At 46.0% G+C, this 72,089-nt stretch overlaps 1 protein-coding gene across 1 annotated transcript; it reads left to right on the top strand.

Annotated features, from left to right (window-relative positions):
* The first annotated feature begins 24,519 nt into the window (after positions 1-24,519).
* Positions 24,520-65,915, top strand: LOC119386252 (oxytocin receptor). The gene is made up of 2 exons (XM_037653581.2): positions 24,520-25,520; positions 65,194-65,915. Exons 1-2 carry the CDS (start codon positions 24,524-24,526, stop codon positions 65,484-65,486), a joined length of 1,290 nt encoding a protein of 429 aa, XP_037509509.1. The 5' UTR covers positions 24,520-24,523; the 3' UTR covers positions 65,487-65,915.
* Positions 65,916-72,089: the final 6,174 nt, after the last annotated feature.

Raw genomic sequence — 72,089 nt, 5'->3', positions numbered from 1 at the left:
GTATCGAAGAAAGCAACATGCAGGCATCCCTGCGCATGTTTTCCACGGCGGATTGTGAGGACCTGCATAGGAAAACACTCCGAATTTACCTCGAATACTTGGAGTGCTTCGTGCCTGTAAAGCTAAGAACAAGAGTATCTTGTAGGGTGCCTCGATGTGCGCGCGCTTCCGCTTGAGGAGCACATCGAGGCACCTTAAGGCACAGGAATGAAGAGCGCCATCTTGGGCTCAAAAGCGCATCACCAAAGTGGGTCGCTGATTGTACACGGCTCCATCTCCATCTCCTTGTCTTTGTCTCAAACAACCCGCGTGCCGTTGCAGATACGAAAAAAAAGGGGGACGGGGAGCGACGCGAGCACACTTATTTTTATGTGTTGAATGCCGCCAGAACATCGTTGAATGCTGCCAGAACGACATGCAAAAAGGTATCCGTATAAGAAGTACACGCGTGCTCGTTAGCTATCTTTTTCTTTTTTTTTTCCTTCCGAGTAAAAGGTGCAGATTATTCTGCTAGCGTTCCGCCTGCTTCTGAGTTGCAACGGAGGTGTCGAAATGCGACAGGAGATTAGTACGCAAACAGCGCATACAGTGAGTGGAATTGCGCGTCCCTCATGCGCACGACAAGGGTGCGCCAATAAAGGGCCACTGCTGTTTTCCGTAACCATTCGCGTGCTTCAGAACCACGAATAATTACGGATGCACATCCTGACGAATGCGTGAATGTCTGCAAAAAAAAAAGAAAAAAAAACTAAAACGAGAACAGAAAAAAAAAGAGAGAAAGCTTTCAGGACACTCAGGATGCCCGTGTACGGATGAAAGGACGTGCAGAAAATGGAATGAATTTAAACCCGTACGAAAAGCTGAGCCTTCATTTTTTTAACGGTAGCGCCGAAGCGCTATCTTATATAGCGAAACAACCGATACATGGTAGATTCGAAATTCGCGTAAGCCACGGAGAGGAGAGATTTGTACCAAAATGATGATTACTGTAAACGTGCCGCATAATTCAGATAAGTTAAGTTGCCTCGAGTAGTTTGACTTTTAAAGTATCGTGCGAAAGCGCTTTAAAGTGTATTTGTCTTCCACTCTCATCGCGAATGGTTCATTTTGGAACGACAAGTTTAGGCGATAAACTATACTTTTATAATCTTTCTACTCCCCCTAATACCCAGTGTAGGGTAGCCAATCGGAGGCTTTCCTGGTTAACCTCCCTGCCTTCTGCCTTTGTGCTTCATTCCTTCCATTAAATGCAACCCAGAAAATAAGTCATAAAATAACGTTTTTGCCTTGCGTCACTTTTTAAACATTTGGATTAAGCATGAACCAACAATCTCAACAACATGTTTTGAGAAGTACAGGTTCTTGCAGTTAGTTGCGCCCATGTTAATAACTGTAGGAACAGCAATTTGAGCGACAAAATACAGCGAGAACAACAACAAGACTCCTAAAAAAAGAATTGCATTGCAAACGGCATGCGTTCTTTGCTTAGCTTATAAGATGACGTGAATTCCTAATAGCAGCAATTTCTGATTTTTAGAAAAATGACTTGACGAGTTTAAATAGTAGAACAAATAATAAAGGCTAGTCAACATAGCGTTTGCCATATCACATCATGTTTGCCGGAATTGAGTCCGGAGACCTTGAGAGAAAAGACGAAAACCAGCCTACCCCCTCGAAAGAACCGAGAAAGAAAGCGCGATAGCACGAAATGCTTACCAAACTCTGTGATGTCCTAAAACTAACAGTGCGAATACAAACATGAAGAAACCAATCGCTGAGCAGTAACAGTGCTCTTTTCCAATGTATACGTAGTGTTCAGCTTTCGTGTTCAGCACTATTTTTTCACGGTCTTTGTTCGAGGAATGCAGTATGCCAACAAAGCCCAAACATTGTCACGCTGTTCAAATATCTCCCAGAAGCGCAAGAGCGTGTTTTTATCTTGTATCGATAACCAAGTTAAACAGCTAGACGTCGCCAGAGAATGACGACAGCTCCTCCGTTTATTTTTATTTCGTTAACGCATTTAAAGCCACGTGCGCCGACAGAGAGAGATCATAATCTTGAATGAAATTCCCGGAGATGTTAGCCTGGTTTATGGCCTGGCTTGCTACTCCAGGTGTCGGGTGATGACTATGATATATACAATGATCACATATTCACACAAATAGTACGTACAGTCACAAACACACATATATACGCAAAATAGTCATTCACAAACTTTCGTTACGTCGAGTGTTTCTCAAGCACACCAACAGCGCTTTTGCGTTGCGCATCGCCCAACCGCTGTCTTGCCACGGGCCGAGAAGGTGCCGCAGCTCCAAGCTCGAGCCGCGTTGCAAATGAAGTGCTGCCTTCAGAATCTGTCGTTCGGCGTCGTAACGGGAACAGTCGCAGAGTACGTGCTTTACGTCTTCCCGAGTGTTACATGTGGTGCACGTGGGCGATTCCGACTGCCTGATCTTGTGCTTGAAGTATTTCGTATGGGCAACGTCGAGTCTCTGCCAGCGAATGCACGTTTCATCTTGCCTGGTTAGTCTTTGTGGCGTATAAGAGCTACACGTCTGGTCTATTCTGTGCAGCGGTCCGTACTGGTTATTGGCATCGCTCCATACACTCTAAATATTTTCACGCGTAGCAAGCGTGAGTGGGGGGCGTGTTTTTGCACGCTTGTTCTATGCGTGGTGTGCTTTCACGCTGAAAAATCACGCTTCCTAAGCATGACTTGCGGGATGCATAACGGTTGCGAAGCGTGAGTGGGGGCGATTTTTTGCACGCTTGTACTAAGCGTGGTGCGCTTTCACGCTAAGCGCACCACGCTTGCCAACCGGGATTGCCAACCTTTTTAACGCTTAGAGAAGGTGTAAGAGAGGAGTTTCACTTACTTAATGCGGCGTTCTCCCGCTCCTTGAAATGCCTTTCTGACTGTCAGAAATCATTCAAAAAGAAAGCTGAAAAAAGATAATATTTGTTGTGCTGTATGGGCTTGGCGGCTTCTTGAAGAGTATACATACTGATGCCAGGAATTAATTAGCGCATTACAAAAATTAATTTTTCCTTTTCATCTTGCACATGTGCAAACTGTAGAACGCGACACACACTGCGAGAGGGTAAAATGAGCTTGCTGGCTGAAACATAAATATGGATTTCGGTTTATAGTACAAAGAGTAGGCTAGAAATAAGAGACAAGCTTTCATTATTTCACTGGCTACTCTCTCCCTGTTGTACCCAACGGCACATATATGCGCACAGCTCAACATCGGCAGTGCGGTTTGTATTTACGGTGCAGCTAGCAAGCTCGTGTTACGCAGAACCAATGGAATGTTCCGATGCCCAATATGAAAACTGAAACTTGATTTTTTTAATTAGCTATTTAATGCCGGGCAACCAGCATATACCCGCCAAGCAGCCGCCAAGCATCAACAAATACAGCACAACAAATATTATCTTCTCTCAAATTTATTTTTAAACGCTTTCTGAGAGTCAGAAACACATTTTATAGAGCAGGAGAATCCCGCATCAAGTAAGTAAAAATCCTCTCTTACACCTTAACTAAGCATTAGGAAGGCCTCCCGTCACGGATCGACAAGCCTCACATCGCGATTGCGGCGTTAGATCTTCGTTATACACTGTTCAGAATTTAGTAGTGTTAGCAGAATGAAGGCGTTATGGATTGTCTCAAACTTCGCTTGTCACCAACCCCAACGCCATGGAAGGCAGTGCATGGCAAACTTTCATAAAGCATCTTCCACAGGTGCATCTGGCGAATCCTACAATTAAGACTCTGATGTGCATGCATTCTTTCGAGGTGATTACTTATGTATACGGTAGTCCAGAAATTTGAGTGAGGAATTTTGCGCGGAGTGCTCTGACACTTTACGTTTTGAATCAAAGATAAGGGGTTAATAGAACGAAATATTTACGAGAATTGAAATTTGAGTAAAACTTTTATTGACCATAACTTACAAAAACGCTTCTTTTTATGGAAGAGCAATCCAAGAAAAAAAAAACACACAGGAACTGTAAAATAGGCGCTAGATGAATTTTGGATGTCTCTTTAAGCAGCACATAAACTTTCACGTGTACTTAACTGAAACGAAGTGTAATTTCGTGAACAAATCCCGTAGCCTTTTCTGCGCCCATGGAATTTCGTCGATTCCGGCACGTTTAACGGCTGCTTGAACGAAGCCAAGCAACTGGCCAAACGCAGCCGGATACGCAAGGTCCTTGACGTAGTAGACACACAAACAAAGCACCAGTGCTTTTTCTAGCGACGTGTTCGGCTGTAGCTTCATGGTTTCGCTGGGCTCTTTGCCGCATACAAGCTCCTTCACGTCGCCCCACACAATGCACGGGTCAATAATGTCTGTGGGTGAAACCTGGCAAAGATAAAAAGGAGAAATTAAATTGGTACCTGATGGAATGAACCGTTATCCAATTTCACTTGGTACAGAACTACAAATTCATGAAAATGATTTTGTCGACAAAGCTCACATTGCGACTGCGGCGTTAAATTTTCTGATACACTGCTGAAAACTCAGTATAGTGTCAGAAGAATGATGAAGTTATGGATTGCTTCTGAAACTTTGGCTCTTAAAAAACTATTTTACTCACCTCTGAAATTAGGGCCATTTTCGCGAGCCTTAACCTCAGGTACGCACCCACCTGTGTGTACGATGGGTCCGCTAAGGATGACACTGTCGCCACTGCAGGCAGAATTTTGCTGATGCTTTTGACATTCTCCTCGATAGTGCTTAAAAATCTCAGTTCACTTTCAAAGGCAAGCTGAAAGAGAAAACGTGGAATTAAACTTCATGAACACAGAATACAGCGCACAACCAGCAAAACATCGTGGCTCTTGATTTAATTATAGCGGCATTGGGGGTCAGCAACAACAGTACAAAGGAGTTTTGAAGTCGTAAAATCAAGTATAGTGCGTACACCGGCAACCTGTTTGAGCAAGAAGGAAAAAAAAGTGAGTGCTCCAGATTACACTGGGCGCCAATAAAATCTTCTCAAATATGGCAATCTGAATAAATAAAGAGGGACATAAGAAGGTACAGGACTGTCTTACCAGTTCTTCGTTTAGGAGATAAGCCGGTAATACCGCCACTGGTGACGTGCTCCTCAGAATAAAGGATGCTTTTAAAAGTGCCTTCACGCGGGGTGCATCTATTCCGCTTTCAGAATGTCCTTCTTCATCTATTGTTTGCACAGATAAACAAATATAAATTTCACAGCGATAAATATAATTGCGGAAGTAAGACGAGTGCCTCTTTCTGAACCCCATACACTCCAACAGATCTTGCGAGCTTTTCAATCAAAAGTTGTTCTCTTGACAAACGAACTGCGTTGGCAGAACCGCTAGTCCTTCTCGAGACTAAATGCAGAGAGGTTAACCGTATGTTTGACATCCCGTATGACGCAACTGCAAGCCCCAAAGAAGGAACATTGTGGTGCAACCGTTCATCCATAGAGAGGAACAGCTGCAGGAAAAAGAAGATTTGTGCCCGCGGTGGGAATCGAACCGCTGTCTTGTCGATTGGCAGCCGGGTGAGCTAAGCACTCTTCCGCAATTATAGTGTTTGTGGAGTAGAGCTCAAGTCGACGGTGAACACGTGCACTCAGCGTGGTATCTCAGACATATTCATCCATTAGAAAGAAAGCCGTTAACCTGGGGATTGTATACTGACCACATTTCACTGCGAATTTCAGAAACGGCATTCAAAATATCAGCTGTTACACCACTGAGTACCATACGAAGCACTTCATTTTTGTACTCGCGACAAGTTTGGGCTTTTACAGTAAAAGGGCTCGAATTGACTGTTTCGACACGTATGCTCTACCTGAGCCGCTTATAAAAACAGCTTTTCTGTAATTCCGTATAATTTTGCTATGACTGCAACAGAGCTCCATTCTTGCTGTCGCGACAGCTAGCATTACAGACCGCCGAGGCACTGGCTCCACGTAGTGGACCGTACGGTAAACTATTTATGCTACGTTACGGTAACGCAAATATTAGGGAGTTTTCGAATAGGGGCCCCAAAGAAATAGCGTCGAGGCCGCTGCGCATGCGCGAGACCCAAACAGCTTCGGGTTTTGCAATGGGGACGCTATTTCACGAATTTAACGGGAGCCCCAAAGCCTGCCCCAAAAGCAACAAACATGGACGGCACTCACTTCGAAGCGACGGCTCTCAGCCAAGACCACAGTAACCTAGAATAGGGGGAGTGCCCAAATCGAGACCCTATTCGAAAACTCTATAACTCCTGCTTGACCCAAAGAGAGCCCACGCAAGAGGCTTTGGGGCCCCGAACGTTTGGGGCCCCTATTCAAAAACTCCCTATTAATTGCACACAAGTGCGACTTCACCCAGTAGCCTGAAATTCCTGAAGGTGACGCAATCGTATCTTACTATAAAAGGGTAGGTTGCGGCATAAATAGTTCGCTTGTAAGCAGAGCGGTATTTATGGACTCATGCGTTGCGCACTCACATAAAAAAAGCGAACTTCAGCCTTGATGTGCAGCAAAAACACACAATTTTACTGTGGCCTTACGCGCTTGGTTTGTAGAATATGGCCCAATTTTAACGCTTCGTAATGTACGCATCGACTACATGAATTTACAGCATACAATATATTTTTGGTAATTTTCGAGGCGCTCTGCGGAGGATGGAGGAAGCAGGCGCTGTTTATTCACCGCGCGAGGCGCCAGGCGGCCCCTTTACCGGCGTTCTGCCTCCTGGCCCGAAAATGGCCACCGCCGCGAACCGCGACGCGGCCACGAAATTTGGCGCCGACAAGCCAAAGCTAACGAGCGCTATACGCGGGGACCGGTGGATACCCGACGGCGAAGGAGAAACGGCTCACAGCCACGGCACCGAGAGCAACAATCCTTCCTTCTTTCTTGTCATCCTTCCCGGTCGATCGCACGACCCGAGTGAAACAGAATCTCTCGGACTGAATGCGACATCACTTTCTTTACTACTAATACTTTCATGAGCAATTACTCAAGGTAACCACGTCACGTCGCTACGAATCCGGCATCTAAGGTAATGTTGGCTCTGATGTAAGTGTTCGAGCCAAAATAAAGCCGCTATGACACGAAATGGAGATGTTGAAAATGAAAGTACGTAAATTACATAGCCCTAAATTTTCGCGTTTCTGTCCGTCAGTACTGTACAGAGAGAACTTGGCCTGATACTAATTTCAAGCTCAGAGGTCAATAGGAAGAAACGTCACTGTTGGGAAAGTAGTTGCAAAATATATAATGGGCAAACACATTTCGAAATATTTGCTTACCCAGGTATTCCAAGCGGCCGTGAATGGCAGGCGAGTACCCGCAGTGTGCACACCGTCCGGCCGGAATAGCAGAGTTCGCGGTGAGTGGCGCCGTGTCGCGCGAGAAGTCCGGGCAGTCGCATTCGGTGTTCTTACATCTACCGCGCGGCACACCACGCAGGTCAATCGATGTCAAGTTATTCATGACTTCACCACTTTTCAACACCACAAAGCGAACCCTCCGCACAGTACACGCTCGAAGGGCAGGCAGAGACGATGCACAAAGTGCTTGCTAAGTCAATGACTCGAACGACTCTAACCCCGTTTTCCCGCCAAAAATATATATCGAAGCAAGCGCCACCTTTCAAGGCATTCGCGTGAAAAACAAAAATAAATGAAAGGAGGCGCAAATCGCAGCAGCAAATCAGAGGCGAGTAACGGCGACGTCGCACGGCTGTCTTGACGATTCTATCAGGATATATATACGCGTGATGAGGAGAAGCGCGATCGGCGTCGCAAACTTTTCCTCAGCGTGAGTTTTCCGGTTCTCACGCGTAGAATCCCGCATCACGCGTAAAATACAGCGAATGTGCGTGTCCTCGACCGGCGTCACGCTTGGGTGAAGGAAAACAACGCGTATTTTGAGTCACCTGGTACACAAAACGAATTTTAGGAGGCCGAGGGGCGCGTTTCACGCTTACTACGCGTGAAAATATTTAGAGTGTAGTGTTCGCTGTAGATTCCGCACGAACGCAGATTTTTTATTCTTCATTTTCTTGATTCAATTATTACCCCGCTTAGCTCGAAGGCGCTGCAGCAGGGGGGTTACACTGACAAGAAAAACACATCTTCATTGATACAGCACACTTGTTCACCTAATAAGCGGTTCCATTCGCTGATGGATCGAACAAAAACGAATTAGCAAACAAATGAGATCTACTACGATATTCTAAAATCTTAAAACAATGATCATTGCGCGAAGAGACATAATGAGGACTGTGTGAATGAAGGTGCATTTCTTTTCGAATGCCGGTTTTACCATGAAATATTTGATATAGGAGTTTTAACCGCAGTTTCCTTCGACGGGATGAGAGTAATTCCCATCCCAGCTCACTTTTCATGTTGGTGCAACTGTCATTTCTCGAGTACAGGTTTAGGGCAAACCTTGCAGCTCTATTCTGTATTTTTTCTAGTTTTTCACTTAAAGTAATTTGCCAAGGGTCCCACACGCCACAAGCGTATTCACGCATAGGGTGAATGTATGTTAAATACGCCGTTGATTTTAAACATGCCGGCGCATGTCTCAGGTTTCGCTGTATAAAGTTTAATGACTTGGCGGCCTTCGCAACAACTGAATCAACATGAGCATTCCATGAACAGTAGGCCGAAAACGTTACACTTAAGTATTTTACGCCTAAGGTACCACGTTACATTTAAGATACCAAAGTTGCTGCGTCTTTTCTTGAAAAAGGAACGTCGATTTTCTCAGATGCCGCGTCATGTGCAGCTCTGGCAGCGGAGTCAACCCGAACATTGCCTTCTATGCCGCAGTGAACTGGTAGCCACTGCAGTACTAAATCGTGGTGTAGTTCATGAGCATTATTGCCTAGGCGCCTGATGTCCAGGTCTAGTTGATCTTGCGTACGCGGTTATTTCAGGGACTGGTGCGCGCCGAGTTTAATGCACTTCATATGGCGCTCATAACTTTTTATATACCATCCTGGCGACAGCATACCGAAACGAATTTGTTCGACAGAGGGTTATCACTGATTTGCATGGTTGCCAACGCTGAACATGCCAGCTCGACTAATTTGTTCGTTCGCGAATTCGTCGCATACAGTTATACCTAATGAAAATGGCGGTGCAGGAACCAGTCCTTAGAATGACTAAAAAATATGGCCTATTGTTATTTTTTTGTGTTGATGTTGCCCTATTCGCATGGTCTATCTAGTAAACGGCTGTGTTAGTTTTGACAAACCGGAGAGTATACAAAATTTGAGCAGCTGTTGTACCACTTCTTTTTATTCCGGTGCGAACTTCAAATAAGTATAAAAAGCTTTCGCACCCGGCGGCTAGAGAATAGATACGCTCCAGAATAGATACACTGTAGAATAGATACGAAACAGAGTAGCTTTGTAGGCGTAAATACATTAATAGAAAGTTGGCAACCGTAGAATGGGAAGGCGACGAAGCCTTAACATTGACTGGCGACCACAGCCTATAGACGATATTAAGACACATGGACGCTGCCACATTGGTCTGTTAAACGAATGTTCTCTTATTTTTGTATATCGTGACGTGAATTGATAAGGTCGCGAAACGTCGAATGCACCAACCCAACCGTTTTCATGAGTATACGTCCACCGTAGCAGTGTTCGTTCAGTTGTTAAAGATACAAAACTGCAAGGTTAACAGCCCAATATGGCGGCACCGAAACGCAACCGTAAAATAGTCCACAAACAGGTTTGGCGCGCTGGCTCAGACGCAGTAGAGGATGAGCGATGAAGGAAACGCTGTCAATAGAAAAGGAAAACACGAACACGTATATAAAAACAGGCGCAGGACGCAACAGCACAGAACCTATACACGGAATCCAATTTACGCCCCTGTTCCGCAAGGATAATCGAAGCGTGTTTGTGAAACACAAATGTGGCTTCAAGACATCATCACCAGTGAACTATATTTACCGACGCCCGCAATAAATTCTAACAGGAAGTGCTGGTAATGACGTACGGACATAAAGGAGGAGGTGTTCGCTGACGCAACTGCCATTTGGCTAAAAATTGATGGTAGGGAGATTGTTAATGCAAATATCAGCGGTTGCGGCGCGCATGCCTCGGTAAATTACGATTCTGTGCTGTTGTTGGCGCCTATCTGCGGCCATTATCGAAGCGCCCTTTGACTTTCCAGCTCTGGATGAGCCGGTCGCGAAAGCGCGGAAATCACGTTACGCACTGGCGAAAGTCATCGTTCCCGACTTTGCACGAGGTACCGTGTCGACACCAAGCTCCGTAGGAGGCTTGTATGAAACGCCGTAATGGAACACCAGCATCCCTCTCTTTGTCGAAACATTGCTTCGTGCGGTTGTTAACGTACGCTCGATGATTTTTTTTTTCTTTGCTTCGGTAAGTGTGAGTTACTTCTTGCACAAACGCTGACGAGAAGCCTGCAGCGTATATTGACTGAAATGGGTGGATTTTCGGTGACGTATATACTCCAAATAGAATGGAATATTCGCGACACGCGATTAAGCGTGGGCGCATGTGAAACTGCCTGCCCTCAATAGCGCGTGGGTATTCTTATTCCTCACGCATGTTCCATTCAGTGGCACAACAGATACATGCGGGACTAACGGGAGGTCTCGAAATCCACGTAGCGTGGGGTAATGGTACCGTTGGAAATATGTGTAGCGTATGAACAAGAAAGACAAAACCAGGTGACAACCATGGAGGGCGCGTACATCAATACTGGTTTCAAGTGAACCTTTGCTTCGTGTTCACTAAGGCGTCTTAAACACATTCCTACTTCTCCACTCCTATATAACGAAATGCCACTCTCACGTACGATAAATTTCCTTTGACATCTTCGCCCACATTTGCCGCCGCTAACCTTGGCACTACCCGCTCTGGACAAAGAAGTGGCCAAAGGCGTTCGCATACCTATAGTGTCCCATGCCCAGTTTTCCTTTCCTATCCTTAATGACCAGTTCAGGCATGTATACACACGCAAATAGTGAGGGTACATATCTTCAGTGTTCTTCAGCGATAATATTCTAGGTTGTGAAGCGCATGTATTGCAAATTACATTGTTTAAGTAGTCGCTATATTTTGCGCCTTGAGGTGGGGTGAAATGAACTTTATTTGGTTGTGGAAAGCCCCGATCAGACAACCCCGGAAGGGGGGTCCACCGCCGTTGCTGGCCGCGCGCTCGCCGTGTCGTGGTCTTGATGCCAATCAGGAAGAAACTTTACAGACGACATATTGAAGCAAGGCCCAACGAAATCAGCATCATTATCACCATGCTCAGCCTATTCTGTGTTCAATGCAGGACGAAGACTTCTATGAATGATTTTCAATTTACACTGTCTTACGGGAGCTAATTTCGTTGTGTGCGTGCAACTTTTTTTTAATTTCATCCTTCACCGCACTCTATGCCGCCCTCAGCTGCGTTTGTCATCCCTTGGTATACATTCGGCCACAATACCTGACCGTCGGCTATCCGTCCCACACAGGTCCTTTCCTTTTTCTTTTAATGTCAACTGGAATATTGGCTGCCGCTGTTTATTCTCTGATCCACTCTGCTGTCTTCACACCTTTCAGTGTAACGACTATGATTTTTCGTTCCATCGCTGTGTGGTTCTTAACATCTTCTCAAGTTTCTTTGTTTGCCTCCAAACTTCTTCCCCATATATGAGCGCTGGCAAGCTGTTGCACATCTAAAATCATAGTTAGTAGCACCGAACGTACTTACAGCAACATAGTATGTTAAGCAAAGGACTTAGAGAATAAGGGACAAATGTTCTCCCGGTGCTGTTCTGTTATTACTACACCTGCAGTGTATTAATAGTGGTTTTTGTCGTCTGCCTAACACAAAGCACGTGCCACTTACTATAGGTTTTCTAGAAGAATAGAAAGTACATCCCTTACTTTCACCGCTAGAATTTCTCGACCAAGCGTTATTTTTTTTTTTCAATTTGAAAACAATTCTCAAGTTTTTAAAAGAAAAAAAAAATTCTATAGTGGAAATTATTTGGCCAGGCTACATGTTGCATGGTCTGACCTTGGAAGTTGTAGCTGCAACGCAATCACTTTGCGGAGCACGTGCTTCCGAGCCCTTGTGTTCAAGGGCTCTGCTGAGGTACTAGGGCCACTGCATAAACATTTTTCACCACTAACTTTTATGGTCATGGCACTAACTACTCACGAAAATTGTTTTAAAAAGTGTATATTTTATACCTATGAAGCGAATATTTATTTGCGAGATAATACCGTGACATACATCCCTCTCGCAGGCGAATTTCTGAAATGAAAAACAACTCATTGAAAGTTCATCACCAAATGTTGTGACGCGCTTTCTAGCCATATGGGGCCCCTGCGCTAACAAGGCTATCTATCAATCACCAAGACAGTCTAGGACCAGGAGCTTTCAAGAGCTTTATAACATGTTTTCGTTACGCGTACATTCAAGTATAATTTATTTACGACAACCATTGATTACTGGGGCTCTTCACCAGGCGACACGCGTTCGTTGGCTCTGGGCCAGCATTTAGACATGATTAATATACTTAATTTCCCCTTTTAATTGTTATTTGTATCCATTTACTCGATGTACCGATTCCATGCATGTGCGACTGCGACAATGTATTTTTTCACTGCGCGCGCGCGTGGCTGAATAACCACGGTCGTTGAAGCAGCCACGCAAGGGGTGCCAAACCTGCGAAGGCGAGGGAAGCATAAGTGTAGGGAATTTAGGGAATCGCGGACGGAAATAAGGCGTTGCGCTAGGGATACCCTTTGGGGACGTCTAGGGAAGAATGGGGAAGCAGAGAGAGAAACGGGAAACTTCTTGAGGACGAAGAAAGGGGGAGGGAAAACAGGGGAGAAGGAAAGACGCGATGAATTGAGTTTTGCGTAGCAGCGCGCTCTCAGACGCGGTATTGGTGGCGAACTCGGCAAGTCGTCTGCTCGGCGCGGAAGCGCTAAAAGAGCGCCGTGCACTTCGTGCTATAGAAAGTTGGCGTGCTGAAGTAACCCCGAAGACCGGAAGTAAGAAGGGATACATGCGTCACTTGCTCTCGTAATTGTGGAAGTGTCGGTACGATGCGATTCCCAGACTTCCTCGCCTCCTGGACTTTGCAGCAGACAAATATCGAGTGGTAAAACTAAAACATCGGGCATATCCCATTGGACAACAGTAGGTGAGTGACTAGCAGCCCAAAAGCAAAACTTTTTCTTTTTTGTTTTTGTTTTGGGCACGCAATATACTTAAATATCAGTTGACGAGTGTTGCGCGTTCGTGTTGCCTCTGAAATTTCAGTTAGTTATTAAGTATGTCTGCTTATCAAAAGCCTACAATCTTAATACAAAATACAAACGACAGTTGTATGCCAATAAATTAGGGCCCTTTTTTTTCAGTGCGGCTCACGTGCGGTGCGGTATGCGTAGATGAACTGCTTTTTAGCCAACCTCCTGTGCAAGTGCTTAGAATAACTTTTGCCTGTCTCTTACTCATGTAATATAGCTTAAAAATATTTTCCAGTTTTTTGTTGAACAACGAAGCACCGATCCCTAAAAATGCACCGAATAAAAATTCAGAAGCTTTGAGAAGCACCTGTGCGGGCTGTGCTTGATGAGTACATCCTGAATATAACTTTGCAATAGTTCCGTGAAACATCTTGAATGTAGGAAAAGACGAATTGCAAGAGGACAACCAATGGGTATGTCTGATGAACTCGTACTTTTTGCAGCATGTCGTGCCTCGTCGCATCTTATGAGTGGCCGATTTAGTTTTACACGAGAGAAGGGAAACTGATGTAGGGCTCGTTCTCTTTGTTACACAGAAACTAATGAAACCAAGGAATATATAGGGGACATTATTCGTAGCATTTAACTGTAGTGTAGTCATTGTGATACAAATGAGAATATATTAAAGTGGACGAAAAGACAGTTTGCCGCCGGCAGGAACCGAACCTACAACCTTCGGATAACGCGTCCGATGCTTTACCAATAGAGCTACGTCGGCGGTCGTCCTCCCGTTCACATTGTTGGGGATTTCTGTGCATGTAAAACTGGGAATGTTAGTCAGCACCGCTCGTAGCCATGGAGGTGAGTGTGGAACACTTCTTTTTTTTCGGGGGGGGGGGGGGGGGGGGGCAGCTGACAATCAGTTTACAAGCATTCTAAGCACCAACGTTCGATTCCATTTAATCTCGTCAACCAAAAATACGTACCCACTTCGTGATGTCCACAAAAAGAAGCTGTATACGGAACGACAAACGCACAATTTTGCCTTCAAAATAACGCGCGCTTGCCAAGACCTATAGAAGCATGAAAAAGGAACTAGAAAGGTATGCAATAAAACAAAGTAGTGTACGAAGGCAAATTATAAAACAAAATTAAGTGATAATCACGTAAACAGGAACAAGTGGTGCAGCATATGTCGCAATACGAACGCTACTGAAAACATTGCACTGCCATAAAATTCTGAAATTATGTGAAAAGGAAAAAAGAATCACCGCAAAAAGCACTCCGTAGAGATGGTTAACCAGTGAAGCCGAAACGACTTAATCCTGACGGTTTGGCTTGAGGTTACTGCAGTGTCCGCACTCGCTCCGCATTCGCATCTGCTCTTCTTCATTATTAGCAGACCAGTGGTGAGTAGTGGGGTTCGCCCAAGTTCAGTAGCACGTACGAGTTCGGAGTTTTTGCGTAGATACGACAGACGAATTCTGCTTTCGCACATCCATACACAGCTTCGCTTAAAAACACGTACAGTCTCGCTCAGTATGACTCGCAGCATGGTAACGCATGGCCTCACGACTTCAAATAATGCGCACAGCTACGAATAGCCATTATTTCAAGAACTAAACGCTGTTCTCTCACTTGTAGATGATGCCAAATGAGAGGATAACATTTAGTTACGGAAATGAGGGCAAGTTGATGCCATGCGCTATCCTTGAACTCGTGAGGCCACGCGCTCCCGTGTTGCAAGTCATATTGAGCGCGACTGTACGTGTACAAGCAAAAATGTGTAGTTGATTAGTTTTATGCGAACTGTCAACTCCCTGAACTTAGATTGTTTAAAGTAGGGTGGTAGCGAGTCCAACGTGAAACTAATGACATTGTAATAGCTTCTTTGTAACAATGAGCTAGCGTACATCTGACAAAGGAAAGGCCTCAGAGCTGCAAAGTAAATGTAAATGTAAACAAAGTTCGAGCAAAAGAAATTTTTAACAAAACAGAAATGTTCCCAGGGCTTAAGTTCGGCACTTGTGTAATATTCGTGGTATATATAACCATGGAAGATATAATTTTTCACATGTCACGATGGTGAAACTCGTGATCAGTACAGAAGAGGTGAATCAATAAGCCGTGAACAACCAAAAGAGAGACGTTTCGCGGCTGCAGAACGTGTCCCAGATTAATCTTGGGAGACATTTGAAATGTAATTGAAAGTCGATTTTAGGAAGTGTTGACTGCGCTCGAATAATTTCATCAAATCGGGAAGCTCGTAAAATAGAGAAAAACAATTGTCGGTCCTTCGAGACTAAAATTATAACATATTGTGACACCGAAAAGCTACTGCGCCATTGAATTTGCCGATAGCCCACACCTGCGAGTGTGAAAAGTTTGCGAGGGTGGCCCGGACATGAAGCCTCTCATGTCCGGACGATGCAAGCCAGGTAGACGGTCACGTGGAGCTATGATAGACTGCCGATATGCAAAGACGGGGAGAACGGATGCGGTGGTCATGCGAGGAGGTCGAGTAAGAAAGTTGCGAGGTAGAGTAACTCTACTGCGAGGAGGCGATCAGTGCCACCTGTCGCATAAACCATTAAGTAACGGATGCAAACAACGCGTTCCTGTAGGTGCATTTACAGGGACAATAAACGACCACCGCCACTAGCGCCATTTGGTAAGTAAAAGTGCTACCGACTGTTCAGTCTGTTTTTCAGTGCATGAGCGCAGCGTGCCGCCTCATCAAAATAAGACTAGGGTCTTTACTGGGGCGGCTAGATGTTTCAACGTGATAGCGATAGAGAGCACGCCCGAAGAAAAATCCATCTTCATCAAAATTGGAAAGAAATCTCCGAATTTTTTACTCCTTTATTTCCACAAAAACTTCGTTAAATCGGATATGGTGCCTTGATAGTTTCGTTACTTTGAGTTGATGACGACAATTCACCCTATAATTACCTGCCGGGGAATGGAAATTTTTTCGTCAGATCGGGAAATTCGTAAAACGGGGTTTCGTTAAGTAGTCTATATTGTTGCGATACGGAGGAGCTTGTTATGCGGATGTCTCACAAGCTATCGCACGTACGATGCCACGAAAGCTCTTGCTAGTTCGTCAAAGAAGCAGGAATTCTTGAATAACAACAGCACACTAAAAAAAAAAACACTAAGAAGAAAGAACGCAACAAAAGCGCTGATTATCAATTGGGAAGTTCATTGCGGGAACGAGTTAATACGCACGTCAACTGCGCACGTGCCTGCAAGGCATCGGGTGATCACGTCAAGAGATCGTGACAAATAGGCAAAATGCAGAGAGCAGTAACGAAACAAACGAGAGCTTCCTGTATTTGTACATTTTTTGGCTAGGTTAACCGACTTCACGAACATCCCTTGTGATCCTCCAGTGCCTTGCAGGCACACGCGTGCGTGTAGTTGACGGGCGGTCACTTATTGTCGCGTTAAACCCGCCAGTTGATAGTCAGCGCCTTGTGTTGCGTCTACGCCCTTTTTCGTTTTTATTTTATGACTACCTCATTGTTATTCAACAGCGGTCCAATAATAACTTGCCCTATTTTCTGTCCTCATCACATGAATAGTTTTACTTCAGTTAATATGCCTGGTTAGCGCTCTGCTGCCTGCGTCTCCGTTATTATTCACCAAGCCCAACAGCGACTTTCTAATATTCCATCATTTCAACGTATAAAGACATCGTTGACGAGGTGTCTAGAAAAAAAACGGCAGCGGCTGTCTAGCTACACCGTCATGGTTTGAATTAATGACGCGCCAAAAATGCAAATAGGCTACAACAGGAGAATGAACTTTCTAGAGGGCGCGCCAGCAACATTCGTTTCATTACCTTAATTTTCAATCAGATGGAGCACACGGTCTGAAGCAGCCGACTACCCGAGATGTTTGTCCAAGTTATTTAGAAAGTTATTTAGAAGTCGTCACGCGTTGGACGCGCAGTCGTAACTAAGTTTCGTCTCAATTTTGTCAATAACGCCGCTTGGCTAGCCTTCAACGCCGTCCGACTTGCCTATATGGAGCGGAGTCCAAACCATTTGGCACGCTTAAAACATTCAATGCAACTGTTTAAAACTCGCGCAGACAACTTGTGAAAACTCAAGCCGCAGCTGTGTGCAACCAGGGTCGAGAAAAGCATGCCACGATCGAAGCAGGCGTATTCCTCTCATTCACGTACGAGTGGGCATGACTGAATCGTTGGCACAGGACCTCACGCTGCTTTCGATGCCGAATCGCTCAACTACCTTCCTTTTCTATTGTTTTGCTTAGCAGCATCGCTCTATGTCGAACTTTACCAACACCCGCGAGTCATTGAAGCGGGCCGACTTCTGAGGCTCGATATGGAAATTAGATTTGTGTCCCGCATAAACTAGTAGACTGCGCACTTGCGGACACTTTTGGCGGGGAGAAGTGGAGCGGCATCTGCGGCATTGTAGACTAGGTTAGGCGCTGGAGTTATGCGTGACTACGTCAGAGAGGAATGCGTCAAGCTGTGAGAGAGAGAGACGAGTTGGCTTGGGGTGGAAGGAGAGCGTGACATCTTTTGGCGGCATCGGAATATTTTGCTCAGGCGCATTCGCCGCAATTTCCTCTGGCGTGAAACTTATATGCAGGCGAGTGGGTGCTCAATAAGCACGTTATTAAAACTTGTTTCTACGTTTCGCGTGTTCCAGAAATAGAGTAGTAGGGAAGATGCAATATAAATCAATCTATTTCCTCTGGAAGCTTCTCCCCGTTGAGAAGTGTATTTAAAACTGCCGTAATATTGCATAGGTTCACACGGCAAATCAGAACCTTTTAACTAAACTGCCGTTGATAGCAATACAAGACTTGAATAAAGTTGCCATCCGAAGAGTTCATTACATATTCTGTACATAAAGAATGCTGATGGTGCCCATGGATAAAGCTGCAGCGCGATGACATGGTGATTTTTATCCAGAAAGCAAAACTTTATAAGTCGAAGAACGCAACTAGCTGTCACGACCATCTATCTTAGCAGAAGGAAACTTCAGACCACCGATCCTTGACATGATTATCACAGGGCATTGCACGGTGTTTCTATTTGTCTTGCATTGAATACAGTCAAGGGCTGCACCGTTATGTTATATTTTATTACATAGCACTATATTATATCTTATCGTTTGTTGTGGCTGACATCATTCGCGCGTGACACGCAGAAGTCGGCTCCGTGCGCTGTTTTTTGTTAAACAGTGCACTGTCGGAAGTAAATCTATAGCCTACAAAATCTTGCTGTCTTAGGAATCATCAAGAGAGAATCGTAAGTTAAGGAAAATTGACGGTCTCGTGAAACTGTGTGCGAATGAAGTTTTTATTTAAGATACGCAAGTTTGGCGAGAAAATTATTGAAATGCCAAATATGATGCATGCTTTCACAGTTTTCCAGGATCACATACTACTACTACTACTACTACTACTACTACTACTACTACTACTACTACTACTACTACTACTACTACTACTACTACTACTACTAATAATAATAATAATAATAATAATAATAATAATAATAATAATAATCAAATAATCAAACGTTTATTTAATGTGCCCAGGAACAACCGTAAGGTCTTTTTACTGGCGCACGAAAAAAAACAAAACAAAAAAACAAGAAAAACAAAGGAAACATTCATAATAAAATATCAAGGATAAAAAACGTTACAAAATTGCACATATACAACTATGCGCAGGCAGAAATAATAATAATAATAATAATAATAGAAAATATAACAAGCACTTTATAGTAGTTCTCAGCATGGTAAGCTGCTGTCACTCCAGGTATGGAATGCGGAAATTTTGCCTTAAAGGGACACTAAAGAGAAACAATGAATCGGTTTAGATCGATAAACTGTGCTCTGAGAACTCTAACGTCGTTAATTTCGCCATCATAGGTTTATTAATAGAGGAGAAAATCAAGTTCAAAGTTTCATTTTTAAATATCGCGCCGAAATCTCCCGCGTGACGTCACGAATTTCAAAGTGTATTTATCGTGTTTTGGAGCCATTGTCTCCACAAAATTACTCCAAACTTGGTATGTTAAGTCTATGGCCCCCTCAGAGGACAATATACTTCATTGTTACCGATTAGGAGCTACGTAGTCCCTAGTAGGCGCTGTCAAAACATGTGACGTCACGGCGAATGGTGCGGAAACTTCAAGGTGGCGTCGCAACCCACATTTTGCTTTTGCGCGTTTTCTCGCTTACTAAGCGTTTTCGCGCAGCAAGCGCGGTGTTTTTGGTATCGTGAAAGAGCACTCTACTAATATGAGAAAAATCGTTGTGCTCTTTAGTGTTCCTTTAATTCGGGAAACGTTGGCTTCACAAAAACATTTGAGAGTAATAAACCTTTTTTCACAATGCCGAGTATAATGAACCGTTACGCCTTTTATTTGCTTTGTTGCTGCTTCACTCGAAATGAAGAATTCACAAGTGCTGGCAGAAAGCTAGCCATCGCGACAAGACGCTATGCTACCGCTTGAACTCTAGTTATAAATTGACTTTCCCGCCTCATTCATCAACAATCCTCTCTTTTATACCTCAAGCGATATTTGCTAAGTATGCTTACTTTCGTGATGAGTTCCATCGAACCAAATCGATTCTTAGGCGGACCTCAGTATAAGGCTTCCGCATTATTCTGCTGTCCCTCCGCTCGTTGCAGTGCTGGCATCCAGTTCACACTTTCTATCGCGGCAATGTTGTCTGCGCATCGAATGTATTTGCTCGACTTGGACACCGTACTGTATTGCGTTTTCTTTTGCCTTTCAACCAGACGTCCAGTTTCTGCGGCAGAACTTGGATGGGCCGCACTCCCATTCGCTGTTACGAGATGTCTGGCAATAAAAGGCCGCTTTATCGTTCGACTGCTGCGATCTTGAGTGAGGACTACCGTCTTCAGCGCGGGACTCAGACCAGAAGACACAATTTTCGAAATGTTGCAGCAGTGCGACCAAACTGCCTCCTTGTTGTACAGTACGCGTTTGCTGTGGACGTGACCTGCGTGTAGGATTCCATTGTCTCGCACTTGTGGGAATAGTGTCCTTTGCCGCTCTAGCGCCTGCCATCTCATCTCTCCTGTAATCTCAGTTTGACGTGCTGCTGTTACAAACGCTGCGCCGCTGGCGTCAGAAAATATCAACTGATTATCTTTCTGACTGGCCGCTTGCGACTGGCACTGACTAACCGAACGAATGACGGATCACTAGACTAACCTGACTGACGAGACTGCAGTGAAACTGAATAACTGATCAACTTCTTGGGGCCAACTTCTTGGGAGGTTTCGCCTTGCCCGATGTTCAATATACGAAGTGTTATGACTATTTCAGTTCGATGTAGCCCTACATTTTCCTATGCATTAAACAGGGGCGTAGCCAGAAATTTTTTTCGAGGGAGGCGAGGGCACGACCACCCCTTGTGTGTGTGCGTGCGTGCCTTTGCATGTGTGCGTATATATACACACGCAAAACTGAAAAAAAAAACAGGCTTCGTTTGAACACCCCTCCCCTCGCAACTCTCCCTGGCTACGCTAGTGGTATTGACGTTAGCGCATAGTGATGTTCCAAAATAGTTCGATATAATTGATTATTCGATTTATCCGCGTCCAATATAGTTGGGTTTGACTTAGAGCCATAATAAATGCGACGTCAAATAATTCACGCTCACATGTAAGCTTTTAGTACCAGTCCTTGATTTTAAAAGAAATGGTTTCCGCACTGGTAATAACAGTGTGTCATTGCCTTTAATGCGTAAGTGTACGATCTTGGACAGCAATGATAGCTCAAATCATGTAGAGTAGCAGGATTTCGTTCAAGCACAATCTTGGTTTCAGCTCATTGGTAAGGATTCATATTGCAAGAAAACTTTGTTCGGCGCAAACTAGACGCGAAGAAAGGAACGCATTCAGCAGGACGGGCGCCTGCACTGATGACTTTGATCCTTTGTCCTTGTTTAGCTTGCTCCGAAAAAGTTTTCTTATGTATTCTTATTGCGAAAAATTTTTCTTAGGTATGTATTTCTTGAGAACATGAATATCTGGGCGGATTATATGGGTGGATTAGTGATCCATTTGAACCGGCTAACGCTAACACACACGCAAGGACACGTAGGAAAGCAAAAAACAAAATACGTCTTACTGAGAAGATTGTGTAAGACGCAGTTGTTTATAGTGCACCAGTATTGCTGGACAATGGCACAGGATGAATAAAAAAGACCGGGAGGGGCATGCTAAGTTTGATTTACAGGTTGCTTTTAAATGCGAACAAACTTAAAACGGAAGAGCTTAGAAAAGTACGCTGACCGAATAGATAAAAATAGGGCGTCGGTGAACTTTGCTATAGCACACGTGAGATTAAGAAAAAAAAGGTTATGTGAAAACCTAAGAGAATGAAAATGAAGCTATATTACATAAGACAACACGGCGTGCTAGTACCTCTATAATCACACTTATCCAGGGACACATCGTGAGGCCATCACCCCGAAGGGTCAGTTGCAAAAGCAATCGTGTTTACTGTATCTTTCTCGCTTCCTTAACTCAGTCATGAATTGCTAACGCAAGATCGGCCAGCTAAGAAGCACCGTGGAAGTACACAGTCGTATGCGCCATAAATAGCTTAATGTAACCACGAGGCCACCCAATCAACGATGTCGCAGCGGCACATCCCACTCAGCGTCGTGCTTACTTCACGTCGTGCGACTTGCAACCAGATTGCTACAGAGGCACTCGACTGGTTTGCGAACGTCCTTACGACTTTCGGCCTAATCTCAAGACGCGTCTTTCGTTACCGGCGTAATGCGCCGAGTCCTCGAGCGCGAGGCTTTCGAGTTGCAACACAGGTGTTTCATTTTATATATATATATTTTATGCCGCGTCACTCCTACGGTTTTCTGCCGCCAAGAAACAGTAATTTCGGCACGACAACTTGAAACGGTTGGTCGTGCTACGTTGTGCTCCCTGAGAGAGAACAACGCGACCGGAAAGCAGAGCCAATGAGCCGGTACACAGGGTCCCAATACGGCTCAGCCGGATTGCACGCTGGGGCGCGATTTCTGGAAATCCGTGGGTTCATTTATAACGTCGTAAATAGTTGCCTAACGCGAGGAGTTAAGCTGAACATCCAGTCCACGGGCACAGGGCTACTGCACAAAGCACTCTTGCCCATTATGGCTGTCATTATCTTGCCCTTTACCGTCGGTGATTAGCGCAAACCTATAGTGTGCATTGTACTACCTCTGGGTCTGTACGCGCAAAAGCCTCTCGCACTACAATTTTTACCAGCGGAAAATTCTAGCGCTGAGGGTATTACAAATGACGATAAGCAGCCAATGGAAAACAACAGCTACGAACGAAAGGCTTTTTGAATCGGGATCATGGCGTTTTCGCGCAAGTATATTTTTGTTGCATCGGCATAATTAAGACGGCAACGGCTTTCGATTGAGTTGGCGGATTACGAGAAGCTTGTTACACTTTAAAAGATGTTTATCCAGGCCCTAACATTTAATACTGTCGCTCCGTCTAGCTCGCTGCCTTGCTCGACTGTGTTTCCTATCACTTGGCAACCATTCTGGTGCTCTAGCTGACCACCGGTTGTCTGGAAATCATTGACAGGATGTCCCGGATAGAGCCTTGGCGGCATGTATTGGTATTAGAGCTAGGCCACTCTTTCTTCTATATAGCAACGCATGGTTTCTCTCCTAGACAGCATATTGCTTTTGAATTATGCAAGAAAAGTTGAATTAAAAAGTTCGAATTATTCAGAGTGTACGTATCGCATTTTGACGAAGAGGAATTGTGAAGCCGAGCGTAAACCGAGCCTTAGGTGAATGCTGAAAACCTTCAGATGGTGAAATTTAATCCGCAGCCCACTATGTATATGGAGTGTCTCTGAAATTTTAGCTGTTTCTTTTGCGCGGGAGAGCTCGTCAATCAACCTGTCTTTGACTCTTTTTCTCGCGTTTTCTTTTCTGGCTAATGTTCAGGAGATCCGGATTTTCGACCGCCAAACTTCTCGCGTTTCACAGGGGATAAACAACAGCAGCTTATGCTTGAAGCGCAGGCTGGGATCTCGATGGTATTGTGCACAGGAAGGAAACAATCCTTTCTTCGATGTCCTCCTTGTAATCTTCAGCGCTACTGCAGCTCGTCTCTATTTCAAAAGAAAGTTTAGAGTGCGTTTTTTTCTATCCAAAAGGAATGGGAGTGCGCTTTTAGAGGCTGCAGCTGTGTCTTCTTATTTTCCGTATGTTTCTGCAAGTATGCCCAAGCTTCGGAATTTGCTTGTTTTTACGTTTAAACGCCGTCGTAAAACTGTTAGCCTAGTTCTTCATGCTCTGGTAATCGAATAGACGAATGAAGAGCGCAAAATAAAGGCTGTAGGAATTACAGTAAGGCTGACCTCAATAAATTTTACGAGGCGCTTCGCTTCCAGCGCAACTTTCAGGCACAGATGCCTTATTTGCTGTCACTTTACTGTAGCCTCCCCTACTCAATGCTGCGCCGGGGCCTGCAAGGTATAATATGAATAAATAATTTGCTTTGTCTTCTACGCAGATATGCATTCATTCACTGCAATGTTCTTAGGAACTGCTTGGAGGACTGGCATTTAGCATAGCGCGGGAAGACACACGGACAAAGAAGAAGAACGAGACGAACACAAGCGCTTGTGTTCGTCTCGTTCTTCTTCTTTGTCCGTGTGTCTTCCCGCGCTATGCTAAATGCCAGTTTATGATGAACCAACAAGCCCACATTGGTACCCTTGTTGCTTGGAGGAGCGCGCGGTAAGAAATAAGGTCTTGCTGACGACCAGGGTAATTTTATAGTATTCATAAATGTTTATAGGGTTTATTATCTACGTAACCGTGCGTGCGAACGGACTAGAAAGAAAACTAGTTTTGACAAACAAGGACCTTGGAACAACTTGCAGCAGCTAAAATTGTCAAAGAAGTCCCACATTTGTTGGTATGTGTGTGACTTCAAAGAGTGGAGAACTCTCCGCAACAACGCGTGAGATTTTCATTAAAAAAAAAGGGGGGGGGGGATGTTAGTGACCTTACATGAAATGAAGATAACAGCACAGGTGGTTCTCAAATTTCGCGCCTAAGACGCGAGTGTCAGTTTTGCTTGTTCACAATTCATCTCTTCTTACTGCAGATTATGACCGAGTATACCGGACGTCTGAGTCTCCTGCGATTGAAATTCCCAATTCTCAAGTAAATATGCTGACTTACTTTGCCCTTTTGTTGATCCTCTACAGCAAAAACCATGAATCTCGTGGACGACGCGCACGAGCTGTTCGAGCCTACTTCGGGTTCACCGCCTGTCGAGGCCAACGGCAGCGACAACATCACAGAACTGGAGAACGCCGTGCATCGCGACGAGTCCCTGGCGCTCATCGAGCTCGCCGTGCTCACCTTCATCTTCGCGCTCACCGTGGCCGGAAACTCTTGCGTCCTTGTGGCCCTGAACGCGCGCCGTTCTAAGATGACGCGCATGTACTACTTCCTGGTACACCTGTGCGTCTCCGACCTGACCACCGCGTTTTTCACGGTGCTACCTCAGCTCGGCTGGGACGCCACGTACCGCTTTCAGGGCGGCAACTTCTTCTGCAAGTGCGTCAAGTATGGTCAGATCCTGGGCCCTTACCTCTCTTCGTACGTGCTCGTGGTGACGGCCGTGGACCGGTACCAGGCCATCTGCTTCCCGCTCTCCAACTGCTCCTGGACGCCGACCAAGTCCAAGCTGCTGGTGTCGCTGGCATGGGCTGTATCGCTGCTCTGCTGCGTGCCTCAGCTGTTCGTGTTCAGCTACCAGGAGGTGGCGCCGGGCGTGTATGACTGCTGGGGCACCTACATCGAACCATGGGGCCTGCGCGCCTACGTCACGTGGTACGCCGTGAGCGTCTTCTTCATCCCGCTCCTGGTGCTCGTCTTCACGTACGTCTGCATTTGCCGCGCCATCTGGCAGAACCTGTACCTGAAGCGAAAGAGCTCGGACGTCGAAGGGCGCGGCAAGGCGTACCGCTTCAAGAGTCCGCAGGGTGGCGCCTCCTCCTCCGGCAACGACTCGTCTTCGTACGTGCGGGGTCCCTTGGTGCCGCGCAGTCACTCCTCAGCTCGCGGCTTGTCCAGGGCCAAGATAAAGACGGTCAAGATTACCGTGGTGGTGATCAGCTTCTACATCATCTGCTCGTCTCCGTTCATCTGCGTCCAGATGTGGATGTACTGGGGCTCGGGCCTCGACATGAGCGACGCCTGGACGAGTGAGTACGCACGTGAAGCATTTGGTACTGCGTGTGTCATAGTTTCGTTTTGCACAGAGCTAATTTTGTTAATTTATAGAACTAGACTAGAGGACAGCGAATGAAAGCTAATATCACCTTAGAGCAAGCTTGTCTGGACAATAACGCTGAGAATGGTTAGCTGTCGCGGGAAGCTGCCGTAGAGCTTTCAAAATGTATGATCGTGAATACAAGAGCAACGATCGAACGCCAAAGGAAGGCAAAAAAAGTCGACTTTCTTAAAAGCACTATGGCGCACGAACAGAACAATTCTCGGAGGGAAGTGGTGTCAGAAAAAGCGACGCTACGTACTGCAGCCCATAAAGAAGCACGGCTCAGCGCCACAGGAAAGGAAGATACGCAATAAAAGGGAGAGGGTGTAGATTTGAACCAACGTGCGGACCCGCACGTCCGCGTCCTTCATCGACCAAGCGACTAAGGCCGCGTCAGTCCGTGACGGCTGCCACAGAACGATTCACAAACTTTTTACACGGAGCAACCTCCAGCATGAATTCACTTTCTTGCAGCAATATCCAGCGATCCCCACGCGTGACGGCATTCCCTAACCCAAGTTCTGACAGCCTCTACTCAAACTGTGTTCGTGAATTCACTCGCGGTGCTCAGATACCGATGAAACCTTGCGAAATGGCCGGAGGCGAGATCACATCCCTCTGCCACGACAGCGCGCATCTCCCGCATCTCCGGTGGGTTTCCAGTCGCAACTCTGCGTCGAGTTCTTCGACGTTGTCACGTATGCATAGTAGATCGCGTACTCCTGCAAAATTTGAAGTTTGCATCTCAACCTTGGCCAAGCACGCGGAAGCGGAAATATCACCAGTTCAGTCGAAAGATGAGCAGTGAAAATGCGTCATCCATCGCTCGGCTGCAACTATTGCGAAAACATTTTTACTTAGACTGTGTCTCGATTCTTTCATTTAAGAACTTATATTAGCAAGGCGTATCTGAAATAGTAGTGAAATTCTAGTAAGTTGACAATTTCGCGAATGCTTCAGTAAGTGCGTGTGTTAATAACCTAAGTGCCCATCAGTCCCTTCACTGTGTAGACAGTAAAGCTTGCGATTTTCGTGGCGTTAGCATCCTTAGCGCTGCATGTATCTCTTTATACGAAGTGCAGAAATGGAAATGATTATGGGTATGTGTTTCATAGAGAGATATGTATTTTTTTGTTACGCGCAATAGACGTGCCCCTACTTGTATTACTTTGTCGGTCCAAATTTAGAGCTTTATAAATAGATTTGCCGAGTGATATAACATCTGAAGAACTCGAAGCCCAAGATAGCGGGCAATGAAAGTTTCGCTTTAAAGCCAACCTAGACTCGCTCAATATTCTTATAACTTAGTGCAAACAAGTACGACCACTGAAAAATTTGACAGATTATGTTTTCTGCTGAAACATATTCGCATAACAAACTCAGCGCGATGTTTTTCCTCCGCTGTTGCTTCTCTATGCGCAAAAAAATTGTTCATTATGGAAGCCTTCGAGCTTTCTTTCCGCCCAGAGAACAGCGTCTAATATCCCTGAACACGTTCAACATGTAACCTTTAGAAAAGCCGGCGTCAGAAATTGCGATGGTAGGCACAGTCTCAACCTAAACAGAAAAAGAAAGAAAAAGAGGTTTGGTGCGTTTGTTTCGATGAGAGGAATAGAACTAATTTTCTCCCAATTACATTATTTACTTTGCTTTTAAGAAAAGCGACGCCGCGACTTAAAGGAAACGTAAGCAGCACGAAAATTACTTGTTTTCAGCGGCATCAACAGGATGATACGACGTTGGAACCAACGTTGCCGCCATGCTTTCAGTATCCTACAGCACCTGGATTTTTTTGCATGTAAATTTTTCTTCGGCTCAGTGAATGCATGCAAAAAAGCGCCTAATCCAAACACGCGGCTCTCCGGAAAGGTCGCAACAGCGCGCGTTATGGCCTACTTCCAGAACACTTTTTTTTATTTTCCAAAGTAAACAAGAATGAACGAAACGGCGTCCGTCGTGTTCATAGCTCCTTTGCTCCTACCTACAATCTGATCAGGCGAGATTCTGCGGCAGTGATTGGACGCGAGTGAACATAAATTTTCCTGTCAACGTCAATTTCGATCAGCATGGAAGAAGTAGGAAAGAAAGTACCTACGACCATACTGACGCAGGCTCATAAAAGAGGAGGTCCTTTCATCACGGGTACCTAAACTCGACGACAAGGGCTTTTATTTATTGGGTGAGCTTCTGAAAGAAGATTATCAGGTCGAGGGTTTGTTGCCTTGAAGACCTTGTTTATTTTTGTTTTTTCTTCACTGCGGATACCTTTATCTGTGCATGCTCCTAGAGAAGCCTTAATTCGATATGCTTTTGAGATGCACCTCCTTCTATAGAACATCCGTCCTCGAGACAACCAGCAGATCTAATAAAATCAGGGTTCGCATGAGTAAAAAAAAATATTGACACTGGCTCTTTTTCCTTGCAGTTAGCCTTTTTTTTTTTCGTTGCGCTTTTTAGTGAACGTCCTTTACTTTTGTTTTTTTATTGTTTTCATGTGCAGTACCCGTACTTACGCCAATCGGCACTGCTAATTTCTTGGCAAAGCGCAGCCACGGATGTTTGGAAGTGGTCGGGGGAATAGATGCAAGAGCTGCATTTAACTCCTTCTGCTATAAAGGCCCGAAAATTAAGCATCAATTATGCTAGAAAGCTTTGTAAGGTAAGGCCACGTGCTGGCCAAAAGTGTGGCGGTATGTATTATTAGCGAATGCGAATAGCCAATGTCAAGCAGCGATTGAGAACAAAAAGCTTTATAATAAGTGCTGGGGCTTGACGTCCCAAAACCACGATATGATTATGAGGGACGCCGTAGTGGAGAGCACCGGAAATTTCGACCATCTGGTGTTTCTTAACGTGCATTTAAATCTAAGTACACGGGCCTCTAGCATTTCGCCTCCATCGAAATGCGGCCGCTACGGCCGAGATTCGATCCCGCGACCTTAGAAGAAAGAGAGCTTTTTAAATTGACTTTTGAGACACCGACACGGTCTGTTTCCTTGCCGAGCTTTCTAATATGCTATTTTTCATCAATAAATTTCGCGTCGTGCATTACAATACTCGTCACATTAAATCTGGTAATCGTTGCTAAAGATGGTTTTCTTTCAACATTACAGCGAAGCTGCTATGCTCGAGCTATGCCGTGTGGCGTAGAAAGAAAACTAGCATCATCATCAAGAACCGGCACGCGCTCTCTTCTTCCTCTTCTGCTTCGCTCCCTGAACACGTTCGTCGATTTGTCCGGCGTGGGATGGTATAACTGTGATGGGCGAGAGAGAGAGAAAAGTGATATAAAGAAAGAGATAGAGAGAGAAAAAGAGAGAGAAAAGGAAGGCGAGGGAAGGAGTACAGAGAGAGAGAGAGAAAGAACGAAAGGGAAGAAATAGAGAGATAGAAAGGGAAGAAAGAGGAAAAAATAGAAGGCAAGAGACGACTACAGAGAGAGAGAGAGAGGGGGAAAGAGATATAAAGAAAGAGAAAAAAAGGCAATAAAAGAGAGAAAAGGATAGAAAGACAGAGAAATAAATAGTTAGAGAGAAAGAGGTAAAGAAAGAGACACAAGAAAAAGAGATAGTAAAAAAGAGAACACGCATAGTACAGCAAGAGGTGGGAAAGAGACAGAGGTGAGAGGGTAATATCCCAGTTAAGCCAGGACCAGCTAGGTGCCCACCAGCTCTGCTGTGACCTAGCCTTGCGTGGCTTACTGCAAGCTGCGCAAATTTTTTTCCTACCGTTATCGCGCATAACTTAACAGGCCGAAGGCGGACGAACCTGTAAACGCCACGTTTTATTACGAAGAGCAGTGAGTGGCGTGCTGCCGAGTCAAGGACGCTTCTGAAGTAGGGAATCCCTATAATGCTTGACCACGTCAAACACTCGACACTGCAACCCTATAGTTTCAACAATCTAGCGAGGATACCGCCTGGACCTGCGCGTAAACATCATAACAGGGCGAGTTAGGTGATTAGGGAGCCAACGCAACCGTGACCATCACAGGCCACACTTCCTTCTAACTCGCGAAGCCGGCGTGGCGACTGCAGGAGTTTTTTCACTTTTGTGTCTGTTTTTGTAGGTGGCAAGAGGGGACTCGAACGCTCTCGTTAGAAGCACCGCAGCAGTACAGCAACACTAAAGCGCTGGGGAGGGGTGGGAGGTCGTTAAAGAAGCACGCAGCGGGTCATTAACTGCACCAAGCGTTCACTCAATCTACCTATAAGGATTCGCTTTTGCGTGCTATTCAGAAAGTTTGTTGCTCAGCGCTAATTGCCAACGGGTAAGCTCAGCCGGAAGCTAATTTCCCGACGGGGAAGCGGAAGCTGTGGCCGCACGTGTTCACAAAGCCCTTCGTTGGTAACTGTTGCTTGACATTAATGGGCCGTTTTTTCTTATACGTTATATCGAAAAATATGATTCGCTTGCCGTAGTTCTTACGAACGTATTTATCAATAAGAACCCTTTTAGTTGTTTCTTTATTAATGAGGACGCCCTGCACGCTATTCACAAAATGTCAGTGTCGATTTAGCGGAATGCGAGAGACATGCGTTAGCAGTAAGTCGGGGGATGGGGCACCGTCGAGCCATTCTAGACTATAGGAATGATAAACAGCACGGCCAGTGATGGTGCACGCCTCGTAGTTCGACGGTGCATACAGAGGAGGCGTTGGATGGTGTGTGCATGGGCATAAGCGTCCGCAGGGTTCTCTATTAGGGGGGGCCAAGTTCAACCGCAGCGCGCGCGCGCGCGCTGCGGTTGAACACACACACACACACACACACACACACACACACACACACACACACACACACACACACACACACACACACACACACACACACACACACACACACACACACACACACACACACACACACACACACACACGCACGCACACGCACACGCACACGCACACACACACACACACACACACACACACACACACACACACACACGTTTCGTTAAGGCTTATGGCCCGTAAGAACGTTTGCCTTAAGGCAACGGGTTGATTACATTACATTTGACTACTACTGGCAACTTCCAAGTGTTCCACAGCAAAATAAGGGACAACGATTCAGCTCAGAAGTACTCCGTTTTTTTTCGCTGTTACGAACTTTCCTGGTGGTTTAACGTGGATTACGTCTACGTCGTGCACACAATTCAATTTCCGCGAGGGACGTGTTTCCTCGAAGCACGCGATCCGTGTAGACGGGCGTCTTTGCTTGTGGACGACCGGCAATGCCAGTGAAAGGGCAACGAATGGCTCTTCCGTGAAGCATTCCTGCCACGCTAGGCGAAGGAAATTGTGTCTCTCATATCCCGGTATTGTATCTCACCAAGACTGTGTCGTGGGGTGGCGGAACCTAGGGCCCGCGCCCTGCTGAGTGCTCACAAGAATGTTGTTCGGCGTTGTTTCACTTGATGCTCAAGCTGCAGTGCTCTATTGAACGCATAGTTGTTCTAGCGTGCCGTACATTTCAGTAAGAGGGGCGAGGAAACAACCACACGATGGTGTCGGCACTCTGTCTAGCTTATTTTTTCCTCTTTCGTGTATTTGCGCTAACAATACCTTCGTGGTAATGCCGCATACCAACAAGTCAAAAGTCCCACGACGACGTGCGCCAGATGGCTCGCCCAAACGGATGTGAGGAGATCCATAATTATATCGGTGGAGTCCGTCAAGGTATTATTGAAGTTTCTGCGCAACAGTGGTCCACTATACAGTCTGCTATCCTCCCGCTTTTCCTCTTCCTCCAGTTCTCCTCGCACGTCTTTCTTCATTTCCTTTTCCTATAGTGTACGACAAAAAACAAAAACAAACTGATATTTGGTCTCACTAACCTCCCTAACCTTTTCTTTCATCCCCAGTGTCTCTATGTGTCCATTGATATTCTTATAGCCATATTTTCTTCCTATCGACATCTCTTAGCGATTCCTTCTTTCCCCCTATAACCACCCGCCGTAGTAGCTTATAGCAGCTACGATTTTACGCTGTTGTGCTTGAGGATACGGGTTCAATTCCCAGCCACGGTGACCGCATTTCGACGATTAATCCGTAGTCCATCGGTATACGGTGCCCCTCATAGTAATATCGTGGTCCTGGCGCGCAAAACCACTCAAATAATTTCAGTTATTGTAACATCCACTCATTTATATCGGTTCAAGTGCTACTTAAACAGACGATGAATGACAGCCCCGAATCGTAAGTTGGAATCAGCACTGTAGCCTTTGTAGAAAATATGTGGCAGTCTATACTGACACGCGAACTGTCCCCTCGCCTCCCATTCTACAACAGCAGGACGCGGAGCTTAGAATGTGGTAGGTATTTTTAAGAAACGTACTTTATGTGTGCCGCATCTAGTCCAACGTGTTGAAACAACGTTTCCAAGCATCTCGATATATCCGCACATACGCCATACTTAAGGCCAGGGTCTGCGGCATGCATACAAAAGTGGTTTCCTTTTAAACTAGAGCCATAATTTTTTTTTAAATTATGGCAACTAGCACTAGTGGTGCCAAGTCTGAAGAAAGAGCGGCCGGTGCTGGGTGGCCTTCTTTGTTTCTCATTATATTTTTTCTCCCTTTTCCCATTTCTTTTTCTTTCTCTCTGCTTCTTCTGTGTCTTTCTTTTTGTATCTGTTTCTATTTCTTTCTTTCTCTCTTTATCTATTTCCTTGTCTTTATCTGTCTCTCTATTTTTTTATGCCTTTATTCCCTTTACTTCTCTCTATTTTCTCTTTCTATTTTCTGTCTCTCTCTCTTTCACGTGCTTCACGTGCTCCACATCACCGAGCAGAGTTTTCGTTTAACGCTCGCACCCGCTGCACTCGGTAGTAGGGCTTGCCCAATTCCTGAGGCTCATACCCACCTGTGGAGCTTTGCACGACGGACCACAAGTTACCAACAGCTTCGCCGTTAAGATAACTTTCAGAGTAGTTTTCTTTACAAGTACGCACATGTACTCAAATACTAGTGATGGCTAAGGAGTGACTCACCTTCGTTTCTGACGTTTAATCTGTTTTTTTTCTTTTGTTCTTCCACTGTTATGTAAATGTTTGAGTGTGCTTTCTAAATTTAACTTTATATATAACTTCTATATCTACTTCCTACATAAATGTTTTGTTTAAACAAATGACTGTGTCTTTCTTGTTTTTGTTTTTGTTTATTAGGAAAGGGATGGACTATAAGCGTAATTACAACTTTTCCCGTTAATCCACATTTATCATCCAATTCCGATCTCACTTCCATTGTTCTGCATTCCGTTATTTAAGTGGCTGGTAGTAAAAGTAATAATTCACTGTCCGAAATCAAACAACAGTGAGCGCGGGGTAGTATACCGCAATATACCTTTTGCAATCATGGACGAGAAATTGGCATGAACAGTTTATATAAACTAGCTACCATTATGCTCCGGGAAATGGCAGCGAACGATATCTTGTTCCGTTAACGCACGGCGATCAAACTGTTGATGGAAAGACAGACTTCAGCCGCAGAAATTAAAGATCGACTTTCACTTCCGTATGCCGATGTGAAAGTGAAATCGAGAAGTGGGCAAAGAAAGGTCAATAGTTTTTTTTGTTGTTGTTTTTTTAGTCATGTCGATGCGAACGTTCTTGATCAGCGCCGTAGTAGTCGACCTCGGCCAGCCGCAATCGAAGCGAACAAGTAGAACAGTGATGACACTCGCCATAGAAGATGGGCGAGTACGGATACGGATATACTATACGGTGAACTTTGTTATCAAGAGTCATGAGAGATAGCCAGGCCGCCCTAAGGCAACATGTTGGGGCTTTCCCGTCGATGAAATAGCGATGGTTCTTGAAATATGACACGGTTCGTGAGAGCTTATATTACGAAACGAATCAATTTTGCGCAATATGTTGAAAGACTGCGGATGCTGCGTCTTTTATATTGTGGTAAGTGATGCCAGTGGTGTTCCCGAGTTTCGAGATTGCCGTAGGAAACGTACGCCGACGAACTTAGCCTACGCCGGAAAGTGAACCAAACTTTAAAAAAATAATAATAACAATAAAGAAACAAGGTATCGTATTCAACAATGTAGCGTATTATATCGCAAAAAAAATAATGTTGCATGCTTATTGCGCTTAATTAGTACGACTCAAGCCCATATCGGTTTCGCGTGATGCTGATATTACATATCGTAAGCTTGCCTGCTCTGTGGCATTTTCACCAGTAAGGCAGCAACGCAATGGCTGCAGTCACAGCGCGAAGCACGGTCGTTAAGGAAAGACAGGCTTGTTATATTGCATTGGACCCCGCCAGAAGAGCGTGGGCGCCACGACTGGCGGCGCCCACGCTCCAGACGCATTAAACGCCATCCCCGCGTTTTCGCTTTTTATATGCCTGTAGGCCACTATTTCAATTTCTGTTCGTTGTTGCCTACCACTATGCATCAACTGCTGCCGCAAAGGCGTTCGAGTGTCTCGTACAATTAAAGAAACAAATATCTTTAGATATGTAATGACTCCTATAAAAAAAAGGCTTCAGCCCCTTCTTGTTCCTTCAAGTAAATCGCATCGGAATCTCTGCTCTATACTCTGGACGTTCACCTTGTGCTTGTAGAGGCAAACGCAGATTCTTAGGTCCTTTATAGGAACACCGCCCACGCCCAGCGGTTCAACACGATCGTTGTGGATGGCGCAACTCCTAACCTTGACTCGACGGGCAAAGTAAGACCGATTACGGTGCATTACGCGAATACCCGCGCTAAAACTACCGCAGGAAACAGAAAGTTCGAGATTTCTTCGTTTCCAGCCGGAATCGAGTTGCAGAGGCAGCCGTATGCTTGCAGCGAGATTAACGGGGCTTCTTCTTCTTTTTCTTCTCGAGGCGATGAAATGGCATTGCCCCCCAGAACGAACAAATTGGAGGGAAAACCGCATTACCCGGCGCCAAGCACGTCCACTCTACGGCTCCCCGCCATATAATCGGGCTGGGCGCTGTCGTAAATTGCCGTTACCGTTGGCAGCCAAACGGAAAGATGGTCTCTTAACACGTATACAGAGGAAAAACCTCTTTAATACGAACGCACGGTTGAATGTGGTGGTGTTAGGATCCTGCTGCGCTATTCCTCGTTATGTTCCTATTCACTGGCGCAGATGTTCGTATAGTATGTTATTTAAACCAATGGTATGTCGAATGAAAGCTTTTTAACTCAATGAAAGCGATCCTTCCTCCACGCGGCGTTGGCATTACACGTTACCCATACTTCATTTCTTTCTGTTTTTGCTTTGACAGGAACGTGGAATGTCTCTAGTGCATCCGTTTGATTCAAGTGAAGTATGGATGCTTTCAGAGAGAGATTCGATTTGAGGGCAATCCAAAAAAAAAAAATATATACTAGAGAAACCCCTTTTGGATAGAGGCCAATGTAATTAAGGTGAAATTTTTTTTGCTTCCATTAGAGTTGGCTAAATGGTGTTCGTTTACCGCTGAAAAGACGAATGCAAAGGCTTAGGTTTTGAACGCGATCGGGCGACACGACCTATTTATTCGTTCGTTTCGCGCTAGTTTCTTGGAATGTCGCGGGGAAATGCCTATGCGGCTTCGGGATGGTTATTTAAGTCTCAGCAATACTTCGGATCGCTTGCGTTCGCAAGTAAAGTTGCGGGAATTGGCGCTGTTGGTTACGCAGCAGGAATTTCTGTATTTGATTATAAATTAAAAATTGGTATGTATGTATGTATGTAAATTGATATATATATATATATATATATATATATATATATATATATATATATATATATATATATATATATATATATATATATATATATATATATATATATATATATATATATATGTACATACGAAGGCTATTTAGAAAGTAAGGGCCGTTTGCTAATATTTAAATATTTACACGTCAGAATAAAGATTTAAACGTGCAGCGCCATCTGTTAATTCTTCGCGAAGGTACTGAAGTTATTGTTCAGACTCGGTAGTAATGTGCTTGTCGGGGAATGCAAACGACAATATTTGCGAAAATCGTTGCTCGCGCCTGTTGTGAAGTGCGAGCTGTAATTCAATTTTTGCTTGCAAAAGGATCATAAGCTTCTCAAATTTATGCGAAGTTCTGCCTAGTTAATGGACATGAAGTGATGAGTCAAGGAAAAGTAATAAAATCTTGTCGAGACTTCACAAATGGCCGCACAAATGTGCACGACTAAGTGCGGAGTGGAAGGGCCAGAATCCAGACCAATGAAACTGTTTAACAAGTGGAACGGGCATTGCGATTAGATCGATGACTGACAGTTAGTCGTCTGTCGGATGAATTTCCTCTTGTCAGCCGCACTACAATTTGCACGATTGTAACTGGAAAGCCTAGATATCACAGTGTGTTCAAAGTGGGTACTAAAACTGCTTATTGACCAAATCAAACAGCAAAGAATTCCCAGGCGGGGAACTTCTACGCAGATGGACTTAAGAAACTGGTGCAGCGGTACGAAAAGTGCTTAGAATTTAACGGTGATTATGTGGAAAAGTGAAGTAGTTTTATGCTAAATTAAACCAGTCAAGAAAAACTTTTACTAACGAATACTTATTTTTTGGGGACACCCCCCCCCCTTTTGTGTATATATATATATATATATATATATATATATATATATATATACATCGGCCCGCGCTGGGCCGATTTGTCCGGCGTGGCATGCGAGATAAAGAGGGCTGTGTTCGGGGAGCGAAGCAGAAGGTGAAGGAGAGGACGAAGAGTGTGCGCGCCGGCAGAGTTATTGCGTAGGCACAGCTGTGATGATGACCCTATATGTAGAGATGAACCGGGTGTTTGCCAAGTTTAAACAGCTCCGTTGTTAAAAAGATAAAGAGGAGGATTGTACACAGTTGATAGACGAGGTTATAGCGACTTATGTGGCAGTTCTATGGACGTCGTAGCGTCTTGAAGCTAGACGCTTTAGAAACAAGAAGTCATGAATGAATCGACGTGTGGCGCTCTTTGAGAGTGAGGTTTAGTCTACCCGCAATTGGATTACGCTCTGCGTCAAAGTTCAGACATTCTAATAAGTAATGTTCAATGTCAATAAGGGCTCGTCAGTGCTCACACAGCTAAGTACCGTCTTGCAACGTCACGGTGGAAATTGCGCCGACCCCGTAATCTCCGCTGTAACAACCTTGCGCGATTAAGGGACTGAACGTATCTAAAAGCGCCCTCCGTTATCGCATTCGCACAGGGTATAAAGTTTGGTAAGTACCAGGTAATTTCAGACAAACGAAAACACATAGCACACGTGCTGGCTGAAACTTTCTTCGCCGAGCAAGTTGCTCCTGCTCACGCAGGTAATTTTGAGACCCCGATCGATCCACCCAGACGCCAACCATGGTTGGGATGGTTGAATATTAGACCTGGCGCGGGGGCAAATAATTGATGATTGCCACCGGATGCGGCTTGGATGATAGGGTGTCGCGCTCTGTCGCGTTCAGAAAGTGCTTCGTGCGTGGAAAATTAGAGACTGGAGCCTCTTCTGCGAAACCGAATGCATGCGAGTTTCCTTTTCAAGAATGTATGTTACACTCGGAGACGCTCGCGTTAGGCAACCACTTTGAAAATAAGGGCTAGACTCGCTGTATGCATATAAGTTGGTGACCAGAATTGTGTTCCAAGATATTTATGACGAATCGCTCGCTTTCTTTTTTTTCTGGAAATACGCTCGCGCTCTAGCCTTCTCCAGTCTTCTCAAAGAAAGTATTACGTGCTGTTCAGAATTTGATAGCGACCTCCCCTACTTTTTTAAGAGCGAAGCTGTTCTTAGTCGAGGCTTCCCCGTCTAATGGCGTAGCGCTGATCACGTGGAATCGCAGTGTGGCGAGAGTGAGGCTCCGTAGGGAGGGAAGGGCTGCGCCGTACCAAGAGTGGCGAGGGAGAAGCTCGACGGGTGAACCAATGAGAAGCGCGCCAGGAAGGGAGAGAGTGAGGCCTTGCGGAAAGAGTGAACCAATGAGAGGCGCGTCAAGAGGGGCCAGAGTGAGGCTCAGCGGAGGAATCCAACCGTTTTGCGACAAGTAGGTCAGTGAGTGTCTCGGTGGAGCATAAAGGAGGGCGTTAATTGGTTCTTTGTGAGTACATGCACTTCCATAGCGCCAGTCCCGTGGTCTTTGTCGGTGCTTGTGTTGTGTTGCGCTACAGTTATCCTACGGAAATGCACCTTCATAACGGGCACGACTGCTCCCAAGGAAGAAGCCGCCCGATGTGTGCGTCAGCGAGAGCTGACGCGGGAACGGGCATGTCGTCGCCGAGCCAACCGCAATGTTTGCGCGAGACAGGCCGAAGCTAAGCGCCAACGAAGGGAATACTTGAAAAACGTAGAAGTACGCTAGCCTGATGAAGGGGGGACATCAGCTTCGCTGTTTTGACTGTGTTCGCTAAGTGGAGCTGGCTGGATTTCTTTTTTTTTTTTTCAACTGTAAATACCATCTTTCCACTTCTTGGCGGAAGGATGGTATTTACCGTCCAGTGATGGTATTTGACGGTATCCAGTAGTGGTATCGCTTTGCGCGTTTTGTTTGTCGGGATACCGATGTCCAGAGTCGACCACATCAAACGTGAACAACTGATTAGTATTCAAGCCAGTAAAACTACAATGTCTATCCTGCTTCACGAGGGAAATGTCCGTTATATGACGTCAAGTCATGGTGTCAATCAGTGCAGTAATAATTTTCCGAATTATGTAATAAACATAAACTTCTATGAGGCCTTGAATACTAATGAGGTGTTCACATTAGATGTGGACGACCCTGTACACCCGGCAGCAAAAGTTTACGGGACGTGTGGTCCATTGCAAATGCGAATTTCTGCCCTGTAGTCCATAACGCTTCTAAACGAGTGGGTAACTAGGTCGAAAGAACTACTACAAGCTGGAACGTTTCGTTAGAGGCTAGGTCCCCAGACAAAGCGGTAACGTAGCTTTCTCAAAAATTTTAAGTACCATATATATATATATATATATATATATATATATATATATATATATATATATATATATATATATATATATATATATATGTATGTATATATATATATATAGAGAGAGAGAGAGAGAAAGAGAGAGAGAGAGATAGAGAGAGAGAGAAGCAATATAGGAAAGGTAGGTAGTTTAACTAGACTACGTCCAGTTTGCTATCCTACACATGGGGAGGGGAATAAGGGAGCAAAAGAGAGAGAGAGAAGGAAAGTCACATTTCACAACACACACACACACACACACAGTGCAGGGTTTCACAGACGGTCTCTCAATGTTGTTGCCTTCAAGTACTGCAAGAGGGCTCGTGTGGCTTTCTGGGCTGCAGTGCTGTGAGACCAGGCTCCCAAGATCTTTCCTGCAGTAAAGGACCGATGACCGTAGACTTTTGCTGGAGAGTGTACTGGGCGGAGCCACCGACTTGCTGGGGAGCCTTTGGCCTCCCCCATCATTTTCCTCGGGACTATTCAATAAAGTTCTTGTTACTCGCACTGTACATAGACGCTGCCACCGTCAAAGTCGGCGTGGCACTGTGCGAGTGACGGTGCCTGCGCGAAAGGCCGGCCAGATTAACAAGCGTCAGAGCTGCGACGTAGGGCAATGCTTAGCCGCGTCCTGCTCTCACGCCAGAAGCTCATGAGTTCGATCACCTGACAAACGCAGAGAGAGAGAGAGAGAGAGAGAGAAAGGAAAGACAGGGAGTTTAAACAGAGAAAGCCTCTAGTTTGCTACCCTGCACGTGGGAAGGGGATGTAAAAGAATGAAAGACAAGAAGAGTTTGTGACGATAGCAGGCGACAAAAAAAGTCATGACCGTAGTCCAAGTACTACACAGCAATATTTTCTGCCAACAGTTACTGTTTGTCATTCAGTCCAGTTGCTTGAAAAACCGCAACAACGCCCTAAGAGCGGCTCGTGTTGGAGACCGGGTAGGCCAGGGACCTAGGTTCAGAACGACTGCGCAACCAAAAGACACAGACGACAAAGAAGACACACCCAGCGCTGGGTGTGTCTTCTTTGTCGTCGGTGTCTTTGCGTTGCGCAGTCGTTCGGAAGTTATGAATTACCAACTTGCCCAAAATGCTGCTCTCAGGGCCCCAGGATTTTGTTCTCCGTGAGAGGGTGGTTGTCCGGCTGGCCTAATGCGGCTGAGAGGGCCGCTCTTTCGGAGTTGAAGCGGGTGTACTCACAGAGAAGGTGCGCGACTGTTCCGCTGCACCCAGACAAACGCAGAAAAGCCAGAGTTTGAGAGGAACTGTTCACTCATTGAAGCTTTAAGCGGACAGCTCCCCTAGAAATGCGCACGCTATATACTCACGAAGGCACGAATTAAACAATCTCACGCTAATGCTTTTCTAGTGACTTGTGACCGAAGACTGCTCGAATAAATTTTACCGGCGCCAAACACTCTAAGAAAAAAACGTGTCATTTGACTCTTTTTTGGTACATATATATATATATATATATATATATATATATATATATATATATATATATATATATATATATATATATATATATATATATGGTACGTAGATTATGAAGAGTCTGTCTTCGGTTGCCGTAAAATAATTAGGAAAAAGGTATACGCTTCTAAAAAACTGTTTATTTGTCGACGTTTCGATCGGTCTCCGATCGAAACGTCGACAAATAAACAGTTTTTTAGAAGCGTATATCTTTTCCCTATATATATATATATATATATATAGTGTATATATAAACGCTACTGCACTTACGCTACCGTCGCACGTTTCATATATCTCACTCGCACTGCTAAACTGACGCTGCCCGACCGGGTAATTTTCGTACAAACGAATCCTCGCTGTAAGGAGCGGGTTCGGCGGGTCTCGTTACGGTAGCTGGCTCCCGCCGTCCGTCCCCATAGCCGAAGGTTCCCAGTGAGGAGGCGCGTTCTTTCAAGAAGGAACGTAGATTTATTTACATGGTTAAGAGATTGGAGTGAAAAGAGAGAGCAGAGAAATGACGTCAAAAGTCTTCGGCTTTTATAGCCCCGAGACCGTCACTGCAGAAGCACGGGCAAACCGGTGTCAGCGTCTCCCGCCAATCCGGTGACCTGTCGTCTTGGCGTCCGGCCTCCCGAAAGGAGGCAAAGAGTCACACAATACACTCGCCACGCCCCGAAGACTCGTAGGTGAGAAGGTCGGCGAGGAGTTTCAGTCCAAAGGGGAAAGGGCCGATGACCTCCGCTTCCACTGCCAGTAATACTTAATCCCAGCCGAGCCGATTGCGGTCCTCTGCGACAGCAAGGCGGCACTGCAGACGCTGGCCAACCATCGCCGCGCCGGGCTCACTGGAAACCTCCTGGCAACCAAGTTCCGGGCCCTCGCGGCATCCGGGGCATCCGTCTCCTTCCACTGGCTGCCCTCTCACGTCGGCATAGCTGGCAACGAGGAGGCGGACAGACTGGCCAAGGCAGCACACCAGCCAGGCATCCCCATCACCCAGGCCGTGGCGGCCAGGGACTACTCGCAGGCCCGCCTCAAGAAGCTCCTCGTCACAGTCCACCCGGACCGGAGGGTGGCCAACGGGCAGGGACCAAAGCCTCTCCCAGAGACGGGCCTCACCAGGAGGGAACGAGCCTCCCTGCTGCGACTGCGGACCGGCTGTGTGTGGACCGCGGCCCGCCGCTACCTGAAGGGTCGCTGCGCCTCCCCGGCCTGCAGCCGCTGCGGCGACCCCGAGACCCTCGAGCACCTCCTTTGTACCTGCCCCGGATTGGCAAAGGAACGCTCGACAGTCACCACAGCCTACCGGAGGCAGGGCCTTCCTGCCACTACCCTGGAGCACCTCCTCTTCCCATCCCGTCCCCATCTACCAGCGCTCCGGAGCCTGGCGGATTTCATCGAGGAGACGGGAATCGCGGCCTACCACTGAGACCGGGGCCCTTGCCGCTCTTGTCCTTGCTGCCGGCCTGCTGCTCTTCGTACTGATGACCTCTGTGCCTCTACACCTCTAACCTTCTCTCTCCTATCCACTGTCATCCCTTCTCCCTTTCCCGCAGGCGCTGCGCCGTGCTCCCGACCGGGCTGCAGAAATTAGGCGCCTTTTCTTCTACAAACCACACCTACCTAATACTTGGAAGAAGCGTTGAATGATGGCTGCCTCGGGTGAAGGCCCCACCTGGGTTGATGGGAGCGTCTTCAACGGCGCAGTCCCACGCTGACCAAAACGCACGATAAAGCAGGTGTGTCGAATTCCGGAAAACACGCAGACCGCTCCCTCCGGCACGGGTTAATTTTCCTTGCTGCGGTAGGGTAGAAGGCAGATGTGGCTGGGTGAGAAACTCTCCCGCGGTGCTATCTCACGCAGAGAACAAGCCAAAAAGGGGTCTCCGAATTCCGACGCCCTTTTTCTGGGAAATCCGTCCACGGCGACCTGCTCGTTCGCTCGGCATAGGCTCCTCCAGGAAGAATTGGCGTTCCTGCCTCCGTCTAAGCGCCGATACGGAGGGGAAGGCAGCATTCTGGCAGACAGCTGTACGCTCAATGGCGTCTGCCTCGATGAATTTTCAGGCCAAACGTAACAGCTCCTCCGCCGCCCGGAAAATCTCGGCTGGCCAGCGCTCACAACCGCTGGGCACGAAGAGAAAGGCTGGTGACGAGGACGACGTCCTGTCTTGGAACCGCAACTGCGAACTCGCAACAAACTCCCAAACCACCTCACAATGATCGACAGCAGCAAAGCGAACCACACAACACAATGCCACGCCGCGATCAAGCGCCTTGGACTCGCTAAAAACTCTCCAGGCTTCTCAAGACATACAAATAAATGAAAAACCCGCTACTCTAAAATTTTGGCAGAATTTCGTGCCGCCAAAGCTACAACACTCATGGATGAGGAGATGCCTACAAGATGGATCATTTGGTCGTCCAAGCAAAACAACATCAAAAGCAGATATAATCTGGCTCTAGATCCCTGAAACAACCAATTTTAAAACAAGTCTGCTCCTACCATCCGCACTGCTATGTAGCGTTACCTTCTCATATCTAACTACACGAAAAACAACCAACAACACAGCTTTCACATGAAGGCTGCCTAAAATCTACACAAGATATCTGTGCGTATTCTCTACGCTCACTCAAAACAAACTCAAAACGTAGCCGCTATTACCTACTTGAGACACAACCTGACGTACTCGCAAACTCTTTCACAACAGATTCAGCTGCGTCATACAACTGTCTGAAATGTGTCCCTATCCTTAATGTTCGGTAAAGCGTAACGCTCAGCTTACGTGATTACACGACCTGTAAGCCATCAATGAATGTAAACAGAACAGAGGGGATAAATATCGCGTACTAATATGCTCGTGTGGTCAATGCTACTCGTCCCTGAGAGCCGCTCTGATAAAGAACGCACTGCGCTCTGCTGTGCTCTTTAGCTCTACACTGCTCGTATTCATAGAGCGCTGAAGCATTAAACCACCCCATTAGCCATACGCCACATCCCTAGAAACTCAACTTCTCTAAACACGCGACAGAACCTAAATGTTCACGAAAAACAACACGCAAAGAAAATAACTCTTAATGCCGTACACCTCGGGAACACCTGACGTAATCTGCGTTAGATTCGTGCTGAACCTCCGGACCAACATGCTTGTCAATCCTGACAGTGGTCCACTAAAATAGCCACATTCAGCGCCAAACCTGAGCATTTCAAAAACCGCTTTGGTTTCACTATAAAACCTTCCTCAAAATTGCTCAATGGCTCCCTTAAAATGGGTGACGGTATACTATACTTCGCGCTATACATAAAAAACAAACAAGTGAAATTCGCTTCCGCTCGACAAACGCTACCACTGTTTCACAATTAGCGGTCGTACCAATATTCACTCATGACTGCCGTGACTCATCTTACGCAGTCAGCTCACTTCCGTGCGGGTCACAGCTTCCGCACAAGTTACTATAATATTGCGCCCAAACTATTTCGCACAATGCTTATAGGCTCAATAAAAGAAACACATACACCGCTTAAAAATACCCAAAAGTAAGAAACTGCTTAGCTAAACTAGTCGCGGAGATAACAAAAGAACACTACATCAAACTAGAATAGCCTTACAAAAAAAAAAATTCTTTCAACAAACTGTTACATTCTCCGACAAGCTCACAGCTTTCTTCCCCTTTTTAGTCGTACTCGTGGCGGTCGCGGTCTTGGCGGCATTTCAGATCGCCAGAGACTACAATGAGCGCACGCCATTAGCTCTACTTCTCCGTCACGCGTCATTCGGGAATTCAGACTGCTTCCTTCACAAAGGCGAAGGGGATGCCAGAGACGCGGGGGAAAGAGTGGCAATCCTCTCCTTTTGTTTGCTCTCGCTCGGCGATCTGCTCCTCCTGCCTTGCGTCTAGGAACACCTTGACATGGTTGTCCCCGCAAACTTGTACCTGTCGAAGGCACCCTCCGTCGTGGAGATGCGCATTGTTCTCCCCTGCTTCCCCCTTTTCGCCGCTTGCACCTTACTGCGCGCCCCGAAGGACGTTTCCCTGAACTGCCCGATGACCTGTCCTTTTTCTTTCTGCGCTGCGGCGATCGCTTGCACCCAACTGTACGCCTCAAAGGACGTTTTCTCAAACTACCCGCTCGCCTGTCCTGTGTTTCGCTCTGCCGTGTGCCACCTGTCTCAACACTTCGCGGCGCCGCACGAGTCCGCTTTTTTCTTTTTCGGCGACGTTTGCGAACCTTTCCCCGATTACGGTGGACTTCACTCAGGAATGCGACATCGGCATCTTCACAACTCATGGATGCTTGTGCGCCACTTTCTCTCTTGCTTAAGTCATTCGACTTCTCCGCTCCGTTGCACTGTCGGGCCAATTGATCTGTGCTCTCATTTGCAACAACTACAGCTGGGCCCTTCTCGACAGTATGGCTCTCTACCCTCTCACACTCTGGGGTATTTCCTCCGCTATCAAAAGGAACTTTTTTAGAGAGGCTCTCTGTGATAGTGCTGTCTTTCTGGAGCGTCGCGTCACTGCTACGTTTAGGACTAGCGTTGTCCTCTTCTCCCTCGACTTCCGGAAGGCCATTCACGTGTTGGGGTGCGAGGGAAGTCTCCAACTCCTCGATGACCCTATTAGGGCGGTTGGAACCAGCCTCGGTCCCACACGGAATGCCTTTCGGAATCCTTTCAGACTCGATACCAGCCGCGGTCTCGTCTTCTATTTGCTCGGCCTTCGCACAATCAGAGAAACGCGTACATTTATCAGGCGCAATTTCACTATCCGCGACCTGTCTCTCGGGTTTCTCCGCAGAAGGCTCCGTGCGCATGTCGCACTCGTAGAGACGCGTACCTTTCATTTGTGGTACCTCACAAAAAGCGGCTATCTCAGTGGCTTTGAAGTGCACCGCACTCGCCACTTCTTCGCACCTTTCGTGCGCAACCTCTGCGGACGTCTGACTTCGCCGCATTACCTCAACTTTACGCTCCAACCTTTCAATCTCTTCGTCTAAGGCTCGCTCGCGTTCATCTCTTTCTTTCTTTTCTCTTTCTTTCTCTTGTTTTTCTCTCTCCTCTCTTCTCTTTTCTCGCTCTTCAAACCTTTTGAAAGCTATTAACGCGCCGTTAATGTCCTCCTCACTGGATTCCCTAATAATCAGCTTCCACATATTAGTCCTTGCCATTTTTTTCTCTACTTTGATGCCGAGATGTTCGCACACAAACAAAAGTTCATCTTTCAGCATCGTCCTCAAATCCATGGCTGCCGCTTTACTTTGGTCCTGCTCACACATAATTAGGTGATCCCTCAAACTCACTCGTTACGCATAACTAGGTGATCTACCTAACCCACAAAACACAATCCAGCTTCTACACTACTCAAGTGTAAACGCAAAATGAAGCCTGGAAAGTCATAGCAAAGACCAAGCACTCACCACAAACGCAGCACCATGTCGCAAGGTCCATCTCACCGCTGCCAACCAGTTGTAAGGAGTGGGGTACGGCGGGTCTCGTTACGGTAGCTGGCTCCCGCCGTCCGTCCCCATAGCCGAAGGTTCCCAGTGAGGAGGCGCGTTCTTTCAAGAAGGAACGTAGATTTATTTACATGGTTAAGAGATTGGAGTGAAAAGAGAGAGCAGAGAAATGACGTCAAAAGTCTTCGGCTTTTATAGCCCCGAGACCGTCACTGCAGAAGCACGGGCAAACCGGTGTCAGCGTCTCCCGCCAATCCGGTGACCTGTCGTCTTGGCGTCCGGCCTCCCGAAAGGAGGCAAAGAGTCACACAATACACTCGCCACGCCCCGAAGACTCGTAGGTGAGAAGGTCGGCGAGGAGTTTCAGTCCAAAGGGGAAAGGGCCGATGACCTCCGCTTCCACTGCCAGTAATACTTGGAAGAAGCGTTGAATGATGGCTGCCTCGGGTGAAGGCCCCACCTGGGTTGATGGGAGCGTCTTCAACGGCGCAGTCCCACGCTGACCAAAACGCACGATAAAGCAGGTGTGTCGAATTCCGGAAAACACGCAGACCGCAACCTCCGGCACGGGTTAAATTTCCCTGCTGCGGTAGGGTAGAAGGCAGATGTGGCTGGGTGAGAAACTCTCCCGCGGTGCTATCTCACGCAGAGAACAACAAGCCAAAAAGGGGTCTCCGAATTCCGACGTCCTTTTTCTGGGAAATCCGTCCACGGCGACCTGCTGTTACAAAGCAAATGCGAGGGTCCTGGGCCAGCTGTCTCCGAACGAGTTTTCCTGCTTCTTGGACTCCCCCCCCCCTCACTTCGAAGAACGGATTAGACACCTACACCTGCTGCCTTTTCCCTGAACTGAGCGCTTCGACGGGAAGCTGGCTGCTACACGCGGGACCCCTCCGTGGAACGCGTATTTGCATCGAGTGTGCTTTTGGCTAAGGCTGGTGCCTTTGTTCGTAAAGGGATTATCAGAACCCAGGTGACATTGTCCCCCCCCCCCCCCCCCTTCCGAACTGGTCGGACGTGAAGAGTGAAAGGGCAGTGGTCTCTGGAGTGCCATCCTGGGGGCGGTGACCTATGTGCCGAAGAGACGGACCCTCCAAAGGCCTGCACGTTTGTGATTGGACATTTGCCGCATAAGGAGCTATAGTTATGCAGCTTCAAAGGCATGCACGTTTGTGATTGGACATTTGCCGCATAAGGAGCTATAGTTATGCAGCTTCAAGGGCATGCACGTTTGTGATTGGACATTTGCCGCATAAGGAGTTTCCCTGTCTTTGTATTGAAGCGTGTTTAAGGAGCAGCAGAGCGTCTGCTCGGCACGGATCGATCGGACTAGATGTCGTTCTGACGATCCTGTCCTCTATGATGTTGTAAATAAACCTCTGTTAAGTTTCCTCAACGCCAGTCTCTCTGCCTCGGCTTCCTGCTGTTCTGGACGTCCCTGGGCCTGCGGTACGTCTCCCGCCGCTCAGCTCCACGCTACCCCACGAGTCCGCGTCGGCCAACGTCGCCGCTCGTAACACTGCTCGTTCGCTCGGCATAGGCTCCTCCAGGAAGAATTGGCGTTCCTGCCTCCGTCTAAGCGCCGATACGGAGGGGAAGGCAGCATTCTGGCAGACAGCTGTACGCTCAATGGCGTCTGCCTCGATGAATTTTCAGGCCAAACGTAACATCGCGCAGCGTTTGCTCAACTGGAGGACTGGAGGGACTGAAGTGTGGCGAGAAAGTGTGGCGTGTTGCGAAAACACGGTAAAAAATGCGCACGTAATGATGAAAGTTGATGCGAAATTGAAGCGATTTTGCGCAACTGCCACAAAGGTAGGTTGCCTGCCAGAGCCCTTAGCACAAACGTTACTGCCAAACTCAATTACAGTGCGTATAAACTGGAAGATCTAGATTGTCAAACGCGTCGTGCGCGGCTTATGAGCTGACGCAAACATGTGACAGAAGAATAAAAAAATCACGCAGCCAGGAGCGACGACAGTTTCGCTCACTCGTTATAAACTCAAAGTTGGTGGCGTTCAAGTTAATAACCCTTAAAGATGTATTGAAGCGTGGCCTACGGAGCGTAGGCGAAGGTTTCTATTATATATTCACAGGTTTTACCTCTCCCACAAGCTCGCAAGTTGCGCTCGTTTACATCCATTAATAAGTGGCCCGGGTATCGTCCACAACAACTTTCGTATTCTATACATTCAACCCTTCCAAGCAGCCTACTGCTTTACCGTAAATAACTGCTACAAAGGCAGCAGGTATAGACTTCGAGACGATCATGTTTTTAAATGCCCCTGTCGAGCCTTTAGGCCCACGTACTTGTGATAACGCTGTCTATAGGGCGACAAGTGACAAGGATCGATTAACCTCGGTGCTGTTAAAGCTTGAGCGTACAAGCGACGCCGACAGCGGATGCAAAGCGCGTAGCAGATAACGGAGGAAATGAGATAAGGAGGAAGCTGACATTTGTGAGCGGAGAAGATTGATCGTGCACACTGTGGCGTTAACTTGGATCGCAAATTGTCCTTCCGCTGAGATAAGCAGAGAGACAAAAGGCCTTTTGAACGATGTACTGCATTGCGCTCGCGTGGCCAGAACTTCCGGCACGTTGACGCACAAAAGGATTTTATGTGTAGAAAGTGTAGACGAGGGAGTCCTATACTTGCAACGAGAACGAATTAAACGGTATCATATACATATAGTTTAAACAACAGGAAAAGAAACAGCACAAGACACACGCAATAGATAGCACCACTACACAGCTGTTCACAGAAAGAGTAAGAGACGAGGAATGTATCACGCGACATGCACAACTGATGTGCAAATTCGGATTGTTATTTTGGAGAGAATCGTAGACAGCCTACGCTGCTGCTTAGAAAGTAGCTTCAAGGCCGAGTCATCCGAGTAATTGAATACGTCTGGATTACGACTGACACTACGTGGGATCGTCAAGAAAAAGCTAAGGAAAGCACATAAACATTGTTATTCGTTAAACATCTTTCGCGTACGAACACATGAAAAACACAACGCAGCTTACATTTAGCGCGCAAGAAAGCGCGACTACGTTTTCCTTTGAGCAGACGGCTTTCCTATAGCCAGTTGCAAGCGTTCTGTTCGGCCACCATATTGTTCGAACAGCATGACGCCCTGCATCGTTTTCTTTCTTTTTTTTTTTGGCCTTCGATGTCATCCTCGCGAAGCTTTCGATTTTGTCTTATTCGTCAGAATTAAATTGAGACCGGCCGCTGTGCGCTTAGCTTTCGACTTAGTGATTTACGGTGAATATTGGAACCTCCCTATATAAAAAACACACGTGCACACAATGATATCATCTAGTCCGGCAGATGTTCCCGCGCTGCATACGTTCTTCGTACATAAAGTGAGTTTTTATGCAAAAAAAAAAGAGATATCTTTCAGATTGCCGACATTCCGCACGTCGATTAGACGTGCTATACATTTCCAGAGACTATTTACCCAGGAGCATCAAAACGTCCCGTGGAGGACCTCCAGTGTTCTTAAGCGGTAGAAATCGGATTGAAATGACGGGATGTTTAAGTCTTTGCAAAGCGTTCGTCCACCAATCTCTTCAAGAAAGGAAGAAAGCAAGGAACAGATAAAAAAGAAGAAGAAAAAGAAAGAAAAAGTGCCTCTATAGTTTATCTATAAAAAAAGTGACATTTGGTGTCGTCACGTGGACACTGCCGACAGTTGGCAGTAACAAAAAGCAGCCCTTCGGATGAACCAGAATTTCACAAGGAGCGTTTTATGCTTCACTAAAGTTCAATTTATGCTTCACTAAAGTCCATGGACGTTCTTTTGCCGGATGGCTTGCAATAATAATGTCTGGGGTTTTATGTACCAAAACCACGGTATGATTATGAGGCGCACCGTAGTGGAGGGCTTCGCAGATTTTGACCACCTGGTGTTTTTAAACCTCTACTGACATTGCACAGTACACGGACCTCCAGCACTTTGATCCATGGAAATGCGATCGCCGTGGCGGGGATCGAGCCAGCGACTTTCGGGCCAACAGCCGAGCACCGTAACCACTGTGCCACCGAAACGGACTGCCGGATGGCTTGCATCAGGCGCCTTATTCAAATCGCCACTGATGAGAATATGTAGTTAGGTGTGTCTGCAGAATATCTTTGCTTTCTAGAGGTGAACACATCGTGCTTACTTTTTGTTTATTACTCACATGAAATTGCATAGCGCACATCTCACATACAGCACGAAACAACAAATGATTTATCGCGCGCAGTGCAGCGCTAGTTACGTGCTTCGCGATACGGGTGAAACTGCACCATTTTTCTCTGTAGTTGGCTGGCATTTTTCATAGCGATTTCAGCTATGTAATGACCGTGTCATTAATAACGCTGATTACTGCATGGTAACAGACCCTGCGTCGCGCCGCGTTCGGACCCCTCATTCTACGTCATTTATTATCGCGCTCCGACTCGGACCATTGTTGCTTGTGCGTTTGCTGCTGACGATCGCTCTCGCAACTAAATTACGGAGGATAAATGAAGAAAGAAGAAGAGAAGAAAAGCTGCGCGAACAGTGGCGAGAATATCCCAACGCTTAATATACGGACAAGGCAGTCGAAGTGTATACAGCGTCTGTGTTCTGTATATCCGCGAGTTTTGACGCGAGACCTACAATTTAATGGAATGTAACTAGAGAACATGTCAGCTGTTGCGCGACACTTTTGGTGTAGGGCTGCTATACGCTAGTCTGAGACGTGGGACACTTGCACGAAAGTTTTATCTTTCGCGAGCGTTGGAGCATCGTCCCAAGGCCGACGAGAAAGCCAATATTGACTGCGAATCATAAACAGTTGGGTGCAGTGTTTCGTGCCTTTGCAGAAGCAGAAAACACTGCAACCGATTGCTCATATACTTGTACTGCAGAAACCATAGAGCAAAAAAAAAAAAAGATGAACAAAACGCGAGTCCTGTCTTTATCTCATCTTCAGTTCGTGTCTAATTTTTTTGCACTATGGTTTCTGCAGAACAATGAAACACCAACACTCCCAAACTTTCCTTCTAAAGTGCTCATATTTCCCGAGGTGGTGGTCGGTGTATACAAGGTTGGCGGTACACAGATGCCCATTAAAGGTACTACGTCGTACTTCACCTCCGTTAATTCTTTCCTTTTTACAGTTGTTTGTGTTCGCCTTTTGTTTTGCTCTTGTACTGATTGTGTTTTTATATAGACACCTCAGCTACCGTCCCGTTTCCTTTCAACAAAAGAAATTGAATCTCGCGCGCAGCCCGGGATTGGTTTGCAGTACTCTGGATACAATCGACAGCAGGCGTATACAACAGAAAAACTAGTTTTCATCGAGCAGCGCGCGGAAGCATTCGTTCAACGGCGACAAAAAAACCGCGGTGTCCACCATCGTGAAATCCCTATAGTCGCCCCTCTGTCTATTCCTCGGCTTTAATAAACCAGATCGCCTGGAACGACAGACAGTGTGCAGCGCTGCCTGTCAGTGTCGTTGGAGATATTCCATGAGTATACCGTAATAAAGAAAATGGTCGGGAACACTCTAGACCGCTGCGCGCGCAGCGTCGGGAAACGGCGATTAGTTAGAAAAAAAAGGCAGCTATTCAGAGGAAGATGTAAGCTTGAAGAGATGAGAATTCATGAACACGGGTGTCGCTAGAGCCGACGTTTCGAGAAGCGGACTTGTCTTGTCAATTACGGTGGACTTCTCTCTCTCCCTCTCTCTCTCTCTATTTCGAAGGAGAGAGAGTTCGCGTGTCAAACGTTGCCAGGTGGGCTTCCCGAGGCCACCAGTCCGGATTCACAGAGCGTCATCTCGATCTGGTGCGACACAGCCGCAGAACTGTTGCGTATAGCATGTCTGTAGACTACAGCACTGTGTCGTAGTTTCATTGTCACTTATTATGTTGCCCTTGTTGTTTGTACGTATTATTTGGGAATAAGCGGCCCTATTTATTGCTTTACTTCTACTTCTTTTTTTCATATTTATTAAGCATTTCCAGACGCTATTACTTACACCATCTATTTATAATAGATTATATATTGCATCAGTGATAAACACCACAGACGCTCACACCGGCTTCTAGGAACTGTTTTCTTATAACCACAGCACATGGTGCTTGCGTCCCGCGACGGGTTTAAAATATTTTAAAAAGTGGTTGCAACACAGAGCTTTAATAAGATATTGATACCACATGCGCAAGCGCAACGGCGGTGGTCGGTGCTTTTAGGTGTCTAGTTTGCCGCAAAAACACCGAGTATCTTTAAGGCTGCCGGCCATGTTGCACTGACTTGGGAGATTTCATTGCAATACAATTGATTGAAATACGAGACCAGATTGCTGTACGCGTTGCCTACTTGTAATGCTATGCGGAAACTGCCACCAGCGTTTTTACAATACGCGCGGAAAAAAAACCTTTGGGTTCAAAATCGACATATCACCAACTATAGCCCATGCTGCCGTTCTATCTTTGGGTTCAAGAGGCTTACAGGCTCAAAATTTCGTAAGACTGCTTACTGACGTAGCCGCTGAGCCTAGCGCCTTGAACCAGAATTCCAAGGAGGTTACACAGGACAAGAAAGATTCCCTCTATGAAAATATAAAAGAGAAAAATTTTGCGTGGGTGAAGAGGACAGCGTGAGGTTCTCATCGCCTTGACTGAATAGCAACGAACCTTCTGGTGGGTATTGCATACTCGCCAGACACAAAAGTGATGATGGCAAGCAATGTAAGCAACACTGGCATTTTAAGTGCACGTATAGGGGGAATATGTGCTGACGAGCGCTGTCTTGCGGGACCAGACACCGCACGAGGAGCGGACTTCTGTGATATATATATATATATATATATATATATATATATATATATATATATATTTTTTTTTTCACATAAGTTCGAAGTATAGTAGAAAGAACAGCAAGACAAACAGCAGCGTTTTCCCTGTGCTTTCTACCATCACGCTGTGTTGCACCCGTATGCCAAAGCCAAGGTGCCGAATGGGCATCTTTCACTGTGTCCGGTAGGGTACAGCCTACCTACAGCGGGAGCCGAAGGAAATGATGACGAAACTAACGGCCCATCCCGAATAAGCCCTGCAGTCTGTCGCCACGGATAACGTGACCAGCAGAAAAGTTTATGCGAGTGCGTTCAAAAAACAAAGCAAGCAAAGAAAGAAAGAAGAAAGAAAAGAAGAAGAAAGAAAGAAAGAAAGAAAGAAAGAAAGAAAGAAAGAAAGAAAGAAAGAAAGAAAGAAAGAAAGAAAGAAAGAAAGAAAGAAAGAAAGAAAGAAAGAAAGAAAGAAAGAAAGAAAGAAAGAAAAACCGACGCAGCGCGTTTGTTGCAAGGAAATGGAACCCGAACAGGCGCACGCGTACCCTTTCCAGCTTCCTGCATTCTTCCGCCCTCTGCCCAGTCAAACAAGGAAAAAAAAAAAGCTGAGAAATAAGAACCGCTTGTATTCTCCACAGGTTCGTCCCACACATGATATACTACACTTCATACTTGCGGCCTCCATCGCTGCGTAGATCTTTACATTTCTTTTCCTTTACGTGATCGGTGAGGCGCTGGACACCGAAGAACCAGCTGCGCCCGACGCCCTTCGCGGTGGCTGGGTCGCTGACAACTTCACGCTGCTCCCCGCCAGCCGCAGGAAACGACGCGTGAATGCCGCCGTTCGCTTCGATGCGAGAGGAACGGTGAAATTCAAAACGGGAACTTGTTCCTCGACACGCCCACAAAATTTGACGGTGCGGTGCCGTCATGATAAATGTCCAGAATGGCTTGGTGGGCTGGCGAGTAGATGTACAAGATAAAATCTCACAGGATACGCCCAATATAAAAACTCAAGAAGCGTCGTGAGCTTGCAGTGTTGTCTTGTTTTTGAGACGTTGTAAAAAGTCAGTGATCGTAAAGGAAGTTTGCCCGCACGTGGTGGGCTCACGAAACGACGGCCGTTGAAGGCACTCATATACGTCAGGCGTCGCGATAACGCGCGGCCGCCTTGTTCGGATTTTGAGTTATGCTAAGTCCGTTGTCGGGGTCGTGTATAAACTAGGAATATTTAAATGTCACAATAAATTTACCTTGCTGAATTTGTACCGCGTTCGGCCGTTGTTGTTTAAGCTCTCGACCATACATTAATACTTTTTAAGACTTATACAGAACAGTTCTCCAAAAAAGGCTGTCTCGTTTTTTATAATTATAACTCCTAATTCACTTACACAGACTTAATTTCTTTCTTTTGGTGTAAATATCCCTGAGGTGAGACAATGTGGTTTCTAATTCTATTTTCTAAGCCGTTGTGCTTGTTTTATCACTACGTTATCATGAAACCCAGCTAAATTGCATCATTTTATAAAATGAGGCACGAATTCTCTTTCGTCCTTATGTACTTTCTTTGCTTGTTCGCGTTTATTCCTCGCATCCATCAAGCAACGTTGCTTGCACACACGTTTACTTGTGTAATGTACAAATATTTTCTTCTCATAGATGTTCCTGTCGCCCTGCCGTTGACTGCATGCCTGTAAGCGTACAGCTGTCGAGTGACAAACTTTTAACAGCGAAGCTGTTTATCAAATCGTTTCTTGTATCTCGCATCACGAAACTATCATCAACATAAACGGGTGTGTGCCACAGAAATTGAGTAAATACCACTACTCAGCAGTGGTCCACTAAAAATGAAGAAGGCAACCGTTTGCCCATCAAATGGCTGAGAAGCGACGGCAGCGAGCAGAAGACCCCGAGTAGGTACGACGAGAGAATACTAGGGAACGGGAAAGGCAACGGCGGCTGCGAGAAGACTCCGAAGCGATGGAAGGCCCACGCCAACGACGACGTGCCCGTAGATCTATGAGAGGTGCAAAGCCTTGGTTTCAGCGCGAGGTTCTTTCTCTGAAGTTTGGACATCCGTGTCGTGTCTGTGACTGTCTGTTGTGTAACTCGAACCTCTCTGCGCTGAGAATGAACCTAGAAACGGCCTAGCATACCCTAGTTAAAGCCTAGCTACGACCTAGACACAACCTAGAAACAACCTGCATCACCTATAGCTAAGGCCTAGAAACAGCCTAGAAGCAACCAAATTAGTCTTTAAATATCGTCCAGTTTCGCTGTTTGAAGCCTTGCGCGGCTTAGTGCAAGCTCCGCCCCTTTTTTAACAGCAGAGTTGGCCGAGGTTTGCCATGTGTCGTAGATAGAAAGTTATCATCATCATGAATCAGTACGCGTTCAGTTACCGCCCAAGCATTCTAACAGATGGTTAACAACAGAAGCTGAAACGTAATGGGATTTGCTAAATTTCTGTGGCACATAAGCGCCATAGGAATTTTGCTGTAGAGCTGTTATGGTCAAGGTTTGTCGTGCGTCGCAGATAGAAAATTATCATCATCATGAACTGGCTCAATGACCGCCCAAGCCATTACAGATGGTTAACGATAGAAGCTGAAACGTGGCCACCAGCTCTGCTGTGACCCGGCCTCGCTCGACTTAGTGCAAGCTTCGCAAGTTATTTTTTTGCAGTGCTTCATCAAATTCTCAAGCACGAAGTGCCGGCAATAAATTGAAATCGAAATTGAAGTCTGCTATGCCACCGCAATCATTGGGCTCCAATAGTCTCCAAGAAAGTAAGAGAGAAACAACAAGCGCTTTCCAATGCAGCGAAATTCTATTTCGTCCAGAAGCATCGCCTTTTATTAGAGTTCGCTGTACATTAAAATGCCATTTGACTTTCGCTCGTTTGCGCGTCCATTCCCAACTGAGAAAAGGTTGAACAGTCGATACCACGGCTTAACTCCCGCAATGTGCGAGTGAAGATCAGAAGAGTTAGAAGAAGCACGAGCGAAGAGAAAGGAAGAAAGCGGGAAGGGTTCTCGCATCGCGCCCAATTCCGACGTCGAATGACGGTGCATGTAGTTCGCGAAGATTGGCACGGCTGAGCAGAACTTGCTAGCTGACAGCGAGGCCCCAGGCAGTATATATGCCATTACTCGTTAAAACGAAGAAGTTCCGAATTTCCAAGAGAAATAAGGGTCGCGCGCTCGGGCTTAATTTGGGGAAAGTACGATAATCGTTAAAGTACAAATGATCGTCCTTACCTCTTTAGTTGCACAGCGTTTTGCGACCTCTCCGTCTCTCTTTTGTCGGGAAATAAAAGCAGTCGACTTTCCCCAGTCTTATTCGTTTAATTGTTTCCATCATTGAACCCACGGTAGACGGTCGTCTCTTACTTAAAATAGTATGTTTCTAGGTCTCTGTGTCGGCGTTCGTACGCTTCGGCTGAACTTTCTCTAGGAGGGCGACTTTTCCCATTGAAGTGTCGGTGTCAGCTTACTTTGTCAAGAAGGTCTTAGACGGGGATGTCATTCAGTTGAATCATCAGCGATTATTAAGCGATTATTCTCATCTATATTAATGAAATTTCTTTTTGCGTCGACCCATCCATTCAAATAAGGCTTTTCGCCGATGACTGCGTCGTGTATACGACGGTAAGTCAAACTGAGGACCAGGTTAAACTTAATCACTCGCTACAAAAAATTCAGGCATGGTGTTCTCAATGGGGAATGACACTAAACGCAAAAAAAGACTGTAGCCATAAGCTTTACAAATAAGAAAAAGCCTCTTAACTTTCCATATAGATTAGCAAATTCGTAAATCGCCAAAAGTAATGAGGTAAAATACTTGGGAGTTATATTAACATCCAACCTAAGTGGGGAACCGCATATAGCGGCTATTTGCTCGAAAGCGCAAAGAAAGCTGTCGTTTCTCAAGAGAAAACTACGGAACGTTCCACCTGAGGTTAAGCTAACTGCGTATAAGACACTGATTAGGCCCGCACTAGAGTATGCCGGCATCATTTGGAGTCCACATCACAAATTTTTCATAAACAAAATTGAGCGAGTCCAAAATGTAGCAGTCCGATTTGTGTTTTCAAGTTATTCCAGGCATACCAGTGTTACCGCTCTGCGTAAAAAAAGCCGAACTGTGTTGTCTTGACCAACGTAGAATAATTTGCAAACTGAAATTTTCGTATAATTTGTATCATGAGCATCGTAAAATATCCAGAACAGAACACCTCCTTGAACCCCACAGACACTCCTCAGGAACTAGCCACAACAAGACAATACGGCTGCCTAAAAGTCACAACAACATTCATCAAAGCTCTGTTTTTCCATCATCAATAGGAAGGAAGGGAATACGAAAGGGAGAAGGCAGGGAGGTTAACCAGACAGCAGTCCGGTTGGCTACCCTACGCCGGGGTAAAGGGAAGGGGAGCGGAAAGATGGGAGAGACAGAGAAAGGGGGGGAGCGAAAAAAAAGGAAATGATCAATAAATTCACTGACACGTATGTGGCAGTGGTACCGTAAAAATAGTCACAAGCGCTCGCAAGCGTTCACACAGGCCCGTAGTCTTTAAAAAACACAAAAATGCTTTAACTGCCTTGTGGGCTGACGAGCGATGGGGACGGTGCTCCAGAAGCATCTGCACGGAGAGCGGCCGGTCGTCCAATCGTCGCATCGCATCAGAAAGAGTTCGTCTTTCAGAGGCAAATCGAGGGCAGCGGCAGAGCAGATGGTCGATGTCTTCCTCAGTGCTGCAGACCTCGCATGCCGCACTGTTGGTGATTACAATTAATGTTGTGTATGCCTTCGTGAAGGCAACTCCCAACCAAAGCCGACAGAGAAGTGAAGCTTCACGTCGACGAAGTCCGGATGGAGGTCGGAGTTCCAGCGTAGGGTTTATTTGGTGGAGTCTCGTACGTCTTATACTTGGCATGTTCCACTCCGCCAAACAGAGACTAGGTGCCAGGTGACGAAGCTGCCTCGCAGCGTCTGTCCTGGAAAGAGGAATCGGAACGGTGGTCTCTTCTTGATGGGATGTGCGAGCAGCGTTGTCTGCGGAAACATTGCCGCTGATCTCGCAACGACCAGGTAGCCACTGAAAGTCAACCTCGTGGCCTTTTTCTTTGACGCGGTGATGAATCTTGAGAGTTTCGTAATGCGTACTGGAATAGTCTACCATCATATGCGGTGAACTGTGAAAGGGTATAATCTTTTGCTCGGGAAATCGGCGATATCTTTTCTTCTAATTAGTATGTTACATTTTTGAATTGTGCTCGCATGTTATCTAAGAAGTGTATCTTTGAAACTGTTGTCCAGCATTGAAATATTATCTGGAATGTATTCGTCACTTTCGACACAATCGTAACCATTTTATGTACTACCACTCCTGCTTGGACCGAGAAGGTCTGCAGTATACCGAAATAAATAAATAAATAAAAATAAACAATAATTAAATCAGTAATGGTATAAGTTGTCTATAGCGACACTGGTCTCGTCTCCAAGAGTCAACGAGACATTCAGAGTTTGATCCTGACTGAACGCTAATCAGGATCAATAATTGACCTGAGATCGAGAAGCCCTGAAAACGACACGGCGGAGCCGGTGCTTAGGCATACGGTTCCATATGACTGTATTTAGGTCGCCTAGCAGCGCTCATGTGCTGCGCTGCTTTTTCCTATTGATTTCTCAAGGACAGCGCGCATACGTAATGAGTCTCCTTCTTTTCACTGCGATTTAGAATACTTACGCTCGTTTTGTTTTGTTTTGTTTTTTACTTTTTCTACTGTCGTTCAGCTTGGTGTACATTTGCTCTCTGGGAAGATAGACGTTGTGGACGCTTGCTTTCTTCCTAGAGAATGTATTCATTGCTTAGTTGCGTGGTAGGAGTGCTTGTTTGAACTAAACTAAACTAAACTAAACTAAACTAAACTAGACTAAGCTAGTTCTCTTAGGAGAGTTCGACCGGTAGAGGTAATTCTTCAGTCTTTCGATTTGGCTCGTTAGCCTCTACCTAATCTTTTCAAGCATTATTCACTCCTACTTTGAGTATTTTTTTTTATGTTGACATGGCGGATGACTGTCTCTTGAATTTTGAGTACTTCGGGTGCTTTGAACTTTGAACGTGCACCTTTGTTCGTAAAGAGCGGAGGTGTACATATGGCCGCAGAGTACGTGCGCGTAATAAAAATATAACGCAGTAGCAACAGCACAATACACACAGAAAACTTCAACGAAAAACAGATGCCGGTGCTCTAATTAGCTATTTAGAAAAACGAGAACCAAATGAGGCGATAAATGAACGTCGTCCGCCTTTTGTCAACGCACTCGATTCGTTAACGTCGTTGAAAGGAGATCACATGAGAAGAAATGTGCCTCCACAATGCGGAGAATGCACGCATCGTCTTTCCTAATTCTCTCCTGTCCTTCTTTTCTTCAAATCATTTTTAGGCTGGTGGCTCCCATTGTCTAGTTCATGAAGTGAAGACATGAACCGGGACAATCATGCACGCTATGTTCATTCTATGAACGTGCTCCTGCGACGTAACACGACTAAAAGTCAAGAGCGATCCTTCGGGATAAAATTATGCATGCGCACAAATTGCCCTACTTCAGCTAGCTAACAAGACGAGCTAGCGAGCGATTCTAAGTACAGATGAAAGAAATAAAGCAACAGAGACGTTGCTGCCGTCAAAGCAGCGAACTTTTAAGGGGAAGTGCACGTCTACTTTTGTTGATAGGAAGCCCCGAAAGTCACCTCAACAAAACACAGCGCGTTAACATTGTTATCAGAACTCTGTGTGCGCTGCTCATTTTTCTGTAACGATATCCTCTGACTATAACTTACGTGTTTGAAGTCAGTGGATTACTTAAGGAATTCCCAGAGCACCTGCGCGCAATAAACGACAAATCGCATAAGTGTATGCATGCTGTAGAGAGGGGTTATGTATGCGCCAGTACAAACGAACCCGATGCTCAAAAAAGTGCGACTTAAAAGAAGCAATGGGCGTGCCTTCGAAGAAAAGCTCGCACTGAACGTTCGAATGAAGTCCGACGTGACCGCAAAGGGAAAAACATGTTATGCTATTATTATCTGCAGGTTAGCGGCAGTCAAAGTAGAGCGTTCAACAAATCGATAACATAGACAAGCACCCGTGAGGATTACACGTGCACTGTTTGAGAAAAGAGATTAAGATCACTCGCTACTACTTGGAACTCAGGTGTTTCTTTAGGATACTAATCTCTTAATTAATCAGCCTGTCGCTCTACCGTGTGCTAACACAGTTTTATGAAATTAAGCGCGAAAACTGTGTTGTGCAAAGGGGTAGTTCGATTCGAGATGGCAGTGGAGAAAAGAGTTTCGCGCTTCTTTTGCGTCATTTCGCGAAAGTGAACCGGAGGGAGTTGCCCCACGTTGGCACAGTGGAAATAGAGTAGAGTATAACTGAAATCGCAGCAGGAGATTAAAGTAGGGCGGCGCTGTCATTAACTTTCTAGCAGCTGGACTCATCAGAATAGTTAAAACAAAAAGACATACGTACAACTCTAAACATTCTCTTTCATCTGGGTATTGCTGTGGCAATTTTCACAGGTGCTGTGAGCCATTCGCAGAATCATATCATGTTGACCAGTATCTACGCCATATATAAGGCGAAGCAGTGGTCGAGGTAGCTATCCATTCTTTGGATATGTAAGCATCATCGACCCTACATATCTGCTCACTTATCTAAGTTTAAGTAATGATGAAGAACTCAGAAGTTGTGGGAATAACGTAGCAGGGAAAAAAATGAAGTAGCGACGCAACCCTTGTGGAGTCACTAACGTAGGAAAACTTACATAACGTTTTTCTTCCGTCAAAGATATGATGCAGTAGGTATACCACTCCAGCGTAAAGTGATCCCCCGAGAAAGCTTTTTGCCCGGAGGGATTAAAACGCTTTGAAGCTATGAGAGGATCCTCTTTGGTGCGCGCCGCCGTAACAAATTGATTCGTAATTCTTTTGACCGGAGGAGCTACGAGGTCCCTCTGCTCGAGCGAAAATTATTGCCCTTCGCTAAATATAGGGGCACCTTATACGCTGCGGTAATGATAATCAAGCTGTGGAGTGGCTTTGGTGTTCAGGAATGACGGTACGTAAATGCCTCTCAATCAGCCCCACACGGAGCGTCATTTACATTACGATAGCGCAAGTTATAATACGAGGTGTAACAATACTCTCCTGTCCCGACACAGCCTCTGGTTTCCTGGTCGTCGCGGCACCGTTCGTGAACAAGCGAGTGAAAGACAGTGAAAAGCAAAACGTTCGGGAGAGCTCTGACGATAATACTGCCCGATGTGGCACTGCTTATACAATTATCAAGAGCGCACGCTGCAAAGAAGCTCCACCATATTGGACGCCTGTATAATATGCCACATTCAATCTTTAAATCTATTGTCCCGATTCAACCGTCGCTTACGTAACATTCATACGCTGTTGCACATGGAGTTACCGCCGAATTTCTCGTTAACTGACGCAGCACTGCTGTGTTGGCTGTGGGTTCGAGCCTTAAGTAAATGCTACCACATTTGAATGGCTGACTCATCCGTGCAGACGTTCTGCGCAGATGTGGAAACACTGAACCATTTACTCAGTCGCTGTTTCCGCTTCGGCGAACAAAGCCGGACTTTCAAACGACCGCAAAAGCGTTGTCGGCAGCACTGATCGTGGTGCTATCTAATCGCAAGGAGGCCGACGAGTAAGTTCTTTGTGATTATCCTCGTTATAGCATACAGTAAATATCCATTATAATTCTGCAGCACATGTACAAGACAAACGGGAACAGAAGGCAAAGGAAGAGAAAAGCGCTTTTTCGCTACTCGATTTATTTTAGGATAGTAGGATATATCGGCAATTCCTTAAAGGGGTCATGAAACGAAAATTAAACTTCCCGGTTGCAATTTTCCCTGATTTAATACGGATTAGACATACCAATTCCGAAATATTTCGGCACAATATCCATTCTGTAATTAATGACACCCATTTGAAATCAGTGTTCTTTGGAGATCGCTAGCGACCATGCGCGACCGTCGGCCGCTAAAAGCGCTAAAATGTGACGTCAGTGATACGTCATGTTAAGAGAAGTTACAAAGAGAGCGTTCGCTTTATTTTGCTCTGAAGTAATATAATTATAGGATACTAAAAAAAGAAAAAGCAGCAGAGCTATTTTGGCGCTCTGAGTTCTAAGCTGTACAATCACAGTGAGTGATCTGCTCGGTTCCGCTTTCAAGTACATCCGGGCTCTTTCACGTGTGTATCCATGCCTTCCCGTCGGTTTGCTGGGCTCGGTCGGTGCAGTCAGTGCAGCGTCGCAAGTTGTGGTCTACTGTGTGTTCTCGGTGGCTTAGTCCTCGCTATGCCAACTGTGTGCGTCGTCAGACAGTGCCGCACAACTTATGAAAGTGCAAACAACGTTCGCTTTCACAAGCTGCCCAGCGAGCCACAGCGCAGAGCAGTGTGGCTTCGAGCTATCAACCGCGATGGCCCCGATGGTCTGGGCTCAGAGAGTGGTTTCGTGTGTTCCGACCACTTTCTGCCAGAAGACTACCAAACCAACCTCAATGTCCTTCGGAGTCTCGGTCTGGACACAAAAAACGCTCGCCTCAAGCGTGACGCCGTACCGACGCAGAACCTCTTGCTCGACGCACCACCGAAAAAGCTCAGGAGGTGTGAGGTCATGGTCGGGGCTTCCGCTAGCGCAGGTTTTTCCACGTGGTGTCGATACAGGTGCCTCCACGGCGCAGGCTTCTTCACCGTCGTCGCCGCTGCCGCTGTCTTGCTCTGACGATGGCCGGTCTCGCACCCGCATGGGTGCGTCGGCGTACGGCTCAAAGCCTAACAGCCGACTCCGCTCTAGCAGACGACGCTGCAGTTCGGGAAGGTCAGCCATCGCCCGCTGTGTGTCCATGATGTTATGGTTATGGTGGCTATTATGGTGTTGCCGGCACCACAATCTAAACAGTATGATGCTACGAACCACGGTCAACTAAAACTCAAAAACATCGCTGCGTCGCCATGTTTTGTCAACGACAGAGACTTTTCATTGGCTGTCTTAAAATGACGTCAGCTACACAGTTGACTGGAACGTGAGCGGGGAAACCGAAATTGCTCTTTTTTAGTAATTCAGCGAACCCACACATCAAACGAGTCGATGTATAGTACTAAATGGACGGCCAGGATTCTGAATACACACGTAGTTGAAAATTTTTGGAGGACGTTTCACGACCCCTTTAAGCTTTAGGCCTGACTAACTTTTCATGGTGATAGAAATGAAACAACTGAGTCACTTTTTAATATAATCTCCATTCACTTCGACACATCTTTCACACCTCTGAGCTAAGATCCGTCGGCCCAATAAAAAGCAGTTCAGGTTTTGTCTTCAACGAGTTAGCGGACTGCTTTTTTTTCACTCGTTCATAAACAGCAGATTTTCGCCTCGAATACATTTCTTCAGCTTTGAGAAAAGCTAGTAGTCACTGGGCACCAGGTGTGGGCTTTTGGGTGGGTGATCCATCTCCTCGAAGCCACAGTCCTTTGCTGCAGCCTCCGTAACACTCGCCGTGTGAACTGGAACGTTGTCGTGAAGCAGGTGGATGACGATGGAATATACCTCACCTCTTGTCGTTTATTGCGTAATGCAGTTCATGTAAACGTGCACGCCGAGTTGAAACTCGTATGGCGGTATGTGCCTGAGGCGGCCGTTTTGAAATCACTGTAAGCTTTAGACATCAAACCAGAAATTTATGAACTACGTTCCGGCAGAAGCTGCGTACCTTGATCGGCAGGGCATGGTCACGCGCGCCCTATCTTAATAGGGATCAGCAGACGGCTCGCACCTTTGAGTGTGCTATGTTCTCACAACTTAATTTGCGTTTAAGCGATAGACAGAACGAAGGTCACTTCGCTCGCTGCAGTGACCACGTTTCCTTACGCCAGCGTTTGGTTGAGTTACGCCACTTTGGATGCTAAAGGAGTCAGCTGCTAGCCTTACTTCGTGTAACATGCCAATTTGTTGCTGTCGCATTCATTGCTTCGCCCTTGCGGCGAAACTGACATTTCATGCTCACTCGTCACGCAAGTAGTCAGCATGCTTTCATACTCCCTGCATTTTGCCATCGACTCTTGCGTCCTTCAGCATATTTAGAAAACATGTTTAGTCAGATATTTAAATATAATTAGAGTCCGCTTACATATTTAGACAGATATTTAGATATAATTAGAGTCCGCATCACTCATGAGCTGTCACAGCATTTGAGCGAAGATGACAGCGTCCCAAACTTGATACCAGCGGTAATTTAAACAATTGCAAAACCGCATTTATTATAGCCGCTGACTTTTGCCAGCACAAAAAGAAGGTAATGAAAAAAGTAAGATAGAGTAGAAGGAAAATTAAAACTGTCGGCAAAGAGCACTATTTATACCCTGAAGCTCGAGAATTTAGGCAAGGTTGATGGAATTTTTCGAAGTGCAACGGAACTCTCACGACAATTTTCTCCGAGGCCGCATTTTCATTTCTTTGCAGACACTCTGCCTTTTTGCATGATTCTTGCTGTTACCCCTGTTCTCTGCTTTCATGTAATTGAAATATCAATCCTCCTGTGATGAAAAACAGCTCTTACGCGCAAAAAGGACAATCAACTAGCAGTATAGTTAACTTTTTTCTTAAAGGTTAAGGAATATAGCAAGTGTAAAATGTGGTGGGACAGCTTACTATAGTATGTCGCGCATTCGAAGATGTAGAATTGCTTTCAGAAGGTTGCTGAACACGGAAGTTGTTACGGAAGTTAATTCTTCATCGCCAATGCACAACTGCATATATAACTTCATGTGCCAATATTCACTGTACAGGTATATTGAACAGTTTGCGCAAAAAGGCTGCGCGCATATTGAGTCTCGTCGGTACGACTGTGTTCCATAAAATGTCACACTGATACTTGCACGTAGAACCAAAGCAAATGTAATGCCCGTTGTACTGCCTATATGAAACCGAATAGAGCAGCAGTTCAGGGAAAGATGGGGGCTTGAAGAGATGAGAAACTCTTGAGCTCCAGCAACACCTCGTGTTCAAGAATTTCTCAGGCGTTTGTTTTGCGTTCATTACAGAAGAACAGCCACGTGTCATGTTAATTTGCAACGGCACGGTGTCTATAGTGGCTATAATAGGCTATAGCGGGATGTAGCATTACAAAGGTCTGCCGCCCTTTGCTAGCAGTTGGGTCGGGCCCCGTATGGCCATTAAGAGCCGACACAAGCGAAATACTAGCCGAGATAGGCGCAATAATATACATAAAGATAGTCTTTCTCCTCACACAAGGTCATGCAAGCGGAGTCTGCAGAATGCAATAAATACGAAATTGATGCCACAAATTCTCTGTGTCCATTGGCTTTGGTCGGCAGTTCAATTGGTGGATCTTTCTTTTGGTGCTACCGTACTGCCTTTTAGCCAAAGGAACGGTTGATATGTCGTTTGTGATTTCCTACGCGAGACAAAGCGAATTGAATGTTAAGGTGATCTAATCTCAGTCTCCTTTTCAACCATACTGGTTTATTATTATTATTATTATTATTATTTCTGTTTTTCCTAGATTTTATCAATGAGTTTATCTTGTAAACTACCTATTTCTAAACATATTTAGAGTATAAATAAATATAATATAAAGAATAAATATGTATAATAAATATAAACAATATAAAACAATTTAATTTCTAAAACAAGTGCCGTCCGTTTCATGGCCGGTGCCCTGCGGTGGGTTGCTCCACGTCACTACAGAACAACCCACCAACTAACCAATGGCTTCACAACTTCGTGTTCTTTCCATCTGGCGCAGATGCCACGGTGACCATCCTGATGCTGCTCAACAGCCTCAACAGCTGCGTCAACCCGTGGATCTACCTGTTCTTCAACCGCAACCTGGTGCAAGCACTGAGGCAACAAGTGTGCTGTTGCTGCCACCAGGACAAGACAGTCGACGGATCGCACCCGCGAGGCGCGGGCGGCCTTCTCCCCGAGATGACGACACAAGGCACCGACATCAACACCAGCCGCCAGAGCTCGCCCGTCTGCTCGGTGCCGCGCAAGACCCTCGACAGCATCGACATGGGCGTCCGGAGACCCTCCTAGTGGCACGCCAACGGCGACACCGCCGCACGCAACAGCCGCGTTGCGCGCACGCGCTTCTCGTTGCCGGCTTGCGAAATTCAAATGTTGGATCTGCAAGAGAGCGCTGAGAGCGAGCGCGAGAGTTGAGCTTACTGCGCCGATTCTTCAGTTGCTCTGCCAGGACAAGCGACTCGGAGAGTCCGTGCTCCTCTAGGCCAGTGGATTGTGTGCTCAGCATGTAGAGCGAACATTCCGGCTATCGAGGCCAAAGTGACACCATTTGAAGTGACGTACTTTGGTGCTGTTAGCGAGACGTCGAGAATTTCTGGACTCTGGCACTAGCTAGCGTCCACGCTGAAACTTACAGGAGTGCTACTTAGCACTCCTTTTCTGACAACCCCTGACTCCTTTATGAGAGACGTTTTATTTAATCGCTTCTGTGTAATCATGTTCCCCTATACCCATGTGCCCAAATGATATACTGCGGTATTTCTGATTGTATACTGCGGTATTTCATGACAAGAAGAAAAAAGAAAAAGCTCTGTTGATAAAAAGGAATCGAAGCTCTTGGGGATCAACTGAGGCCAGGGTTAAGCTGAAATTGAATATTCGCACGTCCAATAGCAAACTTAGAATAAAAGATGTTGGGTGCGAACATAGCATTGCGCCCTGGGAGTTCCACAATACCACGAGATTAGATATATAACTGAAAAATAGCTGCGCCAGCCTTCTAGAACAAAAGATTGTGACTTCTGGTTGAAGGAGCGCATCCTATGTTGCACCTGCGAGTACGACTCGCGCGAGGTGATGTGCCAACATCGTAACACCGCGCAAACAACTTAAACGCTCGAAGCAACGAAACGTACAGGGGTGGTCAAAAGGTTTCAGGCCACTATCCTATGTATTCCTATGTCCGCGTGGCCTGGCAACTTTTGAACGTCCCTGCACATTTACAACTCCAACAGCCGTCGTGTGTAATCAATGGATCTCATCTCTACGCTGTGGTTTCCTTCCCGATCGCTTCGCCTGACATATTCTGTGTTCCATGAACCAACCCAGTGATCCCTTGAATCGCAGTCGACGCGCAATGTGGGCGTGAGTAAGTTATCGTTTAATGCTCATGGTGGCTATGTTTAGAGGACTGCGACAAGATGCAGCTTGCGTTGCCCACAGACAGTAATGCGAAACAAGAACAAAATAGCGCCGCCGGGTTTCCTCTTCTTTTCTTGTTTCCAGAATGAAATATTACCGCTTGAATGTCGCGCTATTTTTTCTGCTTTTTCCGGCCCCGAAGGCACATCGTAAGGGCGTCGTAGTAATTGCTTTTCTTTTTTATACTAAGGCACAGCAATCGTAATCGCACAGAACATCTGGACACGTTGATTTCAGTCCTTTTGCGAGATCTGCAACACAGTCGCTGATTGTGTACTTGCGCTTGCTTGTATCATTGTTTGTTTGTTTATTTTACATACGTGCGAGCCTGTTTTCGCGCTATTGTTTGTACGTTTACTGTGCATGTGTGCGGCAGAGAAATCAATCTTCACTAGGGAGCTGCAACTTCCGTAAGACCCGTTGGCGCATAGCAACCGGACATTTATTTCCGGAAATTTGGACTATGCGCATTACTCCACTTTGCCGGCCGAACTTATTTACGCCGTGCGTGCTCTGATTGGTCGTCGTGTTGCTTCGACGTTACATGGCGCTCCAGAGCACCAATTTGCTTTCTTGCTCAAGTCTTCGCAAACGTCTAGAAAAGCTGTCTCAGCTGTTTGCGCTACATTTGTACTAGAAGCGCAATTGTGTCGTTTCTTTCACAGGACGAGCAACATTCCCAAGCAGGATGCTGTGTGTGCGCGATAAAGAGTAGTGTACATTATTTTTGGTCTCTGAATGTTACGAAGTTGGGTGCTTGCTATCAACACCATTGATAGCTATTTATGTCAGCGGGTGCTTGTTTCCACTTCTTACGACAAATGTCTGATAGTTTTCCTCATCAAGATGGCTTATTCACCATGCTATGAAAAAAAAAAGTACATACACTTTCATTTGTCATCGAATTCCTAACAAAGAATGAAAATAAAGTTTTGTTTCACGCACACACGTTGCATTTTCATACTGTTTATGAAAATTCTCCAGCATAAGTCGCAGAAGAAGAAGCTGCTAGTCATCCTAGAACAACTAGCTATTGTCACGCTAGTGGCTAACGCTGTTTATTATGCTGCGCGATACAACACGTGTATATCGCTAAATTGCTATCCCGCCACACGAGACAATATAAACAAGCAGAGTTTCCATTTGGCCTTGTTGGTACAACATCATCCTACAAAATAACGCAGGATGAACAGGGAGACGAGAAGAAGACACACAACGCAGGCGCTAACTTTCAACAAAATGTTTGTTTTACATGCGCGCAGCTGCTTATAGTGAACACCTTACAAAAAAAGCAAGATCACACATGCGCACAGATCCTTCTCATGTCGCTATCATGTTTATCTAGCAAAGTCAGCTCTTTTTCACCCAAGGCAACAGATGGGCAGCTCACGCAATTGTGGCCCGCACGTGACATGTGCGGGTCACAAGTAAAATGTGCCCGTCGCGCGCAAACACAGAAACCGGAAGCGCGAGGTCTTCCATATTATTCCCATATTGCCAGTTATTCCATATTAAGTGTGGAGCGCTTTAGGGGGCCGGGCTGTCGTATGCTATCGTCGTCGTCTCATGTAGCTTGGCGTAACGCTGGCAAAAACACGAATAGCATAGCCATCTGTAGTGTATTGAGCGCGCCTCGCGCCAAGGAGAAGTCTTCCTCCTATTGTTCTTCGAACGCCTTGATGATGATATCAAGTGTGGAGCACTTTATGGGCCCGGACTGTCGTATGCTGCCGTCTTTTGGCGTAACGCAAGACAAAACCACGTATAAAAATAGAAAAAAAGAGGAAACGAGCGAGAAATAGAAAGAAATAGAAAGAAAGGGAAGAAATAGGAAGAAAAATAGAAATAAATAGAAATAATGAGAGAAAAAGAAAGACAGAACGGGAAAAAAGAAAGAAAGAGAAGAGAGAAAAAAAGAGAAAACCGAAGAGAAACAAAGAATGCTGCCCAGCTCCGCACTTCCTTCAGGCTTGGCACCAATAGTGTGAAGCTTCCTTAACTTTTTTCATGAGATTTCGCCCAACCTTAAGAAGGCTGACCAGTGTTCTAATGTTGATGTTGTTTTTTCTGCATCTAGGAAGCTTGTCTCACTGTGCAAACAAACCAACGCTGTCTTTAATGAAAAAGCCGGATGGAGAATTAAGCCCAGACAGCGTTTCCCAGATTGTCGTGTACCAGATCCCTATCTCCTGTGGTCAAGTTTACATCGGTCAAACTGGCCGATGCATCGACGATCGGCTAAGAGAACACTACTACAATGTGATAGCGGGATTCAAGCTCATCTTGGTGTGCACTGTCGCGACTGTGGGTGCGAACCAATTTTCATAGTTGCAATATTTTAACTCGATGTAAGTCATCCCTCACGCGAGAAATCATCGAGGCAGCCGCCATATCACGTGCGGGTCGCAGTTGCGTTAGCCGCCCATGCATCTGTTGCCTTGAGTGAAAAAGAGCCGACTTTTCTAGATAAATATACCAGGGCGATAGCGACATGAGAAGGAGCTGTGCGCATGTGTCATCCTATTTTTTGTAACGTGGTCACTATAAGCAGCTGTGCACATGCAAAATAGACATTTTGTTGAAAGTTAGCGGCTGCGTTGTGTGTCTTCTTCTCGTGTCCCTGTTCATCCTACGCTATTTTCGTCGAATGAAAATAAATCTCGCCAGTAACGTAATACGGAAAAGAGTCACCGAATAAAGAAATAAGAAATACTGCAAGGGCGACTGTGGAACAAATAGAACGAGCGGTGTAAAGTCGACCGTAGTCAGCGATACATGCGTAAAGTTAAAGAGCCCGATATATCTGCAACATGTTATATCCAAGCACAGATAACCATCATATCTGTACAGCGCGACATTTCGCCCGTAAACGAAAATCAAAACAAAAAGGGACCGACACGGTGAAGTTTGAAAAAGAACGTCACTACTGATACTACCTCTCAAGTATCATAGCCCTTACGTTTTCAATATCGCAACAAAGCCTAACAAAAAGCTCTCTAGTGCATGCTGAGCGAATCGATTTATTTATTGCTTTTTCATAACGGTGCCAGAGTTAATGTTTCCTATTGTCAGCGAACACTCAGCTGAGACGCACCTAGTCATCGACGGGGTGACAATAGAACGCCACCTGTGGCCTAATACGAATATAATAAGGAACGTGCACGTCACAGTATCTACCTCGTGCAGGCATGGAAAGCATTAAAGTCAGAGTATCGATCCGACGGTGTCTATTCATTTGCAAATTCACGGCTTGCTCCACCGATCGCGATAGTTCTTCGTTGGGCACGTGCCCAGCAGGTACGGTGTCATCCTCAAGCACTCTCTAAATGCGCTCTCTTCCTAAAGACGCGACGGAACGGACTCAATATTAGGCTCGCGACAACAAAAATTTTGCATATAGAGCAGTGTAAGCTTACGTAAAGCTTAGCTACGGCATATGGCCTAAACGTGGGCTTTTGAAACTTCTTTAAACATCTTTTAACGATGAAATTTCGCCCACACTCGACGAGCACGCCTGCATTGTGTCATCTGGGCGGCACAACGGCTTCCGGGCTGCTAATCCCACTCGTTCAGCACGACAGAACGTGAGGGGTATGACGGCCTGCCTTTTGCAAACCAGAGTCGCTTAAGCAAAGCAGCCTATTTCCGGAAAGCTTACTTTAATGAAACATAGCGGTGAAATGAAACATAAAATGCCTGTCAAAGTTTGTGCGGCTAGCACTCAAGCGGACTTAGAACACTTCGTTTGCCACCACCCAAACACGTCGTGTGTGGGGCGTGTATTGAAGCCATGCAGGCGCCTCTCTCTCGCTCTTTCAGCATGACAAGCTGCTTCATAAGCGGTGTTCGCCTCGAAGTCCGCCAATGGCGTATGAATATACATGCACAAAAGTTCGAGCGGTGAGCGTTTGTGTAAACATAAGTGGACGCTGCAAGCTTAGGTTCCATATAGCCCCGAAAAAAAAAATGTTTTGAAGAAGGTTTTAGAGAAAGAGAGAGAGATGCAATGAGGGAAAGGTAGGGAGCTCAACCGGAATTACAATATCCGGTTTGCTATAATTGCACTAAGGGGAGGGGGAAAGGGAAAGAAAGATGGAAAGAAGAGCGGAGAGAATAGCAGGCGCGCGAAAAAAGAAATGTGGGCAGCTCGCACCAGCGGTGCAAGGCTGGAGTAACAGCGGAGCTTGTGGCCGACAAGCTCGACTAAATCGTTGCTCGGTTTGGCTAGGCATTGCAAGGCTTGGATATGCGGAGCGTAGAACTACATATTGCTTGGTGAAGTGTCGCCATGGCTACGTGAAGTGAACAATTAATTAGTGTATTCTTAATTAGCCGGTCTTAGTTTTCCGACGATATTAATTAACGTACATTAATTAGTAATGTGTTAATTATTATGGTCCTAATTACAATGTCTTTGTTAACAATTAAGCTTAATTAGCCTTCATTAGAAAATACTTAAGAACATGAAGAGGACGGAGAGTGAGCACGCCGGCCGAGCAACGTGCTAGAAGGTGTACTGGCTGATCATCATGATAGTTTTTTGTTCACTCTGCACGGCCTGACCGCGAGTTTAAACAGCTCCCATATTAAAGAAAATAACTAAAAGGTGCGGAGCGGGTGTACAATAGTCTATCCAATAGGCCCCTGCCACGCAAAAAAAGTTGAATAAGTCCTTTATTGGTTTCCGGTGCGACGACTGTTCGGGTCCACATTCAAGTACTGACTGTTCCGACAGGGACCTGTCGTCAAGGCGGGCCAAAACAGCAGCTAGCGGCAGTCTGAGCCCGGCAGCAGCACATTAACGGTAGCGCTTATATCCTGTGACTCAAGCAGGCGTGTAAAACATTCAGAGAGGAATGGTAGTACATGGTGAGTGTTACGCACGAAGTCATAGAATTTGACAGGTGTTTTGCCGTCGAACCCGGTTCCCTCGGCCCAGCAGTCCGATGCTGTACCCGGAGATCTATGGACTACCAAAGCTAGCGCGGGAAAAGTTAGATAAGGGCAAACGAACAGATGCACAGAGCTCTCTAAGGTTCCAAAATATGGTAATCACGTTAGTGGACACCACGCTCGGTCAGGCCTACAGGCACGCTTCTCACAAATAAAGTTTATTTTTCTGCCGCCAGATAAGCTCGCGCATCGTTTCTTTGTTTCTTTTTTTTTGCTTTTTCTCCGCAGACAGGACTCCACATCTGTACTTAGCCTCGTCGAATGAGGCTGAGCGCTCGCAGGGATTATTTTCTCTCAGAGGACTTCAATTAGCTTCGCTCGGAACCGAGCCAGCTGCACTCCTCCCGGGCTTACTACCCTGGCCAGTGCTTCTATGAGGCCCCAGTCCGGTCTTAATATACGCACGCGGCGAGGGCTTACAAACGCCGCTCTGTAAACGGACACGTCGGCCTCGCCGATATAATTCACGCCGTTAGTTCTTAAGAGTACGCTTTCCAAGGTTTTGATTCCTGATTTCAG

Source organism: Rhipicephalus sanguineus, chromosome 3 (assembly GCF_013339695.2).
Source record: "Rhipicephalus sanguineus isolate Rsan-2018 chromosome 3, BIME_Rsan_1.4, whole genome shotgun sequence".
Taxonomy (NCBI): Eukaryota; Metazoa; Arthropoda; class Arachnida; order Ixodida; family Ixodidae; genus Rhipicephalus; species Rhipicephalus sanguineus.
This window is presented reverse-complemented; position numbering and strand designations above follow the sequence as displayed.

Coding starts and splice junctions, on each gene's coding strand:
- LOC119386252 (XM_037653581.2), top strand. CDS start 24,524: ATGAATCTCGTGGACGACGCGCACGAGCTGTTCGAGCCTACTTCGGGT. Junction 25,521..65,193: donor CATGAGCGACGCCTGGACGA/GTGAGTACGCAC, acceptor CATCTGGCGCAG/ATGCCACGGTGACCATCCTG.